Source organism: Coffea arabica, chromosome 9e (assembly GCF_036785885.1).
Source record: "Coffea arabica cultivar ET-39 chromosome 9e, Coffea Arabica ET-39 HiFi, whole genome shotgun sequence".
NCBI lineage: Eukaryota > Viridiplantae > Streptophyta > Magnoliopsida > Gentianales > Rubiaceae > Coffea > Coffea arabica.
Window position 1 is genome coordinate 40,525,727 of NC_092327.1, and position 61,087 is coordinate 40,586,813.

At 36.6% G+C, this 61,087-nt stretch overlaps 6 protein-coding genes and 2 long non-coding RNA genes across 14 annotated transcripts; 3 read left to right on the plus strand and 5 right to left on the minus strand.

Moving 5' to 3' along the window:
* Window positions 1-4,070: 4,070 nt before the first annotated feature.
* LOC113710388 (uncharacterized) lies at window positions 4,071-8,484 on the minus strand. The gene is made up of 6 exons (XM_027233360.2): window positions 8,205-8,484; window positions 7,599-7,740; window positions 5,949-6,139; window positions 5,554-5,794; window positions 4,708-4,844; window positions 4,071-4,590 (listed from the first exon to the last, which is right to left on the minus strand). The coding sequence occupies exons 2-6, from the start codon at window positions 7,720-7,722 to the stop codon at window positions 4,363-4,365; spliced, it is 921 nt and encodes a 306-aa protein (XP_027089161.1). The 5' UTR covers window positions 7,723-7,740; window positions 8,205-8,484; the 3' UTR covers window positions 4,071-4,362.
* A 3,790-nt stretch (window positions 8,485-12,274) lies between these two features.
* LOC113709658 (uncharacterized) lies at window positions 12,275-12,582 on the minus strand. The gene is made up of 2 exons (XR_011821278.1): window positions 12,446-12,582; window positions 12,275-12,317 (listed from the first exon to the last, which is right to left on the minus strand). It is a non-coding gene; the product is annotated as an uncharacterized lncRNA (long non-coding RNA).
* Window positions 12,583-15,208: 2,626 nt separating this feature from the next.
* Window positions 15,209-16,333, plus strand: LOC113709564 (uncharacterized). Its single transcript, XM_027232362.2, has one exon. The coding sequence runs from the start codon at window positions 15,439-15,441 to the stop codon at window positions 15,877-15,879; it is 441 nt and encodes a 146-aa protein (XP_027088163.1). The 5' UTR covers window positions 15,209-15,438; the 3' UTR covers window positions 15,880-16,333.
* Window positions 16,334-17,715: 1,382 nt separating this feature from the next.
* Window positions 17,716-25,398, minus strand: LOC113710337 (probable ubiquitin-conjugating enzyme E2 23). Of its 3 annotated transcripts, XM_072065347.1 has the most exons (9): window positions 25,111-25,398; window positions 24,208-24,943; window positions 22,039-24,090; window positions 21,331-21,468; window positions 20,408-20,872; window positions 20,030-20,099; window positions 19,800-19,939; window positions 19,355-19,666; window positions 17,716-18,578 (listed from the first exon to the last, which is right to left on the minus strand). In XM_072065347.1, exons 2-9 carry the CDS (start codon window positions 24,238-24,240, stop codon window positions 18,333-18,335), a joined length of 3,456 nt encoding a protein of 1,151 aa, XP_071921448.1. In that variant the 5' UTR covers window positions 24,241-24,943; window positions 25,111-25,398; the 3' UTR covers window positions 17,716-18,332. The 3 variants fall into 3 exon arrangements, with proteins under 3 accessions (XP_071921448.1, XP_071921449.1, XP_027089087.2); XM_072065348.1 differs by lacking the exon at window positions 24,208-24,943 and having other exon boundaries at window positions 22,039-24,110; XM_027233286.2 differs by lacking the exon at window positions 24,208-24,943 and having other exon boundaries at window positions 25,111-25,397.
* A 2,072-nt stretch (window positions 25,399-27,470) lies between these two features.
* LOC113710238 (uncharacterized) lies at window positions 27,471-30,313 on the plus strand. Its single transcript, XM_027233131.2, has 5 exons — window positions 27,471-27,627; window positions 27,772-27,868; window positions 29,106-29,184; window positions 29,302-29,383; window positions 29,964-30,313. Exons 1-5 carry the CDS (start codon window positions 27,595-27,597, stop codon window positions 30,102-30,104), a joined length of 432 nt encoding a protein of 143 aa, XP_027088932.2. The 5' UTR covers window positions 27,471-27,594; the 3' UTR covers window positions 30,105-30,313.
* A 1,209-nt stretch (window positions 30,314-31,522) lies between these two features.
* Window positions 31,523-38,019, minus strand: LOC140004361 (probable 26S proteasome non-ATPase regulatory subunit 3). Of its 3 annotated transcripts, none has more exons than XM_072066291.1 (10): window positions 37,793-37,952; window positions 37,505-37,560; window positions 36,836-36,924; window positions 36,541-36,731; window positions 35,082-35,219; window positions 34,864-35,000; window positions 34,541-34,595; window positions 34,353-34,463; window positions 32,750-32,989; window positions 31,523-32,322 (listed from the first exon to the last, which is right to left on the minus strand). In XM_072066291.1, exons 3-10 carry the CDS (start codon window positions 36,912-36,914, stop codon window positions 31,810-31,812), a joined length of 1,464 nt encoding a protein of 487 aa, XP_071922392.1. In that variant the 5' UTR covers window positions 36,915-36,924; window positions 37,505-37,560; window positions 37,793-37,952; the 3' UTR covers window positions 31,523-31,809. The 3 variants fall into 3 exon arrangements, with proteins under 3 accessions (XP_071922392.1, XP_071922391.1, XP_071922390.1); XM_072066289.1 differs by having other exon boundaries at window positions 31,772-32,322; window positions 37,505-37,591; window positions 37,793-37,930; XM_072066290.1 differs by lacking the exon at window positions 37,505-37,560 and having other exon boundaries at window positions 37,793-38,019.
* Window positions 38,020-39,778: 1,759 nt separating this feature from the next.
* LOC140014806 (uncharacterized) lies at window positions 39,779-48,298 on the minus strand. Of its 3 annotated transcripts, none has more exons than XR_011821507.1 (13): window positions 47,523-48,298; window positions 46,714-46,795; window positions 46,561-46,617; window positions 45,452-45,507; window positions 45,105-45,339; window positions 44,053-44,139; window positions 43,800-43,874; window positions 42,112-42,195; window positions 41,109-41,176; window positions 40,788-41,034; window positions 40,628-40,716; window positions 40,293-40,516; window positions 39,779-40,097 (listed from the first exon to the last, which is right to left on the minus strand). XR_011821507.1 is itself a non-coding variant. In XM_072066288.1 (13 exons), exons 1-13 carry the CDS (start codon window positions 48,101-48,103, stop codon window positions 40,056-40,058), a joined length of 1,782 nt encoding a protein of 593 aa, XP_071922389.1. In that variant the 5' UTR covers window positions 48,104-48,298; the 3' UTR covers window positions 39,779-40,055. The 3 variants fall into 3 exon arrangements, 2 of the variants coding, with proteins under 2 accessions (XP_071922389.1, XP_071922388.1); XM_072066288.1 differs by having other exon boundaries at window positions 40,293-40,407; window positions 41,109-41,140; XM_072066287.1 differs by having other exon boundaries at window positions 40,293-40,407.
* Window positions 48,299-48,659: 361 nt separating this feature from the next.
* Window positions 48,660-53,889, plus strand: LOC113735822 (uncharacterized). Its single transcript, XR_011821243.1, has 5 exons — window positions 48,660-49,040; window positions 49,666-49,734; window positions 50,368-50,433; window positions 51,620-51,674; window positions 52,358-53,889. It is a non-coding gene; the product is annotated as an uncharacterized lncRNA (long non-coding RNA).
* The last annotated feature ends 7,198 nt before the right edge of the window (window positions 53,890-61,087 follow it).

Genomic DNA, 61,087 nt, shown 5'->3' on the forward strand with positions numbered 1-61,087 from the left:
CTTCTGCCAGATACAAAATAAAATGAAAACCCATTATTGTGTTCATTTTTTTGGAATGCGGGGATCCAAGGGAACTTAGGGTTGATAGTACTGTAGTAGTTCCATGGGGTGAAAAGAGCCATTGTCCTTACTATTAACCCCTCGGGCCCCCTTACATGACGTGATAAGTTTTGATCATGCTCTAAAGATTAATTGCTCTGTTTTCTTCCTCGGGAAGTTTGATTTTGACCAATTCATTTCCCGGAGCAACGAGAGGGTTGCAGTTGGGAGGGTATGATTATCATTGCTTGGAAAGAAAGAGAAAAAGGGTTTTACTTTTACCTACCCTGTGAAATTGGTAACGAAGAAGATGCTCCAGTTCGTGACTCAAAATAAGCAGTGAGTTGTTATCGGTGCATTTGTGGTCCATGCAGCTTTTAACTTTTTCTTCTCTAAAGAATTTGTTAGGGAGTGTAGGCCACACTGCAGCTCTGGAAAGCCTGAGAAAAGGTCATTCTGCAGGCGCGACACAATGAAGGGGTGGGGGACCCTGCCCCTGATGATGCCTTGTTTTGTTTGGACTTAAAAGACGAACAATACAGGACTTTAGCATAGGGAAAAGAAGAGCAGTTTAAACGATGCTCCATAAAGAAAAGTGTGTTCCTTCTCTAATACTGTAGAATAGGAATTAAATGGTGGCAGAGGGAAAAAGAGCCCCGGTCCGGTGCGAATTTTGATGACATTCCAATCCAAGATCACAGGGTCCTGTGACTACCGGATTTGGGGCAGTATGACCGTCCCTGCACGGTTCATGGTCCAGATTGGACCTCAAAAAAATGTGCGGCTCAGATAACAAGTGGTAACTCGATTTCCGCGCCAAATGTGGGACCCATCACTATCTGTTGTGAAAATACAACCTGTGGAAAAAAAGTTACACGGTGAACAAAAGAAATTACGCGCTGTTGATGAAGAGGAAATTTGTCAGGGACGGTTGCACCTTCAACCGTCCCTGCCCCGAGTCCGTGACTACCCGATGGAAGGAAGGGCCTAGGAACGCTGTGCGCGCCCACATGGGAGAGCAAAACCACCGGTGGGGAAATGGCCGGGGGAGCGTGCTAGAGCTAGAGTCCGGCATTATCCATATCCAATTGGCTTTCTTTTTCTTTTTGGGGGTTCTTTCTTTCTTTTTTTAAACAACGAAAGCATCGTACGATTCGGCTTTAACATTTTGTTGATTGTGTCATAGCTAATAATATATTAATTCGGATGTAGTTAGTCTTATCCTTGGATGAATTGCTTTTGCTTTTTGGAGTTTAGAGTCAATAAGAAAAGACAAGAATAAAAGGTTGGATCACTAATCTTGCTTTATTTTGTGCGCTGGTAGTTCAAGAACAATTTCTGAATACGTTTTCATGGACATTTTTTTTTTATAAAAAATATTATCATGCTTGCATTATATATACATTTTTTTTCATTGATTATATATGTTGTCAACCATGATTTTATCTCGCATACGTCACATCTCACGAAAAAATGCTATAATATTTGCTTTTCAATGTTTTGTCCACAGACCTAGTGCAGTATAAGATGAAAACTTCTACAAGGCGGCCACCCTTTGTATAATAATGCCCGTTTCCTTTGACAATTTGAGAAATAGCTTGCCAAATTATTCCATCTCAAATATTAAAATATTAAATTTCTCTACATTTCTCTCTCCCTCTCCAAGCTTAAAAACAAAAGGAAAGCTTGTAGTGCAGAAATTGGGATAACTTTAGAAACCTCCCCTAAGGGGAGCTTTTTGATAATTTCACTAGCGTCGCTTGAGATTTGTAAAATTACACTAATCTCCCATAAAATTAAGGTTTTGATAACAAAATCAGTCCAAATAAAAAAAAAGTAACATTTAAAAAGTATTTTAAGGAAATAGATGAAACTTTTATTCCATAAATACTCCTTATGTATGTGTATAAGTTATATTAATAAAAGAATGAAAATAATTAAAAATTAGAAAACAATTAATACACACATTTCACTACTTAAAAAGTTCACATTCAATACATTAAATAACACAAATAAGCAACAAAATTACACTAATGAACACACGATTTAACAAAACAGACTAGTCATCTTTCTTAATATGATATTTGTTATGATTCTTATGATTTTGAACAAAAATTTTTTTTTTTGAATTTTGCCTTTCTTTTCCCTTCTTTCTCTTTCACTTCTACGAAATAACTTTACAACTATCACAACTTTAAGAGTTTCAAAAAAAAATTTCTCATGACTGAGGGTGTAAGCGAACCAAACTGCTTGCAAAGCCTTGGTCAAAAGTTTGGCTCGAACTCAGTTTGCCTGAATTTGCGCTCGAACTCGAGCTAATCGTTTTGTGTAACGAGCCAAATTCGAACATCAATAGTAACTATTCGAGTACTCAATGAACTTAATCGAGTATTTATATTATTTATATATTATATATTTTAATTATAAAATGACTATTATGAGTTAGTATTTTAATAAATTTACATGAGATAATATTCAGTAAAAAAAGTGATAGATGACAACAATTGTAATTTGATAAATCTAAAATGTAAAAAATTAAAAACAAGAAAAGAAAAGCTCAAGCTCGATCTCGAGTAGTTCGAGCTTTGATAAGACTTGCAATTTACTCGAACTTATATTTGTAAGACTTGCATTACGTTGAGTCAAGTTCGATTTCAAAATTATATATATTTGTTTGAGCTTGAACTCGAGTATGGTACTACTTGAGCTTAACTTAACTCAATAGCATCCCTACTCATGACCAATCTTCTTTTGTCCTCTATTTTCTGTCTTCTACTAGAAAGCCCTTCTTCTTACGTCATTATGTACAATTGATTTCTCGTCATTGTCAAATTATGTCAATCACAAAATGATGCCATTTGATATATCAATTGGCATTATTTTGCAATTGCAGGTTACCGTGTACAATTGATTTCTGATCATTGTCAAATTCTATCAATCACAAAATGGTACCATTTGATATTTCAATTGGCGTTATTTTGTAATTGCAAGTTACCATTCATCATTAAAGAAATTTCTAACAATTATTTCCATTAATTAGTCACTAACAATTAATTAATACTCTAATTACTCAATCGTCAGATATTAGTTTCTAGTAAGGCATAAAGTCTAGGGTACATCGGTAAATTTTTCATGTGATGTAACTAACTGAGCTCACAATTATGCCAAGGGAGGTGAATATAATTTATAAACTTCAAGAGAGCTGGTGAAATTGTTAGAAACCTCCGAGGATTTTAAAATTACCCCGCAGAAATTCTCCCCGAATCTCTCATCGACCATTTTGAAGAAGTAAATCCTGAGGAGATTGCATCCTTGACCAGTAGCTGTCGACTGCAGTGGACCAAAATCTCCCCACCTATAAGTTATTCTTTTTCCCTCACTGAATTCTCCGGTCCAGACACCCGATGGAATCCTTCGGATGACCAAATGAAACAATGGAAAGAGTAGTCAGTCGTGCTACAGTTGAGAGGAAAAATCATAAGCAGTCCTGTACGAGATGGAAAGCGGTGATTGCCTGGCTGGTCTCCCAGAATAGAAACAGCCAGAATCGAGAATAGACGGAGAAAAAGACCCCAAAAAACTTTCATTCATCTTTGCTACGGTTACTTTCATTACCCCAAAAAAACCATTTCAACTACCACACAGGATGAACTAACTACCAAAGAGCTTCAACCAGATCGTGATCATGTAAAAGATTATTACACAGCAGATACCAGCCGTTTTACCTCCAACCTTACACAACAGCTTGTTTTCGCAAGAAACTCAGTTCTGAAGACATCCTCTACATAACTGATAATCACGTCAATGCTTACTATTGTTTTAGTACCTTATGTTGAATGATACCACTTGAGAAATGCTGACTAATGTTGGTTTTTCCTACGTGCTTTTGGTGTTTCAATTTTCTGGTGTAGGATGGGGAATGTTAAACATAATTATGAAGCCCGTCAATTTCATCCACTCACACCAACATTCTGTTTTCTTCACTTGATGATTGGGCAAGTTAATCTTTCATGGAAGAGAACACTAAGAGAAAAGAGAAAACACCATCATGGTAATATCTACTGTCACCACCTTTATCCGATTCACAGAAGGGATAAACTGGAAAGTAAATCTTGCAGAAGTCCTCCAATTACAACTTCATAATAAAGCACAAAATGTTCCGTCTGTGTACAACAAACTATTTTGACAGACGAAACCTTGGATCATGAACAGGGGAAGGCAGTGAATGCAATCGCTGGGTCAAGCACCGATTCGCTACGCAGGATGGAAATGTAATCCATGTATACCCAAAGCATAAAGAATCTTGCCTTCTTGTATTCCACTTCAGTCTGGTAAGGCAGTTCCTCTTTCAAGATTGTTTTTGATCTCCAGAGTATATTTGCCGAAGGCACGCTCAATCTTCTTATTGAAATGCTCATTTCGGTCATTGATGGAGTCGATGTCCTTCTCTTCACGGTACCTTCTCCTCCTGCTAAATGCTCTGCGCTTTTCTTCCCTGTCCTTGAGCTCCTTCACCATTTTGTCAATTTTTTCTTCCGCTATTTTTGGTGCCTGTCCAGTCAGAAAAAATAATATATCCAGCTCCCAAAAAGCCCAGACAAATATAAACATACCAGAACATCAGTGCAAAAGAAAATAATCAGCCGGAGGATCAGTGTGTATACTTACTTTTCCATACTGGAGACTCGAAGCATCTCGGTAGAATTCTGGATCAGCTTCTTTCATTTTGTTGTATTCCTCTAGATCAACCTCAATGTTACCTGTTCTTTTCTTGTATGCATTGTACAATGTTTTCTGATTAAAGACTGTTAAAAAGGAAAACAAAAGTTCAGTTGCCCATCAAAGTGTTCATCTGCAGTGCAAAATCACACACGAAAAACCCATAATACAATCATAAACCCCAGCCATAAAGCATTAAAAACTCTAATTGCTTCATAAAAATAGCATCCTAAACTAGACAAGGGAGAGAATTTATGAGACCACTTTTGCAATACGTCAAGCGCAATTTGTGGAATATTTGCTATATTCTCAACTTGCAAATGTAGAGCACTTTAAGCAACAATGCAAAACCAAATCAACCAAGCCTTCCCAATTACTTAGTTGCCATTATACAAACGCATCTTCTTAATTCACAGGTAACATCTAATCCTTCTCTATCTGCCTCTAGCTGCTAAATTTGGTCTTCATCATTCAATAACCCATGTGGAAGGCAAGCAGGAGAGATTCATTAGTTACCAAGTCACCAACAATATAGTTTTCATGTTTATGGGGCTAAATGTCTTGAATGGAGTAGCTTGAAGTTCAAAATAGAATACAATTGGTAAATAATTTTGTTGAAGCAACTCAATCACAATGTCAATCTCAATCTGAATAATGAATATTGTGATGCCACACTCTCTTATAAGCAGATTACTTAGGCTACAGAATACAAAGATACCTATACTACAATCATGCGTATGCAAATCCTCCTTACACGTGCGTCCATTTAATGTAGACAGAGAACGAATATATTACCATCCCAACCAGCTGGAGCAGGGTCCTTCTCCCACTTCTTATACTTTGTTTCTGCCGTGTCCTGTGTGTCTAGCATGTAAGCTTTACTCATGTCCAAACCATTGGCATCTAGAAGTCTACCGATTTTCTTCTTTCGTTCCTCGAGCCATTTCTGCTTAGAAATGCCCCTAGATTCTTCTGGAACTTCCATTTTTTTCTTTTCTGCTACCATGGCCGTTTGATTTGCTTTTCTGGCCTCATTCTGCCCACAAGGAAAAGCAGATTAGAAAACATCAGAAAATAAATACAATAACATAAAGGTTCAACAGAAAAACCAAAGTGAGTAGATGATGCAATTTTTCATTAATAAGAGACCAGAGTGAGGATTTAACACGAAAAAATCACGTGATTCTAACCATTTTAAGCCTTAGCTCAAACAACTTTTTCTGCCTTCCTGTAAGATTTGTCATGTCCACTCCCACATTATCTTCAGCATCAGAGCTCCTCTCCCCAGCAGAATCATTATTACCCCCATGTAAGTCTTCACCCTCATTAGAACTGGCGACTGGATTGGGCTGATCTCCACTATCATAGGCTTCCACTAGTTCTAGCACATTCCATATAGAAATGTCAATATGCATATATAATTCAAAAATATCAAGCCAATGTTGAAAAAACAAAGCCTTTCCAGGAGGAGGCTACTCACAGGCACAAGCCTCCTTTTCATGCACCCGATCTATGTTCTTACAGTAACCAATAACAAACTAGTACGATTGTTAGGTACCAATGCCTACTAAAGTTTCTTATCAACTGATCAGAACTCTAAAAACACAACCATCTATCAAAAACTATTCTGGACTTGCAGAGGCACACCCCAAACAATGACATGTACCACAAACATGTGAAATACTCAAAGTACTCATTTTAATTTAAAAGTTCATGACAAACATCCTTGAGAGAGTTACGAGGTAAATTCCTATTCTCTGGCCTAATGACACTTGTAAATGGTGAAAATGCAGTGACAGATGTAAATAAGAAAGATATAGCACAGGAAAAGAAGCAGGAGGCTGAAGCATTGCTTCTTGATAGTTCGGCTGCATCACAAATATCTTCAACCAGCTTATTTGTGAAATTCCAATAAATAGGCACAGGAAAGTATATCAAAGCAGTCACAAAAGGATTAATAATCAACTGCATCATCCAAGGCTAGCAAAATAAATGCTTGGAACAGTGAAGGATCAGAAGGGCAAAAAGGCCAGATGGTGGGTGCCGAAATAAGGAGACTGGGCTCCAAATAAGTTCAAGGATACTAAAGTAGACAGGGCAAGTTCAAAGCTACCCAGTAATCAGTAAAGGCACATATACCCTTAGATCATATTTAGTTCACAAAGATATTTAGCTCTTGCATGGGTGACCACTTCTCAGCATTTTATCAGGGGAGGACTCTGACTGATTGACCAAGCTCCCACAGCCATTCTTCCCTCAACTGTTCTCTGTTTCAGTTAAATTGAACCAGCTGACGAAGTTTGATGCATAAAGATGCCCATAAGGGTGCTATAATAACACTGGGCACCATCCTGCCGATATAGCCACCCCTAGATCTAAGGAATGGCAAACTTGTAAGTGTCTAGGAGTTGGGAAAGGTGAAAAACAGTGCCTAAAGTTGGAGGTAACAAGCTTAAGAATGTCTTGTTAGGTTCATTACAAGGTACGGTTGGGTGAAATTAGCATATAGGCTCAGCACAGCAGCATACAAGAATATAGTTAATATTAGAATCAATGGCTCCAGAAGCCAGCATACTATAGAAACAAATTTATAGCTATCAACTAACTACTTATGTTAATCCTAGAGTAAAAATAGGAAAAGCAAAGTCATCTCCAATTCAAACTCCCAAGTCCATTTTCTCATCACAGCTTTTAAGCACGGCACAACAAAAGCTTAAATTACCTAGACAACATGACTTGCAAGCTCGAACCAACTCATATAGAGGTACAATATTGGCCAATTCCTATCTCCAATCTCCAAAGAAAAGAACAGAAAATACAGTTGAGTGTAGGAAACCAACCTGTATTATTTGTATTCATCTTCTTCTTGAGCTCAGCAATGATCTTGAAACAATATTCACTACATTCATGGTAAGGGTTAGATGCATTCCTGCAATCAGGATGCACCCTTCCTCCTTTGGTCATCCCGTTAATACTGTATCACTAGGAATAGAAACATCAACAGACAACCATATCAGAAAAGGGATCAAGTTTCAAACAACAGCACAAAACTAATGGAATATGACGTATCAGATAAATCAACTGCAGTATACCCCACAAAAATTTAAAAAACTACATCCCAAGTAAGAATACAAGACTTCCAACTGATTACTCAGTCTAACACAATGCCTTCTCCAAACAAGAAAAGGGGGAGGGGGTACTGAACCTAATAACCTCGTCGGATTTGCAAGTAAAACCGAACCTAAAAACCATCATTCTTTAATTTCTAGAAGCAGTTACTGATCAACCGATAGTACCATAGTAAACGAATTGTAATCACCAAAACGTTAAATTAGGTTACTATTAGTCCTTTATCCCGAATCACAAGACAATATGAAGAAGTTTAGAGGTAATTCAGGGAAAGGTATTCTAATTGTAGCTGCCTTACAAGTTATGGAAGACCATACCCGGGAATAAGAGGACTTTGGGTCGATCTGTGTAGGTGCTCCGGTTTGCTGGTGTGCGGGGGCCAAATTGGGGAGCGAAGGAGGAATGATGTGCAGCGCCGGGAATAAGGGAGAGTAATGGAGGTTCGGCTGGAGGCGCAGGCGAGGAGTGAAGAAGAGCAGGGAAAAGCAGTGCTGCTATAAAAAGGGCAAAAGGGAAGACAGATAGAAAGAGGGCCGACGACGGAGAGGGCTCTGGTGGACTCCTCCTGGGATAAATACTTTCGCGGTCTTTGGTTGTGTTTCGGAATCTGTTATCCCGGGGGATATAACTGATATCCCCTGATTTATGGCGGCCCAAACACGCCCTTGATGCGAAATGAGGAAAGATTTTATGGCAAATTACGCTTTACCTCCTGTAGTTTAATATTTTTTTATATAACCCCCTTATAGTTTCAAAAATTATACATAACCCTCTCATGGTTTGGATTAAAGTGTCAAAATAACGGAAATGAACATTTATTTTTAAAATGTAAAAAATACTTTTATATAAAGTTGAAAATTATTTATTAATCAAGGGGGGTTATATGTATATTTCAAAAATCATAAGGGAATTTTATGATAAAATATAAAAATCATACAGGGTTAGTGTGTCATATATATATATATATATATATATATATATATATATATATATATATATATATATATATATATATATAAGGGTATTTTCGATATTTTTAAAAATTTCGTTACGAATGACCATTTCCGTCACTTTATTACTTTAATTTAAACTATTGCTTTTGAGATTATAGAGAGGTTATGTCAAAAATACTAAACTATAGGGAGGTGAAATGTAATTTGCCCAAGATTTTATACTAGTGGTATATGCGCACTCATACGAGTGAGGGTGCTTAAGAGGATGAATTGTGAATATCATTCACATACTCCCATAAAAAAATTGATAAAAAAATTCACATACTCCCATGCCTAGATATAGTATGATTATGCAAAACTAAAATAAAATGAAAGACAAAACAAATATAAATTGATGGAAAATCTCCCTCGCAACAAAACATATCAAGGAAATCCATGCGATCATCCAGGACTATTATGCAGACATTCCAATCAATCACCTTTAAGCATGTCTATAGGGAGGCAAACTTAGTGTGCGGATTTTTTGGCCAAGATGGGTGTAGAAGCAGAAGAAAATTTTATTTTGTTTGATTGTATTCCCTTGGCAATTTCTAGACTTTTAGAACTTGATTGCAGAGGCTTTGCCCTCCCTCGGTTTGTAAACCTCTGTTAAATGTTATTTTGAATGTAGTCTTTCTTACCACCCAAAAAAAAAAAAAAAGAAGATATGGTAACTGGAGAAGTTCTTTGTCATGGTATCAGAATTGGTGGCATAATGATGGCATAGTAATTGGAGAATTACTTTGTCATGGTAGATGGCAAAAGATTTTTTATGGAGTGAAAATTTAAAAGTTGTAAACATGAAAATGTTTAGAAGTTGTATGATGTCTAGCAGTTCAGTTTAATGTATAATTTGGTTAATTGGGTGAAAAGGAGTTTATAATCGCAGAGAATTAGTTTTGCAGTTGTATAGTTTAAGGAATTGTGGTATATCGACAGTTATTGGGTAATAATTAATTCGAAGGGTAAAATTGAAATCACAAAAAATGATACTAAATTGTTTCTACCAAACTAAACTCTTGCTCCTGCTTTATTATTGTAGACATAATAATATTGTCAGAAAATCATACTGCGTTTGTTTGGATAGGAGTTTATTTGGATGATTTATTTGAAATAATTACTGTAACACTTTTTGTGATGTAATGTATGTGAGATAAGAAGGAGATTGGAATCTGTGAAGCAAATTATTTTTTTTCAAATTATCTCAATCCAAACACACTAGTATTATTGTTAGTATTGTTTGATAAGTATACTAAACCACTTGTACTGTTACATTGGATTAATTAACTAATGAGTTGTTTGATACATACACGTTTGGGAATTTGGGGAATGAGAATTGGAATGGAAATTATAATCTTCACCTTCAATGTTTGATTTCAATTAACATGCCTTTCATAATTCCATTATATTAATGAGTTAATCCATTTCAAATCCAAGTAGGAATGGTAAGGTTACATATTTTAAAACTTCTATTTTTAGAAAATGACACCCGTTATACTTAACCAAACAAATGGTAATTAATTTGCATGCCGATTTCTAACCCTCATGCTTGTAAACCAAACATCCCTAAAGCTACTTGTGAATTGCTTGCAAGTATCGAAATGCCCCTTGATTTATTAACATTCCCCCCCCCCCCAACTTAAACAGCTTTGGAGTTCACATTCAACTCGAATGGTGCTTCTTTGGACTTCTATAAAACAAAAATTGGCAATAACAAAATCCTTGGGCACAAGGGAAAGTTAGAGAAGACCAAGTTGTTGATTTATGTCCAAAGAATAAAATGGAGGAAAGTAACATAATCTTGGACTCACTTAAATCTCTTAAATGCGTCTTGTTTACTTCAGATTTATACTTTTGGCTTCCAAACAATTTCCCTCTTAGAGTTGTGTGACATAGGGTGAGACTGGAGGTGCTATCAAGTCGAGTCGAACTCGAGTAGCACCATACTCGAGCTCGATCGAGTAAAAAAATTTGGACTCGAGCTTGATTCGATGAAATAAAACTAAACTCAAGCTTGACTCGTTTGAGCTTGAGTAAGCTCGAGTAAATATCAAGCCCGAGCCACTCGAGCTCGAGTTCGAGTTTTAAAATAAAACTATAATTTTTTTAAAAAATATATAATATATAATATAATATAATATAAATAAAATATGAAAGCTCGATTAAGCTCGGCGAACACTCGAGTACTTATTTCTTGAGCTCAAACTCGACTCGTTAAATTTAACGAGTAGCTCGAGCTCAAACTCGAGCTCGATTTTACCGAGCTCGAGTCAAGCTTTTGATCAAGCACTCACGAGCAGCTTGACTTGCTAGCACTCCAGGTGAGACTTTGTCAAGACAAAAGTGGTTGAAAATGGTCAACTAGAACTTTAGGGGGAAGACAAACTAAGGATGCGTTTGGTTCACAAACAGGATGAGAGGGATTTACTTATTTCCAAACTACTCATTTTGGGTTGAGTCATCCTTACATGAGTAATCTTATTATCTAGTGTTTGATTGGTTTTATATTAGCTGCGAGGTGTTAGGGAATAACATCATCCTGTGTTTGCGTTTGGTTAGATATAGGATGAAATGGAATTACGTAATTATAAACCACAAGATCCTTTTGTCAAATCAACAATTAGAAGTTTTAATCGAGCCTGATAAACCCAAATTCGACTTGTAAAAAGTAGATATTTTGGATTTTGGATTTCAAGCTAACATTCTGAGACCACATTCAGGGACACAAATATATTGGAGTTTCGAGCTTAGTTTTAAAAGCACCTTGGGGGAAAAAGATCATAACACTTGCTTGCGGCAATTATTTTTCCACAGGTAAAAAAATTTAAAACAAACTTGCTATTTCTATGACCTTTATTTTGCAGTACAATGGATCCACTTTTTCCTTCTAAATCCTTTGTTTTGAGAACCCTTTATTGCTAACGGCAGCTAGTGGGAGAGAAAAGGAGCAAGACTGGGCAAATTACTGTATTGGATATCAAACACAGCATCCACTGACAATCACTTCAATCTTTTCAGTTACATACCCTAATAAAAAAAAAGTTCTCTACATCATACTAGTATAAATATTTAGCATGCATCATCAAGAAAATTTTAATAGTAAATCAAGTACAAGAAGAAGGTAAATCACAGAAGTCCCTCTTTCGGATGCATTATTTGGGTTTGGATTGGTGGATGGCAGTGGTGCTGAAGCAGACGTTCCTGATGCAGTAGTATTGCTGGCTGCTCCTGCTTGACTTACATCGACACCAAACCTCATCCCATCCAGACAGTGCCCAGATATGTCACAAATAAACCAATACTTCTTGGCTTCTTTGAGCTCAATTTGATCGCTTCCACTTGTGTATTTTGCCACAACTCCACTGCTTGCATCGCAAGATCGAAAGGTGGCCTCACTCACTTCATACACATTATGTTCCCCTTTTGTATACTTGAAAACTAATCCACCAGAGAGCAAAAAAACATGTAACTAGTGATCAAGGACTTTTTCTTTTTTTGTAGTTCTTCGTTATGGAAATCGTAGAAAAGAAAAATTAACTTGAGGGACGAAGGATGAATATACATACATATATACATACGTACCCAAAATATCATCAACCGTGAAGTTGTACTTGGTAGACCAGGCGAGATAGTTGACTCCAATGCTCCAATTATCCTCATCACCTACCGTGTAAGTCTCGCATCTGGCACCGCACAGCAGCAGAACACAGACTAAAGAAGCATGCAAGAAGCAGCTGAAGGAGATGCCATAGCGAAGCTTAATTTCTTTTTTCATAGCCTGAAAAGCTATAAAGATGTTGATCGACCGGAACCCTTGTCAATTCTGCACAGTTTCACCTATCTTCCACCATTGCTTAAAACAGAAGACTTTCTTTGTACAGTTTTATGTAATTATACGAAGACAGCTACAGGGTGATTGATATATTTGGCCTGGTGTGACTTGTTGGAAAACACCGGCTTGTTGTGGGCCTTTTCCCACTTGCAATTTCAATATTCATAAATGCTACTAGCATTGAGGGGGCGCTTGGTTCATGCTCCGGAATTGGTATTGGATACGGAATGAATTATAAAAAATCAATATGGGTATAAGCTCCGGCTATCATTGAAATCACTACTGCTTGGTACAATTTTTAGTGGAATGGGTATCAAAATTATTATTGCATTTTTGCCATATCTTTTTCTTTGTTGGGTTCAATCATGCGGAGCCTTTAGCAACGATCACCAGCCATCATCCAACTACAGAGAATTTCTTAGGCTGTACAGCATTCATTTGGCGGAGAACGAGGCAAAGCAAATATACAGACTTGCTTGGAATACTCTTCGCACCCAGATTTTACAAGTCAACGCATACAACACAAAACAAAAGTAAGCAAAAGAAGTTACTGAAGAACCCATTTCCCGTTAGCTACTTGACTCCATTATAGCCAAACCCGGAGTTCCTTCATACAATACCAGCCATCATCAGACCATCCCCAATCAAGGCCTTCTGTTTTTTTTTTTTTTCCATTTTTTGTTCTTTCCTTTTCTTTTTTCTTGTCAATTGATACAATCCAAATTTTTGAGGGGGGTCTAGGGTTAGGATTTTGAGGGTGAGGAAGGAGTGATACTAGTGCGGAGGAAGGTGGAAGTTTTTGAGATGTCGAGTGATGGCAAGGAAAATTTTTGGATGCCATGGAAGAGGAGACAGAGTGGTGGGAGATGATGGGAGAAGACCGGAGGGAAGATGACTGAACGAGGGTGAAGGGATCAGCGAATAAAAAAAATGTTTTATAAAAATTATCTTGGAATCAAATATAGGAATTAACAAAACCCACCAATTCACTCGGGAATGGAGAGTTGCTAACTTTTTAGAATTCATTCCAAAATCTTGAATCCCACACCTATTATCCAAGCACTTAAAATGGATATCATTCCAAATCCTGAATCCCATGATAAGTACTACTAGTAGTTTGAAAACTTCAATGAAGAAAAATGAGGAATAAGAAACTGGATTTGTGGGGGCAAGCCGTGACCATTGATCTCGTTTGATCAAAATTATTAAACTCGGCTCAAGCTCAAGTTGAAGTTAATCCCATCCATAACTGTAAGAAACTGTTCTGCAATGATGAACCGACGTTCGTTGTAAATGGACTACTCTATAAATTGGTGTACAAGTAAATTAAGTTGTTCTTGTTTGGTTTGTACATAGTTACACTATGGAACTCCAAAACCTGGTGTGACATGTTCAAACTTGAGCTGAACTAATGACTGTGAGTTTGTTTGGACAACAAGAATTTGGAATAAAAATTTCAGATTTTGTTTTGCTTGCATCGTACACACAATTCCCAATCACCTTTTTATCTCACATACATCACATCACAAAAAGTGCTACAGTAACTGGATCAAATAAATCATCCAAATAAATTTTTATCCAAACAAACAGAATATATGGAGAATCGGGTTTGAGATTTGTTCCCCGATTGCATTAGAGTATTAGCAGTTAAATGAATCAAACTGATGGTTAGCTCGACTCGTCTAGGTTCGTTCGTGTTTGATAACGGTTCGTTCGAAATTTTATACGAGTCGAGTTCGAATAAATATTTTAGCTCTATAAGTAATCGAATGAACATGAACTCGTTCGCGAATTTAAACAATTGTTCGCGAACATTGGTCTAATTATAATATCACAAAATTTATGGTTAATATTATATTCCTAATTTCTAATTTCAAGTTTAATTGTTCGCGAACATGGATCTAATTGTTCGCAAACGGCTTGTTTATATTAAACGAGTCAAACTCGAGTTCAAACTCGAACTAAAATTTTGTTTAAGAGCCAAACACAAATTTGAAACTCGAATATTATCGAACGAATACAAGCTTTATTTGAATAGTTTAATGAACATATTCGATTTGACTTGACTCGACTAGTTTTTAACTCTAAGATTTAGTAGTCTCTGCCGCATTGAGGAAACCAAATTTGGAATAATTTGATGCCAGCAAGTCAACGTGCTCAAATAAGGTATAAATAACGAGTAATCCAAACACACTAAAATTTCGCCCCCGCGTGAATGGTCCAGCGGCAGCGCCTCTCACCAGTGAACCCTGAGGTCACAAGTTCGAGTCTCCGCTATGCTGGATTCCTCCACGCACTTAATGCGTTCGGGCCGGGTTGGGACGCCCGGCCCGGACCGTAGGGGATTAGTCGGGCCCCGTAATGATTGACCCGGACATCCCTGTGTCGAAAAAAAAAAAAAAAACACACTAAAATTTCACTTGATAGCAGGAGAAGAACAATTTTTACTTGAAGCCCAAGCGCATTAGTACTAGTGTAGCACCCACAAGAAGCCCAACCATATCCATCATATTCAGTTTAGTAATTATGATCAGGCTACGACATCGTATACTACTATTTACGCTCGCCCGAGAAGACCTTTTCCCCTCCCTCAAGAATTTTCCAAAACCCTACTGCAACGACACTGCCTATTCTACTGTGTCCCCATCCCAAAACCCTCCAACTTCCAAAACCCTCCATCTGATTCATTGATTGTAAGAAAAGGAAAAAGAAAGAAGAGTTTGGGACATGGCAGGAGGGAGATTTAGGGAACTGTTGAGGAAGTACGGAAAGGTCGGATTGGGTGTCCACTTTTCTGTATCTGCGGCTTCCATCACCGGGCTGTACGTGGCGATTAAGAATAACGTCGACGTGCAGGCCTTGTTCGAAAAGGTCGGCGTGCAGGCCCCGTCCAAAGGAGGAGGAGGAGCAGAACCCGGAGGAGACCAAGATCTCAATACCAACCCCGAGACTTCCACCACCACCTCCACAGATGGGTTCGTCGTGGAGGAGGAGTTCAAGAAGAGGAATCGGACTGCCGAGCTGGCGGCATCCAGTGGTGGGGCACTGGCTCTGGCATTGCTGCTTAACAAGGCTCTGTTTCCTATAAGGGTTCCCATCACCCTCGCTCTTACACCTCCCGTGGCCAGGTTTCTCAGGAGCCGACAAATTATCAAGAACGGTCTATAAGTTTTTCACTACTTTACCTTTTTATTTTTGCAAATCCTTCCCCCTCCCCCCCCCCTCCTTCTCCTTCTTGCCCCTAATGGCAGGCTGGGGCCGGGGCTGTGGCTGGGGGGAGAGTCATCAGAGTTCTTGTCTTGATGCTATTTGCTTGATATTGGGTTCGGGTTTGCAAGTTGTGATTTTGAGTCACATTGCTGAGGAGACCATTATGACGGAGATAAAGGAACATCTGTGAATTACTGCTATTACATACTACTAGTATTTATATATGGTTCTGCAATTTGTGTAATTTCTCTGGAATTTTGGTCTTTACGAATTTTTGGGGCTGAGACTGAGGATTCATTCATTAGCCTTTGTTACTAAAAGGTGAGCCTGTCAACAGAAGTTCATGTTAAAATCTTCAAACACTCCTTAAAAATCAATAAACGCAAAAGAAGGGATTTCAGAAGAGTGCTAATATCATTTCCCTCCATTCTTGAGTCGACTTGGGTCTATTTGCAGTCTTGTATACTGAAGGCAATCTATGTACTAATTGTGGATATATGAACTATTTTTGTTCACCCTGTATTAGTTCATTAGTGTGCATCTGAAATCTATAGGATTAATCTTTTCTATATTGATAACGTTGAATGAATGATAACTATACAAAATTTGAATTTGAAATTCAACTTTTGCACATATATCATGTTATGAATCTAATAACGGTGATAATATAGATACTGTAATGTATATAAGATTTACTCAAATCTATATTGCTTCATCTTTCATGACAAATTGTTAACGTCAATCCTCGTTTGGATTTTGTTTGCATCATTAACACATTTTTCAATCAGTATTCATTTCAAAAACTTACCCCAAATAATCTACTAATAGTAACGATACTCGGAAGTCTCAAACACCTCGCCATACAGCTAAGTGGAGCTGTCACTGATCTAATGTACAGCTTTCTTTTCCTGGAACCAACAGGGTAACTAACTAATGGGTATTAAACCATTGTAGTTTTGAGTTTAAAGGGATGTTATCTCCTGCTTACTTGACACAGTACTAATTGCAGCATACTGTGTATTTCCTTCAGACTGCATTCATGAAAGGTGTCATGAAGAGCTTGGGGCAGGGTGATCATCAAATCACTGCATGAACATTGTTTTTAACGTCACGTAGGGACCTATAAAAATTTGTTCTATATCTTGTAAAATTGGACCTATAAAAATTTGTTCTACATTTTGTTTGTGGAAATGGACAAAACCAGCAGACGACAACGCCTGACCCAGTCATGGAGTCATATCAAGTATGCTTTAGATGCATATTCACACGAAGGGGGATGAAAGCCTATCACTCTCCCATGCCAGCCTGAGAATTAGACTCTGCTATATGTGGAATGGAAACCTTGAACCAAAAAAAAAAAAAAAAAAAAAAAAAAAAATCCCACCTCTTAAACAGAGATGCTATTTCTGGGTACAAATCCGGTTACTAGCCTTTTGTATTAGAACAACTCCACCTCTAATGATTAGCTTGCATTGTCTTCTATTTTAATCGGGGGTCCCAAGCGCAAGCTACCAAGCTTTCCCCATCCGTCTTTGGGTCGTTAGGATGGATTCCACTGCATTATCTAATGACATTTTTGCCAATCAGCAGGGTAACAATTTGAGACAACGAATCCTACAACTCCTACAAGCAAATCCTCATTACAAATTTTCCACGACTAGTGAGCTTTACCTAAATTGCAGAACAAGTTGGCAAACGACAATGAGCATCTCAGGAACGGAAATCTTCTTCAGCAGAAAAGTATCTTACTTAAGTTGCGAGTCAGTTTAGAGCCCACCCTCATTTCTGGATCTCTAACAAAACTGAAGCCCAACCAATAATGAGGTAGGGATCATAAGATCAATCATTGTTTCCAAAGTAAAACAAGTCATACAAGATCCAGGAATACACCCAAAAACAAAACAGGATGAAAAAAGAATACCTAGACTACAATAACACCTCTCACTCTAAAGGACAAACAAAAATGCCAAAAGATAGTACAAAGACTGTAAATACATGAGAAATCTCACTTCTCAGAAAAGCAATACAAGAAAAACAGAAGAGGGTATCTCAAATATATCCTCTTTCAGTGATGCAAAACTGGAAAGCTCTATGTAGGTACCCTGAGTAGTCAAAGCCATCAGAGATTGTAACAATGAATTAGTTGTGTTAGTTCATGAAATTTTACAATTAACAAACAGCAGCAGTAGTCCTTGGAACTTCTGCTCTGAAGGACTCGTCCTACTGGGCTTTTAATACATGATAATGCATCTTGGGTTTCCCAATACTAAAGTTAGACAGAATCTAAAGCTATATCAACTAAGACCATGTAAGGTCAAATGGTCTTGAAATCAATCCAGTTAAATGATTACGCTGACCTTATTGGATTTGGATGAAGAAGATATACAGCTGGCCCTGCAAGACTTCCAAGGTTATTGCAGGTGCTTAAACTCCTGACAGTTGGCTCCAATTTCACTTAACGATATGTAAAGTTTTGGCACAATCTTTGCCAGCATCAGTTTAAAGCCAATGGAATTTGAATTAGCATGGGTATTACTGCTAATGGAAGCATCTTTTGTGAGTGAACCAATAAGATATCCCTTCATATAAGTATCACAGGCTTTGAGGATGTAGTAACCACGTCTTCTAAAGTGCTGTTGGACAAGCTCTTCAAAGTCCTGGAAACAGTTTCATAGTAGGATTACAAAGACATTAGTAGCTGATTTTGAAATTTTATGCTTATATAGAATTATGCAGTCCCAATTAATGATGAAAAATCTTAGGCATGGTACAAAGGGGAACACAAATGAAGCAACGGAACCATACGTAGGCATCAGAAGTTTGAACATTGGATGCAGCATGGCACAAAACTCTCTCATGGCTGTTCCATAGAACTAGGTTTTATCTTTTGAAGTGATTTGCTAGCTTCTTTCTTAGAATAGAATAATCACCTCATGCAAAGGTGGAACAAAGGAACTTATCTGGAAAAAGCACTAAAAAGATTGAAAACTTTGCAAAGAACAATCATCAAATTGGTCCACCAACACGACATTTTTACAGAAGTCTCTAATGTGGATGCTAACTAAAGTTCAGATGAAAATCAAGAAAATATCAAATAAGATTGATTTTTGTAACACTATGACAAAAGCATTCAGCCTAGATAACAAGAAAGGTTTCTGCACCAAGAAAACCAGGAACTAAAAGTCAAGACGAACATCAAAGAAGAAGTAAAAATAACCAACTGCAATCTCCTAGCTTGTTCCACTCTATATAAAATCTATTCTTCTCCATCAGGTGAACAGATTAAAAAAAAGTAATATAACCACTTAAAACAGACAGCATGCAGTCTCAAAAACAAACAAACACAGTGAACTCTCCATAGTGAAACCCAGGACAAACTGTACATGTTCACATGAAACCATTAAATTGACAGAGGAGTTTAGGCATTCATCACCTTGGGAGGTTTCCGTATGAGATACATCATTGTCTTGCAGTTGAGTAAGAATGTATTCTCATTGTACGACAAAGAATTTTTCTCTCCCTCAGCTGTCCCAATTTGTTTGTCATATCCAGCTTCATTGAAATATGGCTTGGAATTTAGCACTAGCCCTTGAAGCGAAACTAGGACTTGAAGAATGCTCGATGATGAAGGATCCCACACCTCATTTCCTCTGCCTGTCCAAGTATTCAAAAGGCTCAAGCAAACTTTGCCTTCCTCATACAGATTCGGATTTATTCGCCACCCTCCAGAATGATAATAGGCAGACTGCAATGTTAAAGAAGCAACAGAAGACAAATAAGGAAAGAAGCAATTCTGCAACAGAGTTTAGTAGAATGCAAGTAGCTGCCGAAATAAAAGAACCTATCCAATCTATAAAAGAATTATCAATCTTTCTTACTGGTGGGACATCAGGGTACTCTAGTGGGAGGTGAAAGTCAAAGAAGAAAAGGCCATCTTGGTAAGGTGTTCCATACGCTCCAACTATGACAGCCCTCAATAGATCCATTCGATCTTCATAAACACGTACAAAGATTCCCTCTACAAACATTTGTAACAGTTTAGAACCAAAGGAGCTCATACTGTTTCCATGCAGTAATGTGAAATCTAGTATAAAGGATTTGAACATACCAGGAAGGTTATTCTGCAAAATATTCCAATCTTGTTGAACCTTCCTGAGCCACTTCCTGCTCGCATTATTCTGTGGTGAAAATGTAAAGGATTATTATGATCCAACTTCAAAGCAATGACAAGTAGTAGAAAGAGATTTAAGCATGTGATACATTAGACAGTGTTGCTACCAGCTCATCATTTTTGAAAATGAGTTGATCCATCAGCCATCATTTACGTGAAATTTGAATTAAACTGAATCGGGCTTTTCAACAAAATTAAAGCTGGTGATTATTGCATTGTTTTGTACTAGATCAAGGACATCTCAGTACTATATAGGCAGTCACAGCATTTAGAATGAAAAATAATAAAGTCAAAAACCATGGACAGACGACTAACCTGTTCATTTGCACCACGAAAATAATGATCGTAAGGATCTTTGGTGATATCAAATCCTTTGAAACTAGACGCTCGATCATCATGATAAGTTGGGACATTTGCTTCTGGCTTCAAGTTACAAAGAGCTTCAGCCGCATCCAATAAATCTGCTACCCCTTTGTCATCTTGTTCCTCTGCCTTCACTTTAGTGCTCAGACTTCCAATGCTATCACCACCATTAGATCTCTGGGAACATGACTCATCATCAGTATCTATTTTGACAGCCAATTCCCGCAGCTGAAGTTCATCATCACTCCTGGAATCTGGATCAGTGTGTTTTCGCCCCCTTGAAAATATACCAGAGGCCAACCTGGTCACGAACCCAAGTGCAGCCAGGGGAATGGAAAGAGCCCCATTTCTTCCAGAACTATCAGAGCCATCTTCATTGTCAATTCTGATGTCAGTGGCACTTCGATTTTTAACACCCTAGATAGCAACAAAATCTGTCATACATGATATCTTTTGATGACACATATCATATAAAATACAAAAAATTGCTAGGGCCTGTAACGTTCTTACTAAAAGTTTCAAGCATCAGAAACAATTTAGAAAAGAAAAAAAAATACTTGTCAGTCATTATTCCACTCCGCATCAAATAAAACTCTCTGGACATCTAGTTTATCAAGCTAATATTCTATAATCAACTCAAACAAAACTATCTGGTAGGAACCTATTTACTTTTGGTCAGTGGAGACAATCAACTAGCATATCTACATAATGAGCTGATAAATGCTGTGAAGTCTGCCAAAACACTTGAAGAATCCTGACCGTATCAACCATTATAAAACTTCTACACCATGTTTCCTTTTCCACAGGTTTACAAAGAAGCAATTGAGTTTTTAAGAAACATTTGGTGCAACAAACAAATTTCATTTAGTATAAACCTCATCAGCATTCTCAATAGTATCCATCTCATCATCCTCAACGGTTTCCCAGCTGGCTGCATCATCACTAATTTCACTTCCACCTGTAATTGACTCATCATCATCGCGACCAACAACATATATTGCTTGAGGACCAACCTAACAGGGAAAAGTACAGTGTCAACCATGTACAATTACAAACTCCTATACAATACAGTACTACAAGATGAGTACAATACATTGAACTGTAGAAAAATGACAAAAAACATAATACTATCACATGCAACAGAAAGCCAAAGTATGTCTCATAGCTGCAGTAGCAATTCAAACTGTTAGCATCCACTTTTTTTAGATGAAAATCTAAATAAGCAAAATAATCAAATATTCTTGGATGTTTCACTTCTTTGACATCTTACTATTCAAGTGCTTTGCAGTGTTGGTGATACACAACAAACCATTAGTTCAATTTTATATAACCACCTATGCATTTACCACCATCAATCACATTATGAGAATATAAGTGCAGATGTCTCTCTGGGTGTATACCAATATGTAATAAGAAGAGGAGAAAAACAATAAGGGTTTCGAAATTATATCTTCAACATATGAAGGAAAGGGAACCAGCACAAGACCAGAGTAAGATCATATAGTAAAGAAGAGATGGTGGATGAAGGCATCCCCATTTGAAACAAACTAATGATGTTATCACTAGTCCAGCAGAAAATGTACCATTGATACCATTCCATCAGCCCATGTGACCTCAATGTCACCATTCCTGAGTCCAGTAATATTCCCAACCCAGGAGAGATCTGAGAATTCAGTACAAACTTCATCAGTTGATTCATCCTCAACCTTCTTACATCCAATGTGCTGTTCTGCATCTTGCTCTTCCTCATATGTACCATGCAGCAGCTCAGACTCTTCAGCAGAGTTAGTAGTGGATAGAATTTCTACTGGAAGAGAAACAGGTGATAATCGAACAACAACATCTCCATAGCAGTAATCATAGTCAGGATGGCCCTCCAACTCATAAACGCTTACTACTTCTTCTTTATCAAATTCTCTGGGATCCTCAGCCCTAGTAACTTGCTTTAACCACCTCACATGAGCTGTCTTCTCCTTTGCATTAACACTTTTCACAACCCCTACACGTCTAGTTTCACCAGCATCATAACCGTCATCGGCAGCTTTCTCAACTATATACTGTTCTGCAACAAATTCATGATCTCCCGGACTCTCAATAGGAATCAAACTCGTGGAATTTATACCTCTTTTTATTGTTCCATCCTGCCAGGCTACATCAACACTAGTCCTAGTATTAACGATCAACAGGGCTCTTTCAAAATTGTCCTCTTTTTTCCTTGCTTTTTTGTCCCTCCTGACTATAACTTTACGGATCTTCTTACGATGTAAGGGCCAAGATTCATGGACTGACTCCTTGGAAATAGACAATGAACTAGAACACGAACTAGATTCTGCAGGAGCTTTAGCTTCAGCCTTCCCATTATTTGCTTCCAGTGAAACCTCTGCATCAAGTCCTATTAATTCACCGTTCCCATTTGATTCCTCCGAAGTGACAACTTCAGAACATTCTGCTCCTGTTTGAGCAGATTCTGATTCCTCATTGACAGAATCACAAAGTTCTAATTTTGATAATCCCTTGTCCAGAGGAATGCTGGACAATAGCACAGGTGAAGGAAGAAGGCACCAATCACCCAATTGCCAGTTTGCATGTGAAAAACAAGACAAAAGTTTTAAATTTTTGGGACTTTGCTCTTCTGCTGGCGTTGTAGAAGAGTCAGGTCCATAACCAGCAGAAGCAATCCAATATATGAATACAGAACCTACTGTAACTTTAGTCACTGTACCCTCTAGACGGTTAGCTTTCCATAAGCCAGAAAGCCATCTTGAGTTCTTAAAGACTGACGAAGAGTTTGCCTTGACACGCTGCCCAGGATAGTAAGGAAAGTGCCCATCTTCGAGAATATTCTTGCCAACAGGTTTAAGACGAAGTGGGTCAGCTTTCATAACTTTGCATACGGAGCCATCATCAAAAAGAACTGTGACATTATCCAAAACATCATCAATTCTACCTAACCAGGGACCAAGAACTACATAGTCACCGATTGTGAAATCCCTGACACGTTTCAAGTCCCTGGCAGAAATATTTTCAATGATAGAGCCATCATGAGTTAATAAATCAACAGAAATATCGACATCTACCACGACACCCACTTGACCCGTTGGGTCTGAAGCAGCAGCAACATAATCCCCATGCAGAAATCCCCGATCAACAACTTTCACATTATTTATACTTTCTGTCGTCTCAGATTCATCTATCCAGAGCACCCTAACTTGATCAGCTGGGAGGTTATGATTCTTTTGACTATCAGAATCTTTAGTCTGGTTAACTTTTTGAGAGTTATCCACTTCAGCATCTTCATCGTCACCATCATCGTCATCTACCTCATCATCATCATCATCATCATCGTCATCGTCATCAGTTAAGCTTCCATCGGAATCAGAGTCACCAGCAACTTCAGTAACAATTCCAAGCTTACTATTGACACTGCTTCTTACAACATCTTGTCTGTATACATAGGATACATTCTGTAAATTCTTGAGAATATCTCCTGGTTTATTTGCAGGTATCACATTTTGGTTATAATAAAGTCCATTTACAGGTGAATCATCTTCCTTCAAATCAGCATCATTATTTGCGGTGGTTACTGGTACAACATCTTTGGAAGCAACATTGTGCTGCCCCGGCCCAGTATCCATCTAATGAACACATGAAGAAACTTGAGGAAATCATTAAAGGGAAAACACAAAAATAGAGAAAAAAAAAAAAAAAGCCTCCATAATAGCAAATAGGTTAAGAATACTTTTCATGCATACAAGAAGTGAGCTTAGACCAGCAGGTGACGACATCTCCACATGAACTATCAAAACTGCTCATGGTTCTTGATTCCACTCACAAAAGTACTCATGGTTAAACGTTAAAAAGACACCGAGAACCTCAATTTTCATGCTCTTAATCAGCAATAAGCTATCAGAATCAATTTTTTCTGCTTCTGCTGGAGCCAAAGCAAGAAATTTGCGTGAAAAAGAACTCAAAAACCATGCATCTTTAATTTAAGTATCCGTTGGCATTTAGAATCTAGTCAAATTTCATTATAAAAAACTTTTAAACTCTTCACACCGGCTATTTTGGTTTTTTATCACCAAGATGTAAGCAACACGCTAAACACCCGTGTTTCTAAAAGCAACCAGACCCATGTTTCTACAAGCAACCAGACCCATGTTTCTACAAGCAACCAGTCCAATCACATGTTCCAACATTAGCAGGACCGACTTTTCTTCGTGGTAACCACAAATGACGGATAGGTGATTCGACCAGTTTGAACCTCAAATTTTAGAACCCAAAATCCAATTCAAATAATAATCACAAACAAACCCTCATATACTCGAAAGAAAAATCCCACCAAAATCCTCGATCATCGCTCATGCCCAGCTGAAATCATTATTCAAATTGGAAAACAAGACAAGAACGCCCCTTCCCCAAATTAAATTTCAATTGAAAAAACAAGACTAAATCTACCAGATACTCATCAGAAACACAACAGAATGCTCCCTGCAAAAAGCAAACCGGCCACAATAAATGGGCTCAATGAGCTGTAAATTCTGATGACAAAATTACTTGCATTATTAAATAAATTCAACAAGAATATCTTAAAAATACGCGATTGCAGATAATGGCATTAAAAACAAACAAAAAAATGGCAAAGAACATAACAATACCTCAGAAAATCGGTGAATTTGGGAAGGGCTGAGAGGAGAGGGGTGTTTTGTAGGCAATAAGAAGAACTGATCCTGGAAAAATGAATACTACCTCATTATTATTATTTACCCACCACTCCACCTCCTCCTATGTTTTACTTTGTAATCGTTTCGTTTTCTTTTTTTTTTTTCCTTCTTATATATATATATATATATTATTTATTTATTTATTTTAGGCAAAGGGAAGGAGAAGACATTGGCCGAAGCCCAAGTATATTCGATTACCAGAGAGACGGAGGAGCTAAAGAGCGGTGAGCCGGTGACTAATGTTAGGCGTCCACTTTAGGGACATTATTGTAATTACGTGCCGTACAAGTACCGCTTTTCTTTTGTCTCAACTTTGTGTGCTTCTTTTCTTTTCTTTTCTTTTCTTTTTCCCCCCACCTTGAATTTTCAAGGTTGTGTACTTGAATGGAACTTGCAAAGCAATGCCGTAATGAAAAGTTCCCTTCCTTTAAACCTTTTCTTTGACAAAATTTAAATTGAGATTTTCTTGATTCTCCTTCAAGCCCCGATGGAATGTAACTTTCATTGACCGTGCACGAGTCAAGCTCGAGCATCTTGATTTCATTAGTTGAGCAGTAAATTTCATTTATTATGTTTGTAAGTTGTAATTTTAAAAAGTTAATGAATATCGAGATCTAGTTCTAAATTCGTATGGTTGGTTCGTGTATCAATAATGAGAAGCCTTGATTTAATGGTCAAGATCGATTCAGGTTCATGTTAGTATTCGTCCCACTATTTGATGAGTTAATTTATAGTAGTATTAACTCCGTTTGTATTAACTGTTTTTAGAGGTGTTTTTTAAAAATTTTATTGTACCAGAGTTTTTAAAGTATATTTTGGGATATTTTTAAAATATATTTTGAAATATTCAAGAGTAACAGAGTTTTTAGAATATATTTTGGGATATTTTTTAAATATAAAAAAAATTTAGACTACTTTTTAGAGCACTTTTTAGAGTGCTTTTTAAAAATTTTTATAATATTTGAAAAACTAATTTTTGAAAAATTGATGAATCCAAAGGAATTGTTAGCATTGGTCTCATCATTTGTGGGTAAAAGCTATTTATCAAATGCAAAACAAGGAACCAATGGCTGGTGAAGTTTTTGTAGCATGCAAGTGGAGGGAAATCTTTGTACGGGGAACTCTTCATGTTGTGCATATAAAGTAGAAATTCTTTCTTTCTTCTTTATTTAATAATGTTTTGAATACATGTAAATCATCTAGTAAAGATAAGCGCACGGCATGATAGAGGTGGGAATTGCTCTTTTCTAATTTCTCTTGATTCAATTAGGCTGTCTCTTAATATAAGTTAAAATAGGAATATCGTAGGAGTTGATAATTAATCAAAAAGCAAAAGAAAAAAAAAGTCGATAGTGACTTATGAATAAATGTAGTTTTAGAGTTTAGATTTAGCCTATTCTCAAATTAATCCAGGTTTCGAAATTACACTAATCTTCCTTTAGGTTAACTATCTTGTAATATTTAGATCCAATCAATAATTAAAATGTAATACTATAAGAGAGAATATTATATGAATATATGATTCCATCATTATCCCTCATCTACTATATTATTTAATTAATTTAATACCAGTCCACACATTAAAGAAAATACTAAAATTTGCTGTTTATTATTAAGAATCAAATCACATATAGTATCAAAGAACAGTATATCATTTTATATTTTTCACTTAATATAAGATTCAAATTATTCTTTTCAGTTACATATCTATTGTTAAACACTATCAACAAAAAATAATTAAAAATTTTGAAACTAAAATATTACAGAGAACAAATTTTAATATCACAAATATTCTAATTAACATATTAAAGTTAGTTAGTGAGATTTTTATGATATTAAAATTCGCTCTTTGTAATATTTTAGTTACAAAATTTTTAATTATTTGTTGTTGATCTTGTTTGACATTTGGTTTGAAACTAAAAAGAGTAATTTAAATCTTATATTAAGTGAAATATATAGAATGATATACTATATTTGATGTCATATGTAATTTAATCCCTGATGATATAGAAAATTTTAGTGTTTTCTTTAATGTTTGGATTGATATTAGATTAATTAAACAATTTAAAAGATGAGGGGTAATAGTGAAATCACTTTATCTTCTCTCTCTTAATATTACTTTTTAATTGGTGGTTGGACCTAGATATTACAAGATAATAAATCTCAAGGGAGGTTAATGCAAATTTCAAAATCTGAAAGGAGGCCAGTGAAATAGCTATAAACCTTAGGGGAGGTTTCTCAAATTATCCCAATTTTTGGGACCAGAATTAAAGTTAAAGGACCAAAATTGGTTCAGTAAAGAGCTGAAAGACTATTTGGTCAATTTGCCTATAAGAGACCATATAGATCTCGCGCCGTCCCTCCGTCTGGTGCAGCGGCAGAGGGGTTGGTCCCAGTGCTGATCGGACTGAAGAGACGATGATCGTTTGCGTTGCAGTCGTCGGCCACCAGGTACGCTGCCCATTCACCTTTCTGTAATGTTTGGATCCTAATAAGACAATCTCGTTCGTTCTTTCATTTTCAATAAACACATCACATGGCAAAGACGCAGCCGCCAACTGATGGCATTTCTTGATTTTCCGGCGGCGGGATTAGAATAATCCCTTATACATACAGAGCTTCACGGAAGCAGATGATGCCCTCAAGCTTCACCACATCGTCCACTGCTCCCTTGACGTCGTTGACGAAAGAGGTCCTCTTCCTCTTCCTCTTTCGGATCTTGCCTGATGTTTTTGCTTCTTAATGACTACTTGGTTCTTTTAAGCGCTCCCGTTCAAGTAAATAACCTATATTAGCAGTAAATGCATTGATTTAATTGTTGTACTAATGAGATGGAATCATTATATGCATAACTTTCAGTTATGAGCTAAGCAACACTTGTTGTAGTCTGAACTCATCTTCACTAGATAGAGTCTTCTGAATTTCTGATATTCTAAACTATTATTTCGCTGAGCTCAACATATATACATTTCATACACGATTTCCACTGTTCGATTTGGTCGCTTATTTTTTCTTGTTTGGCGTTGCCTATTTATCTCTTTTCTTGAATAAAGGTTTAGCTCACTCAACCTGCTGTACTGTACTGCTAGTTTTTGTATAATTAAGATAGATCAGAAGGCATGCCAATTTGCATATGTATTTTGCTTAGCCACCTTCATTTAAAAACATTTAACTAGAGAGATAAATATTCATGGCACTAGACCTTTATCAGACTGGAGTTGCTTGCTGGAGACAGATGCAAAAGCTTTGTTCACTTCTCAGTCTGGAATGAATGCTTCTGTCAATCTTTTCTGGTTACTAACTCTCCCTCTGCTGGTGCAATATCCTGTTCCAAAGGCCGATTATTTCTAGCAGTGTCACTTTTCTTTAGTGCGCTTATATCTCTGCATGCGTGTACTTGGAGAGAGTAACAGAATGAGTGGTTACTGTGCGAATTATTGCTGATTCCATATGTTTGTATATGATGCATTCTTCTGTATTGATTGATAGTACAGAATGTGGCGTTTCAGTTATTGGGCATTTAGCATGTGAAGTCTAGCATGATTAGTTTTTTGATGAGAACTATTACATGTGGTTCTGCAACTGTGTCCCATGGCATAAGTTCCTTTATGTTTCTCCCTGTTTTTGTGTAAACATTGCTGCTCCTTCCTTTTTTTGGGCCGGGGGGGGGGGGGGGGGGGGAGGGGGGAGGCGAGTTTATATATTAGCAATAATTTAATGATATGATCATGTTCTTGCTCTGATTGTGGATAAAGGCTTCATTAGAAAGAATTATGGTAGGCGTAATTCTTGTCTGAAGCATCTCAACTTAATCTGTATCTATGTCTGATGATTGAGAAATTCTGGATCACCAAGAATCATGTTTACACATTTTCTTTGGCATTTTTTGACAAAGAACACTTTAAAAGTTCATCCTCATTCTCTTGCAGTGAACAATCCGAAAAAATCTGGCCCCACTCTGAATGAGACATTTCTTGGTATGCTGTATCCGACTGAAAATTACAAAGTGTAAGAGTATTTTGATGCTTAATATCCAATCCACTCATATAGGAGTGGGAACTTACAAGATTATTACATAGCTGTAGTTGCTCTATTTGGTCTTTACATCCCTCTGCATATTTGCAGGTATGGTTATCTGACTAACACAAAGGTCAAGTTTATATTGGTTACAACGGATCTGGACGTCCGGGATGCAGATGTTAGAAACGTAAGTTTTTTTCTCTGCAAATGTGAAAATTTTGATTCCATAGCTTATTGAGCCATGATCTATGTAACAATGGGCTTAAACACTGGTAATATCCCCTCCATTTCCCCCCTCTTCCTCCCCAGCACTGCTGGGTCAAGTTTCACACTCAATGCTTTGAACATTCACAAATCTCGCATCATTGAGTTGCAAGAATAATATGAGCACAAATGATGATGTTGAAAGCTGCAATGAGGTTGTATCGCCCCTCTCTCTGGCTGTAGTTGGTTTTCAATGAACTCGTGCCTGTGCCGTGACAAATTAATTGGTGCTACTGAACTTCAAGTCTTGATGCAGATCATGTCCCTCCCTCCCCCCCCCCCCCCCCCCCCTTCTCTTCAAACAACAAAAAAAAAAAGAAATCTTTTTGATGACTTCGTCTTGCACAACTTCTTCTTCATCGTCATCATCTTTTCTTTCAATAAACTCATGATAGTAGAAATTCAATAATGGTACTAGTTTGGTTAAGTTTTAATGGTTTGTAGGGTGTCTTTAACTTTTGGACATCTCAGCTGACTTTGATTTATTTGATGTAAATTACTAGTTCTTCAGGAAGTTCCATGCTGCTTATGTTGATGCAGTATCAAACCCGTTTCATGTCCCTGGGAAGAAAATAACCTCAAGGGTTTTTGCAGATAGAGTCAGCAACATTGTCCAGTCTTTTGGATTTAGTCCAACTGGGTGATGATGCACAAATGTCGATATAGTTACCTGTAGCAGCAACTCTCTGTTATTTGCTGGGCCATTTACTAGTAATTCCAGCTTGGTTAATTTTGCTGGTCAATTGATTTCAGCTGTATACCTGGAAAGGAAATGTAAAGAAGTCTAGTCCTTATTTTGTAGCAACAAAATAGGTGTGGACCTTTATACTATACTTACATATTCTCTTTTTAATTTTCCTCGACAAAATACTTTGACTTGCATATCATTCTGCTGTCGAAGACTTGACTGGAAATCTAAGGACTTAATTTTTGTCTTTTGAAACTGTTTCGACCGACCATGAATAGCATAGATACTAAAAGTCAAATGAGACGCCAAATCTGAAAAACTGAAAACTTGATCATAATACTACTGAAACTCCAGGAGTATCATCTCATAAGATGAATGTCACTGCAGCCTAATAAGTCAGATCTGAATAAAATTGCTTCAAGTTTGAAGAAAAAAATTTAGATCTAACTTCAAGATTTGGTGATTTTTAAAGGGATAATTTTAGAAACCTCCCTTGAGGTTTTTAACAATTTCAACTAGTTCTCTTGAGATTTGAAAAATTACATATACCTCTCTTGAGGTTATTGTTTTGGTTACAAAAACTATTTAATGGTCAAAATTTTGAATGAATAATCCAAAATGCCCTCGTGAAATTGTGAGGTTCAGTTTACTTTCTTATATAATTATTTAAAAACTAGGGAACATGAACAAAATCTCAAACTCATTTTCAACGCTCATCTCGGCTATCTTAAACCTTTAATATTACCACATTTCAAATTAGAACTATTATCACCATGACGATTATCACCGTCAACCCCTAAATTCTAAAACCTCAATCAAAATTAAAAAAATTTGCATTGTTAAACTTAAAAAATTTCAATAACCACATCAATATAACATCCTATCTCTCAAATATTAGAGTATCAATACTAGCCCTATCCTTTTTAATCCCAATTTATATATTCTTCTATTCATCTCCAAATCCTCCAAACAAGCCTAAAATTAATTTTTAATATGTTATTATTGTGTTTAGGACATGATCGGTTATTCCATGAGTGAATTTTATTTTTGTTTCCATTAAATGTCTAATTGTGCGATGCATTCATATGAACAAGATTAGCAGTGTATTGTTTAATTGCACGAAAAAATATTAATCTGTCAAGGCTATCATGATCATTTTGGTGTAATATTGAAAATCTCAAGGAACCCTCAAGGGAGGTTTCTGAAATTATCCCATTTTTAAAATCTAACAAATCTCTAATCTCACCCACTGAAACAAAGACCAAAATTTCCATAATCGAATATAGGCCTGCTGTCATCTATCGTTTCCGAAAAGAAAAAAAAAAGAAAAAAGAATATAGGCCTGCTGTTGCAAGTAAATAAAAAGCAATCGAATGAGCCAAAATCAATGGTTAGCTGGGGTAAGTGCGAGTACCCTGAGGAGATTAATTAACAGGTTTATGCAATGTAAGTTAAATGATGAAACAACAATAACTGAAACTAAAAGAAAAATCTCACGTCCCGATGTAAAAGAATGGCAAAAGCTATTCAAAACAAGTAGTACAAGCAGTAGCAGTTGAGTTTCAAGGAAAAAGGAGCAGTTCCGACAAGGAAATCGTGGTGCATTACGACAGGGAAATCATCTTGCATGGACCCAAGATTGCCTTATCACAGGCTTTCCATTAGAACTCGTCATCATCCTCTTCAGCTATGTGCTTAGCGAGCTCCTGCTCTTGCTGTTGTCTTTCTCTCCTCTTCTCAGCACTTTCTTTTTCCTTGTGTGAATTTGGTGGAAATCGGAGGGCACGAACCGCCTCGTTATGCATATTAAGACAGAAAGCAATTCTTGAATTAAAAGCAATTTGAGGCTCATTAGTAGAGTAAATGTCCCCAGTCTCCTTGGACACCATCCATCCATTAGCATGATCCAGTGTAGCATCAATGGCCCCATCCCGAATTGCTTTAGCCACAATGCTCTCAGCATCAGCAACAGGGTTTGCTGAATCCAACCGCAGCTTTTTAGCAACATCAGCCAGTGAAATCCTGGAATATGAGATACTAATGTTACGTAGCCCTGTCCTAATGACATTATGCCGCAATCTCACAATCAAGTTGTTGGTTCGGTCTGAGCTGAAAGTGCTTGAGAACTTCTCAGCAACTGTCCTAAACAACTCCAGATCTCCAATTCGAACAGCCTGAATCATTGTAACCAACGAAGAATCAATTTCTAAAGCCAAAATCAGGAATATATTAACATGCTAATTGAATCCTTTTTATTTACGATTGCTTGGGATTCTCATTGCTCTGCAGTTGTGAAAGATTCTTCTGGTATGAGGGGGCTGCAAACTGCCAGTGTCCTCAATTCATGACCAAGCAGAATAAAAGGTCTCAAACAATTAGCCTACTACTTTAAATATTGCAATTCCGTCCTACAATTACTAATTTCTCCACTGCTACACTACTATTGTTCACATGCAATAAGTATCATTAGCCCCTCTCGTGTGTTTCCCACACAACGAAATCTTTAAATCATGCTACCTTAAGGTTCCAAATTTTACATACCTTAAAAAGTTCCAAATTTTATGAACCAAAAAGATAAGAAACCAGACAACACAAACTCACATTTGTAAGCTCAAAGTATGGTCTCAAAGCTTTCTCCATTCCTTTTTGCATAAAAACAGTCCTCTCAGGGATCTCTCCAAGCAGTAAACGTACTATCACAGCCCATTTAGTGCATTGAACTCGGAAACCGAGAGCCGCAACAGGGGCTTTCCTTGCAGCTTGCAGAAGGGATTCTTTAGCATCAGTATATTCCAATTGAATTGTCCTGATCTTTCCAAGGTAAAAGAGGTAGCGACAAAACTGGAATAAAGAAATCGAGGATGAGGCATCGAAGATTGCAGATTCTAAGCATCCATATTATGCATCAAACAGATTAGACCAGATGATCAAATAATAGAATGTAGTTTTTTTTTTTAGGTACTAGTATGGTGCATTACCCCTTTGATTAATGCTGCCATGAACATTTTCTGATTCAATCAGAACAAACCTTTTTTTTCATTCCCATTTGATTAGTCTAGTAGCAAAGCAACTGGCAGAGCTTTGCTTTCACTTTAATATACACGTACTACAAGGAAAAGTATGCTTTACCAATTTCCTACTCAACATCTAAAGCAGGTTCCAATTTCTTCCCCTACTTTAGTTTCATGACTCTGTGTATCAAACTAAAATGGGATAAATTTATTTAACAACCCCCCGCCGCCGCCCGCCCCCCACGGGGCCACAGCCACACCAAAAAAAAAAAAAGGTTTGGCCAAATTACAGATCCAACAGAAAAACATAAACAGCAAAAGGTCTGAAATACCCTTATTGAGTACCAAAATTGTAAAATATAAAATGTCTTCCATTAGACCATTCAAACCTTCTACAGCAATCTAATAGCCCAACTACCATCTCAACCACCATACCAAAGTAACATAGTGTGACTTCACAAGCTTAAATCCAAAAATCAGAACCCATTCAACGAGAACCCCCCCCCCCCCCCCCCCCCCCAAAAAAAAAAAACAAAAACAAAAAACCAAAAGAAGAAGAAGAAGAAAAACGATTAAACGGAGACATCCTTCCAGCAGTAAAATTAAAAAATGAATCAAGTTTCTTAGGGTCTGCCAAATCGATTAAGAGAACAAATTGAATTTCCTCCCACTTTATTACTAAACTTTTTCTTGAAAGAAAAAATACTAAAATAGTGTTTGTCGTCAAGTCAAAGTTCCATTCCAGGTTCTTTTAGTTTGAATAGCCTTGGAAACCGTCTTTTTCCATCACTTTGCCATTTAATTATTGTCCCAATTCATTCTAATATAATTTCAGCAGATATTTTTCCAATCAATATATCTACAGATTGCTTCTTGTTCCTCAACAAAACTTGCCCTCAATCATAGGAGTTATTCATGAAAGAGTTTTTGTTTTCCTTCTTTCTCTTTCCAGCCAGAGAAGTTGTTCAACAATGGCTGTGGAGTGGTTGAGAAGCGGAAGGGGTTCAATGTAATTTGTCCAAATCTGAGGGGAGTAAAAGTAATAACCCAAATATACTCCTTCATTTGATCCTTTGAGTCTAATACTTATTGGTGCAGAAAAGTCAACAAGTTCCAAACAAGATAAAATATCCCAAGCACATGGACGGATTCTGCACGAGAGAAAACTAAGATAAAAAGAATATTGGATTTACCTGCTGATTTGAATGAGCTTCAAAACGGGGTGCCTTGGATCTCAGCTTCTCTGCTTGGTCATATAAATTATAATGGAGGTAATTTCGAAGCAACAGATTGAGAAGTGTTTCCTGCGTCAACTAAGCTGTTAAGTATGATGAAGGCTGCCACTAAGACAACAAACTAGCTACTGTTTTAGGTTACAAACCTGACCCAGCTCATCACGGCGAAGTGTTGCAATCCGATGCAGAGCAAGCAGGTTTCTGCGAATTAAACTTTCTGTTAGGCAAAGTTTTGGAAGGAAAGGGTACTCAAGAAAAATATGCCCACAAATACACAGACAGATGCAAACGCACACAGAAATGGAAAATAAGCGTCTGAATTATTTCTGAACCATTTATTCCATGCATCATATATTCATATGAAATGGAAAAATGAGCACCAGCTGCCAAATGCTCGTGAACCAATTATATCATGCATCATACCAAGGGGATGAAGTATATGCAATAGCAAGTAAAAATCATAACTAACCCACGAATTTCAGCAAGATCACCAGTAAGTTCATAGCTCAAAGAGTAATAGAAATAAAGCCTGGATGTTAGAACGTCAAGAGTTCGCTTATTGTAGTTCTTTAAGCGTCCAATGCCTGCTGAGGCACATGCTTTAGCCTGTAGAACAACAGGGAGATAGTCTTTTACATTAAGAACTATATCAGAATATACAAAAATGTGGGATGACACAAAGTATACCTCATTGTATCTTTTTTGATCAATGAGAAATATGAGGACAAGCAAGCAAGAATAAATCTCAAGCTCTGGCAGAGAATGCTTTGTAGGGGCTTGGGTTGCAGATGTTGCAGTATCAACTTCCATTTCATGTTCATCATCCTATAAGAAGCATTTAAGTTTGTCAAGCTGCATAATTATTAACAGCACTGTATTTGTTTGACAATACAATGGAAAAAACAAGATATTTGCACTAAAAGGAAGGCAATGAAGACATACCAATTACGAGTCCATTTTGTTGGATAGAAAATGTCTGACAGACATATAATGGATAAGATTTTGTACAAAGAAAATCATCTCTCAATTCTTTTCGTATTACTTACATGATAATTCAAAAGCCATTTCCACAATTCCCACAATATGATTAACACACCACCAAATACCACTAGAAAACCTTTAATTACATAATTCCCATTTCCAGTTGCTTCATCAACTGATGTCACTTTCGTTGCTGCGCTATTGCAAGTAATATTCATGGAGACACTACAGCAACAATTGTAATGGCAGTAAATGTTATCTAAGAAGGTAGCAAAATAACAAAAAATCGGAGGTATAACAAGAAAATTAAAGGCAGGGTGCAGGAATTTGAGTTTCAGCATATAAATGCAAGCACTAATAGCAGTAGGGCCAATATTCCTCTACTGTTGTCTCACTGGATGGAAGCAGGAGCAGCATATGGGCATAATAACTTTAAATTTTACAAGGCTTTATACTTTCAAGTTGATGAAAAAGATGAAACCAAGGATGTTACCATGTACAATGAGTACAGGAGTTACTTTTTCACCCTTAATATGAAACTAATTGACACTTTGCACTTCCAACAACTACTTTGCACACAGCACTCTATTCCACTCTTCCCCAACTATTAATAGACCATTGAACAAAATATTTTTAGAGCTTGAAGAATGAAATCAAATTTAAAAGTGACGGAATTTGTCCTAAAGGCGATTAAAAGAGAAGATATAATGACAAGCTGAAGTGGTGGGATAACTAGAGTCTCCAGCTTCCAATTAAAGCTCATATTAACAAACGATGAAACCAGCACTCATGTCCATGTCCTGTTTTCATAAACCATTTAGACCCTTTTTTGCATGTGATCACACAAATCTTGTCCACAGAATCAATCAGCCCTGTCTAGTTTTGCCACACTAATTCAAAAATGGGGTAAAGTTGACTATGATAACTGTAAGATGCAATTCGTCCAAAGTCCAGAACAATAATTTGAGGAGTAAAGTCCCCAACACACTGTAGAATATAGTCATGTACAAACAGAATATTCTTCCTTCAGCAACAAACATGCTACAACTGCCAGTTCATCAACAAAAGCCACTTAAGAAATAACGGAGGCAAAAACAAAGAATGGTGCCAAGCCAAAGAACTGAAATTCCACATATTTAGAAAAATTGAAAGAGGACTTTCTTACCTTGGGAATGTACGAGGACAACCGTGAATGCACCTCTGATCCAGGTGTAAGGGTATGAGTTAAGAATGCAGAAATCACAGACGCCTTTAACTTCTTCCTCAAAGCTATAGTTAGCCGAACTGCCCTAACTATTCTCCGAACCTCCCGGGCATATGCACCCGTCTCAATAAGTGATGCTATCTCTTTCAAGTCTGAAACCCCAAGTTTTCCATTAAAGAAATAGTAATTAATCAATATTGATTAAAGACCAAGCAACGCAGTAAAAGGGTTAGAAGATGAACAGAAAGATACTTACGCTGCAGAGTGGATGGGGCAGTCAAGGTGACAGAATTTGAGGTGGCTGGTTGCTCTTTCATCTCAACGTCTTGAGTCATTTTTTATGTGCTGTGAAAAATCAAAGTCAGTATCATTGAGAGGAAGACCACCTAATCAAGCTAACACGAATGCAAATTTAATTGATCAGCCCTCCTTAAAGTTGATAAAAAAAAAAAGAAAAATCATTTTCCTTGCATTTCTCGTTACTAAGTTTATGGCAAACGTATTTAGATTGCATATATCGATACTGCATAGATGGATTCATGAGGAAAATTGACGAGGGCCTGGGAGGTAACGGGTTTCAGCCAATCTAAAACATCCAAAAGCGAGAATAGGGAAGCTCAAAAATGCACTCCATCAAAACCAAGGAAATACTGTCCAATAAAGACAGTCCCCGATTTTCAACCTCAAATGCAAATTCTCAAAAGGAAGAAACCCAGTCTAAATTATTAACAATTCCCACAAACAATACCGCAAAAACCACAAATTTAATCAATCAATCAGTTACCCATTTCTACAAACAATACTCGCATAGGCTACAAAAAAATTTAATCAACCAGTTTCTAAATTTCGCATCTGAACTACTAATAGCAGGAAAAAAAATTGAACAAAATCAAAATAACATCTAAGCTCTGTTGGACTGCTTAACTAGTTCCCTGGGCAGGCAGCAAACCGATGGTTGAGGAGGGATACCAAGCCAGAGATCTGAGTGAATGCCGTTCTGACAATTAGATGCCTTCGTCGAGGAGATGGAATGGGGGATGGTAAAAATAAAATAAGGTACCAAAAGTGATTTAGAATCAAAAAAGAAGAAAAAGGAAGATATTATTATAACTTTCTTTCGCTACAAGAAAAGAAACTAAAACTCTAATCTCCACGTAGAGAAATCTGTCGTATCAACAGCGTGGGGTAAAGTAAAGGAGAAGATGAATCGAACCTGAGTTATTCCGATTTCCGACTTCCGAGAGTGAATTTAAAAAAACATTAAAAAAAAACCCTAGGATTGGAAATCACTTTGGGATTGAGGGTTCTCTTTCAAAAGCTTTTTTCAGTCTCAAGATGACGAGTGACGACAAAACCCCAAAGGCCTCTTCGGTCACTTTACCAAACTATTCTACAGTAGTAAGTAACCCCAGAACCTTAGCTCCTGCTTAACTCCAGCTTCGAGCTTTACTCTTGGTTTGGGAGTTTAGGATAGAAAAGAAAAGAAGGGAAAAATTAGTAAGTTATGAGAGAAGAAAATGGATTGTTATTTATTTGAGAGTTTTGAAAGTTAGTAAAATAATTTTGAATATGAAAGTCATTAAATATTTGTTCAAGATTTTTTTAAAAATAAAATAAGTATTTTAAAAAAAAAATTGACAAGTTTTCTCAAAGTTTTTTTCATTTCCGTCCAATTTGAAAGGAAAAGTTTAGCCTGCTGTTCATCCTTTTGAATTCCTCCCATTTCCTTTCTTTTCTTTCTTACTAGTAAAAACTAACAAACAAAGGAAAACTAACAGCTAGTTTGTGAGATGAGGATAGAAAAGAAAAGAAGAGAAAGATTAAGTTATGAGAGAAAAGAAGAGAAGAGATTTTAGGAAATGGAATAATTCCTAGAGAGCCCACTAATGAGGGTTTTGGTCAATTCCTACCAATTTGGTTAGGAATCATGAATGGCCAAATTTTAAGGCATGATTCCAATATTTCAATTTCCATTGTACTGGATCAAACGCGCAGTTTTAGAATTATTGTAATTCCAAATACCAAAACCCTTAAACCAAGCGGACCCTTAATGTTGTTTAGGAGTTTATGAAAGAAAGGAGATGATTTTAGACACATTAATCAATAAATATTCCATCCAATAGCTTTTTAAGCATAGAGTAGGCAATTTAAAAATTTTTTGCAGCCTTTCCATAGCTTTCTTTTGCTTTCTTTCTGCCCGATTTGGGCCAGAAAATTTTTTTTAACTGTAGCGGGTCTCTTCCTCCTCCCAATTAGTCGTATTCCCTTCCCTTCTATTTCACTAAAACTCTCAAACATGGAAAATACCTACCTTTCTCTTCCCTTCTTTTCTTTTCTGCTCAAATCTCATCTCCCAACTAGGCATAAGAATATTTTTTAAACTTTCTCTTCTTTCCCTTTCTTTCCCATCCAAAATCTCAACTCGCAAACCGGGTATTTTTACACATTTTGGTCTTTAGTGTCAAATTTTTAGATATTTCAATTCCTCAATAATAATAAATTTCATGAGCCTATTGTCCTGTAAAGTTTTTGTGAGATGCTACGATCCCTTTTGGATACAACACCCATGAATTTAATCTATTTAAATCTTGTCATATCATTTAGTAGTTTAAACTTTTGAAATATTATAACTCCTATCCTGTATCCAACAATAAATTTAATCTCACCGATACAAATTATATAGTATCCTAAAGGGATCGTAGATAAAATTTTTAGGCATGAAAAATTTCAGCTTATTTTGTTACACGTTCCTTAGAAGGACCAAACCAAAAATGCTACTTATAATTTGAAAGGAAAGCCATTTTGATGAAAATTACTTAAGCCCCACCTATTGAGCTTTCTTTTTTAAAAAAAAAAAATTTCAACTCTTAAAAAATTTAAAGAATGCGATTTAAATACTCCGCGTTCGATGTGGGACAAATCATATACAAATTTAGTTACATTACCTTGAATTCTTTAAATCAAATTATTATTTATATTATGTCAAATAAAACATGCATCCATTATATATATTTTTATAAAACAAAAAAGGGCAGGATTATTAAAACCAAATTTCCAAAAGGAATTATTTCACTATTTATTATATCCGTAATTAAGCTAAAACCTTGCAAGGTTTTCAAGAGCAAAAATTCTGTACCGCTATCCACAGACAACAAGCAATACATTCTATTTCATCCTGCCTTTGAGAAAGAAAATCAAATTCAACAAATTATTAACAGAAGCTGCATAAACCAACATAAGTGGATATTCAAACCCTACACCAACATTTTCTCTAAGACCTCATAATGCTAAAACTTGTATTGATTATCTTTGATCATACAATAACAACCTATGTTACAGCGTTCCTGTCTGATACAAAACTCCACCAGCTAAGTGGAAGGTAGCCAGAAGAAAATGATGCAAAAAGAGCAGCAAGGCTGGTGACACGAGCAGGAGTACACGAGATCTCGTCTACTATTCTTAAATGGATGGACACCCTACTTGCTCTGGGGAAACGTGACCTCGTAATTCTGCGGCACCTGCAGAAGTAGTAGTGCACAAATTCATCTACTTCTAACACATTTTTGTCACTAACATAAACAAAAAAGAGAGAGAAAACGGCTAAATCATGATCCATATTATGACAATCCACCAGTATGATTTAGCATATGCAGTTCTTGACTGTTGGAACAACATATATGTTATTGATTTAAGCATATGGGAAATTTTGTCACCATGAACGTTGCAAGGATCATCTTCCCAGCAAACCATCTACCATGAAGTGCACGCTGCGCAGCAATTGCAGCTTGATTGTTCTCAAACCGCAGGTACACCAACCCATCACTTTTCCTGCTCATCAAAAAGATTGAATAGAAACAGGAGGTAGAAGAGATTACTTGTTAGCTAAATGCGCATCGCCACCAATTTGCAGCCATGAACATCTTTCAACTCACATTTACTGCAGGATAGGGCAATACAAGCATAAACAAGATTTGGGATACACAAAAGTTTGCAAATTCAAGCTACTTAGCAGCCAAAATCAGTTATGGTACTAAAAGATAGTACGAACTTGTCCACATAAATGTGCTTCAACTTTCCGAATTTTGAACATTCATCCTCAACATCATCCTTAATATCCTGGTCGAACTCAGGTTCAGACTGCAAAAGTAATACATCAATAAAAGAAACAAGAAGAAGAAGGATTGCAAAACAATGTCTCCAGCACTAACCTCTAATTTTGGATCAAACATGTTCTTCAACAATAAACATTCACTTGGAATGCCTATAGTATCAATTGAAGGAAAAGTAACAGAAGGCAGTGAGAGACCTGCAGCAGGCCATCCCGCAAGTGCTGGAACAGGAATCTGTCCAAAAGGAACAAAAGGAGATACCTCAGGGGCAGCCCCAAGAACTGGAGCCGCTGGTGCAGAAAAGCCAGGGTTATCAACAACCGGCCTGCCAACAGATCCAGCACCACTATGGAGGAGGGAAGGATATGTAAGAACACGTACAATAAATTCAGTATTCACTAAAAAATGCATACGTCAAACCTTGATGTTATCCTAGTATGATCCAGCTTCTTCTGCATGAGAAGTGTTAGAGATTCAGCGCTCAGAGACTGAAAAACATTCAAAAATTGACGTCAATATTTGCTTTATTAAAGAAAAGCAAAGTATTAAGAACGGTACCTAGAAAAGAAAATAGATGAAACCATTCAGCTTAAGGCATGGGATAACTGGGAAAGTGAAAAGATTTAGCAATGAACATATTCATTCCTGGAGATTTAACTATTATCTAATTTGAATTATCTTTGACTAGACTAAATTGAGATGTGATACTAAATCAACACTCACGGTGAATGTTGAGCAAGAAACCAGAACAAATATAACAACACTAAATAAGAAACCAAGCATATGTTGTGGAATTTCAGTACTCTATATTGTACCGTTACGCCAAACAGAAAGGATGACCAAAGAATTCCAAGCAAGAACTTACAATTTCTTTGGCCCTTGGGTTGGATGTGGCAATATTTCTCACAGAAAGTACATAGATGAAAAAAAGTAGCTTACTAGAGCTAAAAAACACTGACTAGTTGTTTATTATCAAAGTTAGATCTCCAATTAAGTAGTACCTCCAGAATGGCTGAGCATTTTCCATCACCATACTCTGCATATAACTCTTCCATCACTAGACCTTCAAACAGAATAGCCGCTAACACCACAAAAACAAAGATTTTACCCTTTCCTTCCCTCTGTAGATCTTGTATCGGTTATACTTTTCTTTAATCAAACTTTAGATAAGCTCTACTTATGTAGGCGACAACAAAGCAGACATGTCTCTGTTAATGATATTTTCGCATGATATCAATCCATTTCTTGCCAAGCCATAACTAACTTTTACAGCCCGAATAAGTTCACTTATCTCTAAAGTTGTCCCCAAAAGACACCAAGCAGAAAACAGTTTTTGAATGACCTTTAAATTAACAGACAAAGAAATGGAGTTTTGACCAAATTAAGCTGTAGAACCAGCAATTATATTGCACAAATGGCTTACCAGACCACCACCCTCATCATCACCAAAATCTCCAGCATTTGCACCAACTTCTTGTCTTAAAGTTTGATCTGTAACAGCTGATACCTGTATAAGAATGTTGAAACAAAATTAGAGACGGTCATAGACGTAACCAGAAAATTTACTTGGGGGCAAACTTTAACATTTCTAAGTTTGGGTATATAATATTAACTATTTGCAAGTTTTTCAGGGGAAAAAGTTTTAACTTATAAAGGATATTTTCCATAATTTTCAATTTTCTAAGGGAGAAGCCCTTTCCTCTTATGGTGACAGTTGTCCCATTGAGGCAAAACCTATAGATCCCAACTTACTAATCAACTATTGCACAACCAATAAGTCGGAAGCAGCGAAGAATGTCACCCAGAATGAAAGAGAAGGAAACAAATTGACCTATGGAATATGAATTGTGGTAATGCATAGATGAAAGGAAGCAACGCACGAGATAGAACCAAATATGGAATTCAAATTAATGCTTTACAGACAATGGTTTAAGCAGCCAATTGAGATAAACCAAGAACTAACTAAAAAGGATGATATAATCTCTACCTCATTTGCCACGGGATCCCGCAAGATGTTCAGAACTTCAAACTTAAGTACAAAGGATAGTTCAAATGCAGCTCAGAACACAAAGAGTTATGCCACAGTGAGAGGAGAGATTTTCCACTAACACATTTGATTCACTTCCTCACACTTAAGCAAAGTAGTTGTGGTCAAGTTTTGAAGTGCAGCCAGAGATAAATTTGACGAATGCAACAAAACATCAGCATCAAGACTGTTGAAATCAGTTGTTTAGTTAATTTCAGTTATAAATTTCATTATACAAATATGTGATTGTCCACATCTATTTATGCAGATCAGTAGGGGAGAGAACTCTTAGGTACAGAGGCTGATCTTACAATCTCCAAAATTAGCTTCAGTAGTTTACCTTGGTATAATCTGAACTTGCATTGTGGCCGCAAATTCTGGTTTAGATGGATTTTGATGGTTGCAAAACATATGAATTGAGTATAAAGAAAATTTGCAAGTTCAATAGTAATTACACCTATACCTTCTTAAGATTCAGCAGGGCCAAGAAACTCCCATCATTTGAATACCCTCAGTGCTTAGAAACAAGAGAGGGTAACAAGAAATTTAGCTCTTGAGAAATAAATGTGCATAAAGCAAACCTTTCAAGACGCATTGAGCTTCAATACTAATTGAAGCCTTTCCATTTTTTTCCTTGCCTTATTATTGTCTTATTTGTTGATTATGAAGAAAAAACGAGTAAAGATAATGAATCAGTTCTCATAATTAGTGCAAATCCCAGCCCTGCGCAAAAGAAGAGAATTAGAAGAACATTGTCATCTGCAATCTACCATAGTCATTTGGCAATTAGTCATCTGCAATCAATTCTCATAATTAGTGCAAATCCCAGCCAACGAAAAACAGAAGAACATTGTCATCTGCAATCTACCATAGTCATTCAACCATTAATACAAGCTAAGGTGATCAGTAGAAGCCAGAAAAAGAGCACCTGACATTGAAAGCAATATTTGTTCGTGATAAATTTAATTACAATCCAAGCTATTATTACACTAACAGAGCCATAGAACTAAATAGCCACGAAATGTCAAATGTAAATGATAATCCATGAAGGTTGTCATGAGTTTTAAACAGAATAAATAACTTGCCTTCATAACTCGGCCTGCAATATCCAGTTGTCCATCTAAACTTAGTGCAGCTCTAGCATCTTCAAGGCGAGAAAACTGCAAGATGGTTGTGCACAAAAAGATTTAACTTGGTTCATCGAAGAGCACTGAGATCTCACTACAAAGAAGGCTATTTTATGTGGTGAAGCTATTCTGCATCAGACTATTACGTTAGCTCATACTCGATATGCATGATTTAAATGTTGTGACAACTCATATCTAGAACTAAAATCACCTGCACAAAACCATAGCGGCTGCTATGCCCAGTCTCCAGGTCAGGAGGCAGCTGCACCAACTCAACAGTACCAAATGGTTCAAAAACCTGACTTTTTGAAAAGGAAAGATCAGAATCTTGACTAACAGGAGAAATATCTGCCGCAAAATCAAGACAACTAGTATAAACCCAAGAGAGTTCAAAAAATAACACCTTCCTTGTCAGAACAGTGATCCATGGTGCAAATCAGTGTGACACTGCAGTGCCAACCTTATACCATTTGGCTCAATAAGTATATCATCCTTTTGTTGCCAAATACATATCAGTGCCTACCAGCCTAAAACATCTTTTCTTTACACTAAATTGCTATTCTTTGAACAAGCAAATGATAATGACTCTCTTTTACGGCGTGCAACTGATTGTCCAATAAGAAAAATGTGTAAGCTATGTCATTCATCCAGACAATAAGCACATGCAGTAACAGAAAGTAATATGAGTGACCCCAACTGTTCACAAGGTTCAATTACAGTGTCAAATCGAGTTTTAAGAGCTTAACTTTCTTTTCTACATCTAGGGCAATCAGCTTAAGCAAATACAACATCAAGTCACCCAATCATACTAGATTTGTCTGTTGTATTAAGTTAAATAAACCTATGAAGGACTTTAGAAGCTCTGAAAACATAGTAGCTAATTAAATTAACTTCAAGGTACCTTTTTAACATCAGGAAACACTAGATCATTTTGTTAAAATGCCGGAAAAGAACTGGATTAGTTTTTGGAGGCACTAGCATCCTTGACCTTTCCAAAATTTGTTAAAGCTGAAAGACATTTAAAGGAGTTGCGAACTGTTACATCTCATTCAATCATGACACTTACCCACCAGCAATCTTTTTCCTTTTATCCTGAAAACTCTATCCTCTTAATTGGAACCATGAAATTCTTAATTTGGTGTATTTAACTTGAAAAGCTATAATCTGTACGCTTATTGTAGATCACAACATTCATGACCATGCTTATTTGAATACATACAATGAGAACTGGATGCAAAACCACCAACTGGAGGATATATCTACCTGACGAAGTTGATCTTCTTTGATGTTAGAATGCAGATTGTCAACATACAACCTCCTAGCTCCACCTGAGTACGGGCATATTAGGTCAGTATCTCCAGCAGCCACAGATGCAGTTGACTGAACAAGATTCTTTTCAGCCTCTGATGGTTTAACCATCACTGATTGACCAAGAAGAGGTTGGCCGGACAGGGCTATCGCCATAGGGACCGACATGACATCGTAAAATTCAATATATCTGCAGAACAAAATTTAGCATATGAAGAAGAATACAAAGATAAAAATTCTGAGAAATAGAGATAGTATAGAGTTGTGATGTTGTGTGTGTTTCTCTGTCAGTAGTTTCCTACCCAATGCCTTTGGAGCGTCTAGAAATGTGGTCCACTATGAGGCGTACATCTCTGACCTGATATTGCATGAAAGTTGTCTGTCAATAACTCCTAATACTTGGTAAATGTTATCCAACAATGAGGGTAAGTCATCATTCTGAAGGAATCATGACACCATGACAATCGTATATAGCAACAAATTCAATTGTTTATTCATTATATTTATTTTTGCATGTGCATGTCATGTTAAGGTTGACAGATGAAACTATTACTCAAGCTGAGTTCAAAGAATTCAGGGGACAAAGAATACTAATGACGGGAGCAGGCAGGGTGTCACAAAATTCCAGCATACCTACTCAACCCAGTAAAAGATTATGGGCTTATGCTTAAGTCTCAACAGCTCAAAATAAGTTATAAGCAGCTTATCTGAAATTGAAAAAGAAGTTAATATTGTGAATCTACTGAAAGATTGAAAATATGTTTAACTTTCAACATATTGCCAAGCTAACAGCTATTTTGAAAAGCAAGTCAAGGGAGACTTTTTTATTAAATGCAGAAAAACCTGCTTATAGCTTATTTTAGACTATTGGTACAAGCCGTACAAGTCGCATTAATTATTATGCTAGATATCATGGTTAGACAACAAATCTATTCAAGACCTAGATCCTATTAGGCACACAAGTCTTTGCATAGTTTATACAACATCAGCTTCAGCACTACTGTGGCATTTTAGTCATAAGGTGAAATCCATTATTTTAAGTGGTGAAATATTGCTTGATTCAGAAGATTTATGGCAGAATAAAGAACTTCAAGGGTAAAATTGGCTTCAATGGATAGATCATCTTATCGAATATAGTAGAGTGTCAGGGCAGTAAGGAGGAGATCTAAGATAAATCTTGTATGTCTCATTTGTAATGTTCTTTTGGTTTTTATTAAACAAGCAGAAGCAGGCACAAAGCAAATACAGATTCCAATTCACTGCAACAAAACATGGAGTATCATTTAATTAATGTCTCATAAGATAAGTATTTGGGTCCCGCCCTAGCATAGCAAGATGCATTTTATTTGCAGGAAAAGATGCACAGGCAAGACACTATGAATAACAGCATGTCAAGCTGATGAAGATAAACCTTGCCAGCTCTGCTAAAAAACTCATAGACATCTCTTTCATCTGCCTGCAAAGAAATCTACCAAAATCACAAGAGGAAGTCCATGTCAGAAGAAATGCTGTTGTAAGCCAGTAAATTAGTAGGAAAACAGATTTAGTCAGGTAACTTAACTACCTGATAAGCAAAAACTGTCCGTTGATCATGCTCAGGATCAGCCTCTGGCTCGGCCACTTCTTCCTTTTTTTCTTTAAATCTCCTGCCAAATACACACACACACACATGTATAACAATCATAACCCTCAGAAGAAGTGATCAACAGGCTAGAACATCCTAAAAGGAAAGAAATGAACTACTATTTACTGAGCTGAAAACCCAAACTAAGCTCAACAGTTATAATAGCCAACTGTTGTGCTTCTCAGAGTAGGAGGTAACAGTTAACTACCAGAACAAACCTAAATTAAACTCTGTATACAGAGATCAGCTTGGTCAAATGCCAAAAGAAAATTGTCCAACTCTTTTTAAGGAAACAGGTTACATTTAAAGATACCGACCCTGATCTTAGTTACAAGAGATGAAGCCAAACCAATTCAACTTCTGTTAGCCAAAAGCACAGGTGCGATACAGGTCAACTTAGTGCAAGCAAATTATTTGCTTAAAAACTACCAAGAACCAGTGTGATTGTTAACTCCAGAATCAAAAAACATACTTAAGAAAGTAGAATATTTTGTAAGCAGAATATAAATCTTGAAGCCAACTGACAAACTGATTTACAATAAGCAAATATTTTGTAGATTATCTTGTGTACGTTGTAAATCTGCCCAAGGGCCCTAACAACTTACAACTATGCAAATGCATGACTCTGCATTTCTACCTAGTAGCTAGCTCAGAACAAGGGAATAGAACTTTTTCATTCAAGTCAGGCAGAAAAACCTCAAAGTTCCCCTAGAATTTTAACAAAACCACAGAGGGAATCCGAGCATTACCTGCTTTCTCGGTCCCCGTCTTGTAACTGGCTCTGTCTTTCCCTTCCTCCATACTCCCTATCACCATTCTTCTCCCTGTCTCGGCTCTCCTCTCTCTCTCCATCAACCAGATGCCTTTCTGAATGACTTGTACGATTCGACAGGTCTTGATTTCTCTCCCTACCTCTCTGTCTTTCATCTTCGCGGCCACGACCTCTCCTTCCGCTATCTTCGCCTTTGTTGGTATCTCTTTCTCTGTCGCTTTCTTTGATTTTGTCCCCATCTCTCTCCTTCTTGCTGCTCTTATGCTTGTCCCTGTCCTTGGATTCTCGGCTACTCCTGTATCTCTCCCTCCCACTCCTCTCTCTATCTCTTGAAGGGGAATGGTGACGGTAGCTTGAGCTCCTCTCCTCCTCATCTTCATGGAACTCTTCCCGCGTCCTTGAACGCTTAACCCGTTGATGATGATGATCACTTTTATGCATTGGCCTCTTAATTGGGTCTTGGCCTCCACCAGATTTATCCACTTGATCACTGCCATTGCTCGTCTCAGGATTATCCGCTGTTTTCTCCGAGTAATCATCAAACTCGTCAAATTCCATTTGGGAAAAACCCTTCAAAACCCACACAATCTTTTTCCTCAAGAGATGACAGAAATATACTACTAACTATACAGTAGCGTACTTTTTTCCAAGACGACAACACATTTAATCCATTAGTTTTGATCGCACTAGTCTACCACTACTACAAGCGAGTCTGTAGAATTTGAAAATCCTTACGACAGGTTAAAAAATGTTAAAGCTAGGTCCCTCTAATATCTACCGATTATATCTAACTATCGGACAGTGCTACAGTGCCTATAGTTATGGTAACGATGGTAGGGAACCTACTATTACAGGTTTCTATTATTTTTAGTGACAAATCGAATTTTTTAGCGACTTTTTAAATATTATATTAAAATAATTAATATTAACTTTAGTAAGTTTTTAATTAAAACTAGTAAGTATATGCCTGAAAGATAAGTTTTAGTCAAAAATGGAAATTTACCCTTTCAGTAATTTAATTTACTTATTATTTGACAAATGTTACTTTTGTTTAATTTAAACTTACTAATACTAAAAGTAAAAAATTGACATATTAAAGTAAGAAAATAATCGGTTTCTGAAAACGGTTTGGGTTTCCGCATCTCTCTAAAGTTGCTTCCCTTCTTTTTATTATCTTCTCACCTCACGGAAGATTGTAGAAATTTTTTCCTGGAAAAGGAAGGAGTACGATCATCATCTTATGGAACGGGATTAGCTTTTGCTAAAATTTAGAAAATTGGTCAAGCGGGCTAAGCAATTCTATCATATCTTCAGGCTGAACTCTTCTGGTAGGTTTCATGCGTCAGTCTCTGTTTCTGCCTTCTACTAAGCATTGATTCTCATTTCGGTCAATCAATTGGCCTGCCTAGGCGTGGAGGAAAAGCTAAATATGCTTTATAGATAGCACAGGTTCAGGAGAAAGGGTTTCCCCCCTATGCAATTATTGATGATACGGGTACACCTCTATCTAATACTATGTATCGATCGTACTTCGAATTAAGAAATTTAAAAATGCGGATTATATGCATTACTGCACATTTTTATGATAATTATTGTGTAGTGTTTTACTGAGTGATCTCATCTTTAAAGCACAATGATTTTGATGCCAGATTTCAATTTTACTGTTACAAGTAGCGTCTCCTGTTTTGCTCTATGATTTGGAGTGAACTAATTTGTCGTCTCCAATCATCCATTGCACTTATTGCAAATCATTAGTCACTGTTTAATTAGCAAAATTTTGGTTGTCAAATCGGTTTTTAAGAGCCAGGGGGCGCACATTAATTGGATCAATATGGAGATTTCTCGGCAGCAAGTTTTCATCACATGTTAGTATAGATTTTTCTATGTAGACTGTATGCCAGAGAGTGATTGTTTTAGTTTGAACTTTCCTCCTCTTGGTGAAATCCTTAGAATCTGCAGTTTGTTTGGCTACAATTACATGACTGGTCGATACACCAGCACTTTTTTTTTTTTTTTATGTATCCTATCAGACAACAAGGATTCTCCCTCCAATATAGAGTTGAATCTGTGAGCCAGCTTAATCTGCATCTGCTAACCGACGATTTTGTGCCTCATTCCAGGTGTGGATTTTAAGATCAAGCTGCTCGCTGTTGGTGGGAAGAAGTTGAAGCTTACAATTTGGGATACCGGTAAGCAGATCCTATCATTTATAGTTTTGCTAACTGTTTATGGCAGCTTTCCGAATTCTCTTTATGAAGTTCTTTTGTGCAAATATGATGATACACCTTTACTTTTATTTGTTTTTTTTTCCTATCATAGGCTCAAGTGGTAAATCTCTTTGGACATAGAACTAGCTGTAATTTCACAAAATACAGCAGGACATTTTGCGCTTTACCTAGTACAAGTCAAATGTTTGTACTTTCTCTACTGTTCTCAACATGCCGTGCCATCCTAATTAACATTTTCCCCAGAAGTTGTTATTATATGTAAATCTTCTTATCTGTCAGAAGGTTTTGTCTTGCCATCGCAGCTGATCATGCAACTTCTTCCTCCTTAAGATTAGAAACTGACAATCAGTCCTACTTCACCATGATCAGACCCAATTTGGGTTTGTATTCCTCTTTTTCCTAGTGCTGCTAATGGAAATTTATTGTTGGGATCCTTGATTCATGACTTAAAATAAGCTTAGCCTCCTTTTTCATAAATAATCCAAGCTACTACTTTCTGATGATAGTACGCCCCTCTTGCTATTTATTTCCACTGTCCTATTACTGCATATTTTGTTCTCCGTGATCTGATGGGGCTCATGACACCTTTTGCAGCTGGACAAGAGAGGTTCGGGACCTTGACAAGCTCATACTACAGAGGTGCTCAAGGGATCGTTCTTGGTATGTCATGGATAGATCACTATAGATTCTTTCATATTTATGAAGCCTTTTTGTCATCCTGCAAAATAAGTTATTCTTTTAAGATGTGATTGATAAGATGAGATTTTGTTTATTTAATTGCATTATCATCGTTCTCGGATTTCTGGTCAATTTATGGACTACTGTTGCTTAGAAAAACAGAATACACATAATCATTCTTTTAACTTTTGAGCATTGGCCATTTTTTAACATTGCTGAACTCTATGCAAAATTTGCTGTTTCTCTTGTCGGAGAATTTATTTGATCATTTTCCTTTTGCAACATGGTTGGTAAGGTTCCTTCATGCATGTTTCTTTGTTTGCTTTAAGAACAGACTGCTGCCATCCCAGTCCACAGTCCAGAGTTTTTCCATTTTGTGGGAGACTCTTCCCAGTTGAGTAATATGAAGTTGTCCATAGTAGGCATTGTCTATGCAGTCAGTTGGTATTCTGCCCAAAATATTGTACGGTACTGTGAACCTTTAGGTTTTTATAGTACTATTTCACTAAGATGATCATCTATATGTGCTCTTGGCACTTCCTTTTTGTAAAGGAAAGCACTTGTAACCTTTTTTAGAGCTTGAAATTAAAAGAAGCTATGAGTCCTAAATCATATGAGCATGATAGGACCTGTATATTTGTTGAAACTGAAATTTTTGTACAAATAATTTCCAGTTCGAGCATTGTCAATCTGTTTTGGAGAAGTGTCATGCAATTATTGATGAACTTTAGTAACTTTTTAATTAAAACTAGTAAGTATATGCCTGAAAGATAAGTTTTAGTCAGAAATACAAATTTACACTTTGAGTAATTTAATTTACTTTTTATTTGACAAAATTTACTTATGGTTGAATCAAACTTACTAATACTAAAAGTAAAAAATGTACATATTTAAGTAAAAAAAAATTACCGGTTCCTGAAAACAGTTTTGGGTTCCTGAAACACTTTCGGGTATCACCTATCTCTTTAAAGTCATCTACCTTCTTCTTATTTAGTCCTCAATTCCAACGATACGATTGAATTCCCAGGCCAAGGTTTCCACTTTGGTCCACACTTTCTCTTGGTTACAATTGAATAAATTTTCTCATTTCACCTTTTTCATCTTTAGTTCACACTTTCCCTCTATCCTTTCTCATCGATCGGTTGGTTTTGGGTGCTGCCATATGCAGACACAACAAAAGGGTTTTGCGACGGTGGTAGCCAATCAAAGAGAGCAGTGCCGAGGTTAGTCCATCATGTCCACCTGAAATCGTTTGACTATATTGCTGTAATTTATTTATATTTCATTTGTTTTTTTTTGTCAAGATTTTCTTGCGAAATCAAGGCTGAGAATTTGAAGATTTTATTGCAATTTTGGGGCTGAAAATGTCCGTTGAAACATCTAGGAAATGGTTGTAGTTTTGATTGTCTACGGGTAAAATATGCTTAATAACCATATGAAACATCTAGGAAAGGACTTGAGACTAGACGTTTAAGTTAAATGTGATTAATTTGTGAATGCATATAAGATGTTTGGTGAAATGTCAAAGAGAAATTTGTATGTTATGATTGCTACTCTGTGCGGGTGAGAAAATTAAAAGTTCTAATTGCCAAATGGACTGTTACTATAGTTACTCAGTTATTTTTGAATCTAGATAGTATTTTTCTCCTTCCCCTCTTAAATTGTAGTCGTTCCAAAGGAATTATGCAATTTAACATAACTTTCAGCAATCTTTGGGTATGGGCTGCGTAGGATTCCAATCTTTGGGTATGATCAACTTGAGTATAGATTGCGTAGGAGTCCAAAGTTGTAATATTTTCATTTGTATTGCAAAGAATTTATGTAAAAATCTCAGAAAACATACATCAACACAAACATTGACTTGATAGCCTCTTTGACTGACATGATAGCATCTTTGACTTGATAGCTTCTAGCATCATGCTGAAAATGGAAGAAATGACAGCTCGTGTAGATGAACTAGAACAGTTATCTAACAAATCGGCCAAGCTTGGTGGTGGTATAAGTTGGAGAACCATTGTTGATCGGCTTGACAAATTATCTTCTGATGAAATTCAAGTATTAACATTTGATTCCATTGAAGATGCCAGAGAATTTTACCTATGTCATAGCAAAATGGTCGGTTTTGGTATTAGAGAGCGGGATGAAAAGAAAGATCGGAAAGGTATTGTGACATACAAACGATGGGTATGCAACAGAGAGGGCTTTAGAAATAGCAAATGGTTAAATTTAGTTAACCGTAAGAAAGAGGCAAAATGCCTTACGAGAGTTGGTTGTCTGGCAACTATAATTGTGCAATGGAACAAGGATATTCAGAAGTTTACGATTAAGCGGTTTAATATGGATCACAATCACCAATTGGCAAATCAATAATTTGTACAATTTCTTCGATCACATAGGAGTGTCAACCCAGCAGACTTGGAGCATGCTATTTTGATGCATGGAGTTGGTATTTGAATTCCTCAAATAGTGGACCTTCAAGCTTACCAAGCTGGGGGCCACAACAAGATGGGATACACAGAAAAGGATCTACGAAATGCTGTTGACCAATTTCATAGAAATGCACTTGAAGTTGGTGATGCCTCTCAGGTGTTGGCATATTTGGATGGTCGAGCAAATGGTGAGCCAAATTTCTTTTACAAGTATGCCGTTGACGTGGAGAAGCGATTGATACGACTCTTTTGGACAGATTCTCAATCTCGTTTGGATTACCAATGTTTTGGTGATGTTCTTGTCTTTGACTCTACATACCGCACCAATGCTTATAGGAAGCCACTAGTAACTTTGGCCGGCATAAATCATCACTATGTTACCACAATTTTTGGGTGTGCATTAATTGCTGATGAGACTGAGGACACATATAAGTGGGTATTGGAAACATTTTTGGAGGCCATGGAAAAAAAGGCACCTATCTCAGTTGTTACTGATGGGGATGGCGCAATGAGAAATGCAATAAAGGCAGTTATTCCTTCTGCCCGTCACCGATTATGTGCTTGGCATTTAAAAAGAAATGTTGTTACCCATACAAATAAGGGGTTCGTTCTTGATTTTGACGTGGCTATGGACATGATTTGTAGCCATGAAGAGTTTGAGAGAAGGTGGCATTTGCTAGTTGAGAAACACAATTTGAGAGATAACCAATGGGTTGTCGATTTATACAACAAAAGGGAAAAATGGGCTGCTGCATTTTTGAGAGGACACTTTTTTGCTGGAATGAAATCAACCCAAAGATCAGAGCAATTGCATGCTACGGCGCACAAGTACCTTCAATTCAAAATGCTACTTTACCCGTTTGCTCATCGATTTGAGCTATTTTTATCAAAAGTTAGGCAGAATGAACACAAGGAAGAATGTATCACAAGTTAGTCATCTCCTGTTCTAATTACTCATTTGAGAAAGATTTTTTTCAAGATTCGTGATGAAATTTCTGCTGAAGCCTCACTCCGCCTCGTTTCAGTTGTTGATCAAGATAAGGTGAAGTTATATACATTCACTGAGTACTTGCATCGAATTTGCTCTTGGCAAGTGGAATTGGATAAATCTGAAAGGACTATTATTTGTTCATGTAAGAAACTTGAGTCATGGCGATATTTTTAACAACTTCCCCCAAAACCCAGAAATAAAATCTACTTAATCATGTAGTACTATAACTATGGGTACTTGGCCACGAGAAGTCAAGTGATTATATATTTATTATAAGTAGTGCTAAGTCTTTCTGCCTTTCTGTTTACGTTTCATCCATAAATTAATATTATCATATTACCATTGTCAAAAGATTCCATACTACAATTGAATGTTCACTCAAGGAAAAGTAATCACAAGAATATTATCAGCAAATTAAGGAAACATGCGGATACGACAACAATTATTAAACTCTTTATGGGGTGCGTTACCATATTATATCCTAAGCCAATCAATATTAACCTCCTATTGCAATTATGGGGTGCATTACCATGAACGACATCAATTATGCTACAATTCTAACCTCAGCGTTCTATTACAAAAAAAAAAAATTATCTTTAAAGGAGTTTGTTTGCTTCACCTTGCTTCCAAAAGAAATAGAATGAAAATAACTTTTAGCAACATAGGAATAAATATTCACTAAATATGGTGAATATAAAAAAATACCTATAATAGAACATGCCTATGAGAGGGAATAAAATATACAAAAGATCTTACAAGCATAAAATCTCATACCATAATTTACTTACATCATTTATTTGTCGCTCATCCATAATTCACAAATTGTCAACCCAAATAAGTACTAGTGGTGGCGGTGGAGGAGGAGACTTTCGTCTGATGTACTTTCAACATCAGAAAACCAAGCGTTACTAGGGCATAAAGAAATCCAAGCGTTACTAGGGCATCGACCTTTCCTACTTTAACTAAAATTAATGGCTAATAAAAGTCACCTTGGTACTTATCTCTTGAATTCTTAACTGTTTCAAAATTTAATAAAGAATTCTAGCACAACCACAACACTTTTGAATTCAAAACTACAAAAAAGCCTATCCTTTTTTTTTTATTTTGGGTTAAAGTTAGCAAAAAGTTCTACTTATTTGCACCTTTCCTGTAAAAATTATTTTTTGTTGCAATTTTCTATTTTAGTTATCCATTCGACACTAGTACGGGCATAGATACGGATTAAGCAACCAGTTTGAGGAATAATATTTGTTATTATAAAATTTATTTGAATTGAATTAACAATTTGATATTTTCACAAAAAAATGTAATTTTTTTGTCATTTTTCAAAAAAATTTAAGAAAACTATACTTTAGCAATTGTTGTCATTGCCACTTAATTGAAGTTCATTAAGAATAATTGAAGTTCCGGTATCAATACTCTATTCAAATGTAAATATTCAACCTAAGTAACAAAATAAATGATAGCTGAACAAACGAAATATGCGTTCAATTGATCGTGTTCAAACTACATATTCTGTTAATGGTTAGTATATATGAAATTATATTTTGCATTTGTAGAAAATTAATATGCATTTCATATCTACTAACGAATAAATTACCTATGTTTTGAACAAATCAAACCTAAACTTATGTTGTGATATGTATATAGTTGCTCACATTTATACTTATGCCATCATCTTTTCTTCCACTTGCTTTTTAGTAGTGCAAATTACTTTTGATTATATTTAGGGGTGGTAATTTCCGATACGATCTGAAAACACGATATGAACCTAACAGGAAATTAATTGATTCGGATTGAGGTTTCGCGGGTTCGGGTCAGAATCGAGTCGAATTTGACGAACCCGAAAAGAAAACGGGTCGAATTCGGGTCAAACTGTGGGTGATCCGATACGACCCGATCACCTGTTTATGAATTAAAAATTATTTTACCTAACTAAACTAAGTTATTCTTTTTTTTTCAAAGGCATTAATCACTTAATCCTAAATGAATTTATTTAATTTATTCGAAGTTGAAATTATTATATTTGGACAAATAATGTATTATATTATTTTTTACTTTTATACTGCTTTTATTTATTTTATATTTGGTTTGGAATAAAACACTTTTACGGTGTTTTTAATTTAACCCAAAGATTTGGTTTGGGATTATTTATTTAAATTTTTATTACTTGATTATGTAATTAGTGTAGACACCAAATTTTGGTGTAATTTCATTTACTGTTTATTTTTAGTTTTTTATTTGTCGTGTTCGTTTTATTCGATTTTTAGTTTTTAGTTTCTAGTTTTATTTCTATTTTTAAGTTTTTAGCATAGAATTTCTTGAAAGTGAAAAAAAAGGAAAAAGTGAAAAATGATGAAAAATGAAAAATGAAAAAAGATTGAAAATGGCAATTTTGTTGTTTTAGTTTGTTTATTCTGATGTATTTGTAATTAAAATTGTTGTTTTTATTATTATTTAGTTTTACTTTTATTTTTGTTAAATTATTAAATTAAAAAAAAAGAAAAAAAACCAACGCGCAGCATGCAAGCTGCGTTTTTGCAGCAGCTTGCAAGTGAACTTTGGGGAGATCCTTAGTTGCAAATATAGCAAAAGATCCTGGAGTTTTAGGGTTGGAGGTTGCCCATATAAAAGCCAAAGGTAAGAGCAGCCGCAAAGGGAGAGGTTTAAAAAAGAAAAAACAAAACAGAGGGTTGACTGCTGGAGAGGTTGAAGTTCTGAGAGAGGGGCTGAGCGAGGGAGAAAACCAGAGAGGGAGATTGGGACAGCGGGAGCAAATCTGGAAAAAGAAAGGATACGAGGGAGTACAGCCGAGAGAAAAAGGAGAAAAAACCAAGCAAGAGTGGAGGGTTTGAGAGCGAAAGTGACGGCCGCAATCTGGAAAGGAAAACACTGGAGCGAGAGAGTTTGGAGAGGAAGTTGACGGCTAAAACTAGAGAGAGTTTTGAGAGGAAGGGAAGGTCCGAAAAAACTGAAAGCAAAAGAGGGCAAAAAAAACAGGAGGTGACGGCTAGGAGGGGCTGAGTGAAGAGAAACGAGACAGAGGAAAAGACCGAAGCTTTCACTTTCTCTCCATCGTTCAAAACTTCAGGTATCTTCCTACAACTGGTTTCTTAGCCTTCCCAATTTTAGCCTCTCCAATCTCCATCGTGACTGGGTTGGATTCTTGCATTCAGTTTTCTGTTTGTTGCCGTTGTTTCTACTTGCTTCAATCTTACCTGTGGAGTGTGTATCTCCAAATATTGTTTAGGCAGTGAGTTTGAATTCTGGAATTTTATGGGTTTTGTTGATTCATTGGGTTTGTTATACCGGATAAAAGCTGCAGCCTTTTATTGTTGTGTTACATGATAAGCTTAGTTAGGGTGCCAAATCTGTTTGTCTTTGTGTTATTTTGTCCCCAAACTGTGTTTTAGTGGCAAAGTTATTAACTTTGAAAAGGAAATGCCATTTCCATGGCCAGTTCATTCGAGAAGGCATCTGAGTTTGGAAATGAAAATACAGCAGCCTTGCACTTTCGGTTGGTTGAAGCCTTTGCATTGTTGAAATGTGTGATTTGTTTTGCCATGTGATTGGAATACCGTGTGCACGTATGCCATGAGGTAGAATCATGTTTTGAAGTAGAGTTCAGTTGCATGTTTAGACAAGGATCAAATGCCTGCTGGAAAATGAATTTCAGATTGCCGAAAGCTTCATAGCTTGCTGAAATTTTGTTGCAGCATGTTACGTTGCTTGGCATGAATATTTCCTTGATTTTGCATCTTTTCTTTCTGCGTTTTACTGGTTTGAATATCAAAGTTGTGCTCAAGAAATCTGGGCTAAAGGAAATGAAATGCAGCAGTAACTTTATTGCCAAACGACATGACTGGCCATTGACGCAAGTTCCAGTCTTTCTTTTGTTGCATTTGTATTCCGTTGCTTGGACTGAATTTTCAGTGATAATTTGAAGTCTTGCATTAGATTGTGGTTGTTGAATTGGTAGGTTTTGCATGGGTTGCTTCACATTTCACATCTAGGCACATAACCAGAGGCTGCTGAGATTTCAGACCAATAGGGAAAGCTATGCTTATCCTTACGTTTCTGCTGTTTGTTTTTCTGTTGCAATAGTTCACAAGCTGGGTTTATGCATCCAATTTGCTAGTTAAATCTTGTGTTAAGTGATTAATGACGAGGTTGCATGTTTGAGCCTAAAAATGTTTGAATCATGTTTGAGCATTTGCTGGAAAATGCATTTCAGTTTGCTGAACCAGAAACTCACGGCCTTGTCTTGTTGTTTTCTTCCATTTCGGTTCCAAGCTTTGCTGATTTCATTAGATGATAATTCCAGCATGTTTCTTCTTAGTTTGTTTGCATCAATGTGTTTAATTTGAATAAAGAATTGGCATGAACATGGCTGCAAGGGAAGAGATTTGCTGAAGTTCCAAATGTTGCAGCAGTTCATTTATTTGAATTCATTGCAGAAACTTTTCTCACTTTCGTTTGCATGGAAGCTGCGTTAATTTCATGTTTTGATTTGGGTCAATGATTTCTGGTTTGATGAACTTGTTTGTATGATGAAATGGATGTAATTGTAGCTGGAATTTGCCGCAAGTTTTTGAGAAAAGGCAACAGTTTTTGTAGCTGCAGAAAATTCTGTTTCTTACGTAGTTGCATGCATGATCAAGAAGGAAAATTGCAGCTTTACACCCCTTAGTTTCCAGCTATGCTCCAAAGGCCCATTTATGTGTTTTGTTCTTACAATTAGGTCCTAAAACACTTGCACTTTAACCCCCTAAGTTCCCCCTTGTCTTGCTATGGCCCAATTAGTTGAATAAATTAATCACTTTTGTCATTCTAGAATCTTAATTGCTTTTGGTTTGCTTTGACATGATTTTGGGTTAGACGTTTAGTGAGTTTTAGGATGCATTTTGAGGTTCAATAAGTTTTAATAGAATTTTTTAGCTTGGATTTGTGTTCTAATCACATTTTTGCATTTGATTTTTATGGGTCTCATCTTAAGTCATCAATTTTGGTATTTTATTTTACTCTCTTTCAGAAATTTTCAGTCCTTCTAATTAAGTCCCTCTTGCATTAATTGCTTTGTACATGGTTGGTTTGTCTATGTAAATACTTTAGTTGACTCAATTTAGTGTTTAACTTTCATTTTTCATATTTAATTTCTGTTTCATGTGATTATTTGATAATTTAAGTGGTACCTTGACCTTTTTATTATTTTGGAGGGTAAGTTAGTAATTTCACTACGTTAGGGCGTCGCTTCAAGGGAGGTACACTCTATCCTTCATTTGCACTTCATTTGACCCTACGTGCTCCTACGTGTTATGTGAATATGCATGCCTACTCCGCTTTCCTTACCTCCTTGCATGCATTTACTTGCTTTTACTTTTATTTAAGTTTTATGGGGTATGTGTACACCTCTTGGCTTGTAATAGATAGGGCTCGGAGAGCATCTGGTCCATTTCCCCTTCCCCTTTATGTTTTTATGGGATATGTGTACACCTCTTGGCTTGTAATAGATAGGACTCGGAGAGCATCTGGCCCATTTCCCCTTCCCCTTGGTTGCTTGCTTTTGTTGCTACATGTTTAATTGCTTTAGTAGGCTCTTGCATCTAGTCGAGCATGTTAAGTGCTACGTGTTACGTGTTTACGAGCGTTTTGGCATGTCTACTTGCTTTCATAGCCATGAATGAATGGAATGGATGAATGTACGTCACCACACTAGTCCAACGCTAGTTGTGGCTCATTATTTCATTAGGAATTCATAGAAAGGGCTAGTCCAACGCTAGACCCAATAGGATTTTTCCTTTGTTTTTCATTAATGCATTATTTGCCTGTTCACTACATATCATGCATTTTTTTTCTTAGTTTTATCATCTGGCATGCTCCTCAATTCCCCTTTCCCCTCACTTTAGGTCTCGCATCTCATGCTAGTTAGGGTACATTTGCCTGGAGAGTCCACTTCTGATAAGGGAAACGAGCGAGTGTGGCTACCCGATAGCCTTAGCACGCTAGTTTTGCCTTCTAATCAAAGGGAAAATCAAAGTCGAAAAGTTAGGAGTCCACCCCCGTACCCGACTTGTTGCATTCCTCTAGGGTCATACTTTCATTTTTATCACCTATATACTCCCTTAACCACATTTTTTTCACATTTCTCAAACCATACTTCATTTTACTACATTTTACCCATCACTTGCTTATTTTCACTTCACAAATGACATTCCACTTCACCTTATATATTTATCACTATATTTCATACACTTGCACACAAACACTTGGATTTTTCATACAATTTCACACGTGCACTTTTTCATACACTTGCACACAAACATTTGGATTTTTCATACAATTTCACACGTGCACCTTTTTATACAATCGCACACTTGCACTTTAGCCATCATTTGCATTAATCGACCTCTATAAGGTTTTCCTTTATTGGCCGCCACAACTCATGTGGTTGGGACCAAAAACCTTACAAGAGACATTTTAGAATTTAGGTTTGCATTTTTGCATTCATCTAGTCAAATCCAACATGCGATACATACCTTGGGTAGAAAAATAAGGAAAAATTGGTTTAAGTCACGCAACTAGCCTTGGCTAGGTCGAAGGGGTGCCTTGGATTTTTATCCTTGCCTTCCCCTTCGTCAAATGTGACCCCCGATCCCTCTTTTGGTTACGTAGACCCAAAAGTTCTCTAAAAAGGGTTTATTTACTTTTTCATTCAAAAACAAAAATCATTTTTAGGTGACTTGGTACACCCTAACTCTATACCAAGTGGCGACTCCATTTTTGATACAAAAAACCCTTTTTGAACTTTATATGGCCAAATCGTCGCATTATCAAGTCCCATGGCCTTTATTTTCATTTTGCACACGTTCACACACACACTACGCACTCACATCTCACACACACTACACACAGCATCACACCATCAAAAAGTGGGGCGCGACAATTAGTCTTGTGTGAATTAGAAATTATAGTGGTAAATTAATAAATTAAAATTAAGTTTTGGGTCATTGGGGTCGTCACGCCAACCCGACAACCTGGAATTTTCTGATTCAGGTCAGATATCCTGACCCATTTCGGGTTGGCGGGTCAAGTTCGGATCAGCCAGTTTTCTCTTATACCTGGGTCTCAACCCGACCAGCTACTCCGATTTGGACCTGATTGTCACCCCTAATTATATTGGTAAAAAAATAACATATTTTACAAATTATTCCAATTT

Coding starts and splice junctions, on each gene's coding strand:
- LOC113710337 (XM_072065347.1), bottom strand. CDS start 24,240: ATGTCGTCACCTGCTGGTCTAAGCTCACTTCTT. Junction 19,667..19,799: donor AGTACCCTGATGTCCCACCA/GTAAGAAAGATT, acceptor TTAACATTGCAG/TCTGCCTATTATCATTCTGG. Junction 18,579..19,354: donor TCATACGGAAACCTCCCAAG/GTGATGAATGCC, acceptor AACTGTTTCCAG/GACTTTGAAGAGCTTGTCCA.
- LOC113710238 (XM_027233131.2), top strand. CDS start 27,595: ATGATCGTTTGCGTTGCAGTCGTCGGCCACCAG. Junction 27,628..27,771: donor TTGCAGTCGTCGGCCACCAG/GTACGCTGCCCA, acceptor CGGCGGGATTAG/AATAATCCCTTATACATACA. Junction 29,384..29,963: donor GGGATGCAGATGTTAGAAAC/GTAAGTTTTTTT, acceptor GTAAATTACTAG/TTCTTCAGGAAGTTCCATGC.
- LOC140004361 (XM_072066290.1), bottom strand. CDS start 36,914: ATGACTCAAGACGTTGAGATGAAAGAGCAACCAGCCACCTCAAATTCT. Junction 35,001..35,081: donor ATCAAAAAAGATACAATGAG/GTATACTTTGTG, acceptor GTTGTTCTACAG/GCTAAAGCATGTGCCTCAGC. Junction 34,464..34,540: donor GCCGTGATGAGCTGGGTCAG/GTTTGTAACCTA, acceptor TAGTTGACGCAG/GAAACACTTCTCAATCTGTT.
- LOC113709564 (XM_027232362.2), top strand. CDS start 15,439: ATGGCAGGAGGGAGATTTAGGGAACTGTTGAGGAAGTACGGAAAGGTC.
- LOC113710388 (XM_027233360.2), bottom strand. CDS start 7,722: ATGACCAAAGGAGGAAGGGTGCATCCTGATTGCAGGAATGCATCTAAC. Junction 5,795..5,948: donor TTGAGCTAAGGCTTAAAATG/GTTAGAATCACG, acceptor CCTTGTGGGCAG/AATGAGGCCAGAAAAGCAAA. Junction 4,845..5,553: donor TGCTCCAGCTGGTTGGGATG/GTAATATATTCG, acceptor CCTTTTTAACAG/TCTTTAATCAGAAAACATTG.
- LOC140014806 (XM_072066287.1), bottom strand. CDS start 48,103: ATGGAATTTGACGAGTTTGATGATTACTCGGAGAAAACAGCGGATAAT. Junction 44,140..45,104: donor AAGAAGATCAACTTCGTCAG/GTAGATATATCC, acceptor TCAAAAAGTCAG/GTTTTTGAACCATTTGGTAC. Junction 41,177..42,111: donor ATGATGAGGGTGGTGGTCTG/GTAAGCCATTTG, acceptor AATGTTTTTCAG/TCTCTGAGCGCTGAATCTCT.